The 72,089-nt window shown below is 40.9% G+C and overlaps 1 protein-coding gene and 1 long non-coding RNA gene across 5 annotated transcripts; one reads left to right on the top strand and one right to left on the bottom strand.

Annotated features, from left to right (window-relative positions):
- Positions 1 to 35,238: 35,238 nt before the first annotated feature.
- AARD (alanine and arginine rich domain containing protein) lies at positions 35,239 to 41,508 on the bottom strand. 4 transcript variants are annotated; one of them, XR_015140650.1, is made up of 2 exons: positions 40,905 to 41,508; positions 35,239 to 36,749 (listed from the first exon to the last, which is right to left on the bottom strand). XR_015140650.1 is itself a non-coding variant. In XM_086336340.1 (2 exons), exons 1-2 carry the CDS (start codon positions 41,467 to 41,469, stop codon positions 36,606 to 36,608), a joined length of 462 nt encoding a protein of 153 aa, XP_086192466.1. In that variant the 5' UTR covers positions 41,470 to 41,508; the 3' UTR covers positions 35,239 to 36,605. The 4 variants fall into 4 exon arrangements, 1 of the variants encoding a protein (XP_086192466.1); XR_015140652.1 differs by having other exon boundaries at positions 40,925 to 41,508; XR_015140651.1 differs by having other exon boundaries at positions 41,023 to 41,508.
- A 1,553-nt stretch (positions 41,509 to 43,061) lies between these two features.
- Positions 43,062 to 71,631, top strand: LOC147359262 (uncharacterized). The gene is made up of 3 exons (XR_015140649.1): positions 43,062 to 43,232; positions 69,470 to 69,574; positions 71,551 to 71,631. It is a non-coding gene; the product is annotated as an uncharacterized LOC147359262 (long non-coding RNA).
- The last annotated feature ends 458 nt before the right edge of the window (positions 71,632 to 72,089 follow it).

Raw genomic sequence — 72,089 nt, 5'->3', positions numbered from 1 at the left:
GACTTCCTGGAAGAGTGACTCCAACCAAGTTTTTAAAGCTGAATAGGATGTAGCCATCTGTATGGGGCCAAATCACCACCCCCAAAGAGAGAAGAGCTTGGAGGAAGACCCTAAAGCCAGAGAATCCATGGTGCATACTGAAAAAGACTGGATGCGGTGAGGGGAAGGGCATAGTCCCAAAGGAAGATGGGGCTGGAGGGACTCCCTGGTGGTCAGTGATTAAGAATCTGCCTTCCATTGCTGGGGATGTGGGTTCAATCCCTCGTCAGGGAGCTAAGATCCCACGTGCCACAAGGCAACTAAACCCTCACTCTGCAACTACTGAGCCTGTGCACTCTGGAGCCCATGTGCCACAACTAGAGAGAAGCCCGCACCCTGCAACAGAGATTCCTGCATGCCACAAGGCCTTATGCAGCCAAATTAAAAATTTAATTTAATTTTTATTTAAAAAAATTAAAAATAAAAAAGATAGGGCTGGAGGATGAAGCAGTATATGGAAGGAAGAATGAAGACTTGAGCTTCATAGAATTTAACCTTGTCAGCTGACTGTATAGTATAACATGACAACATTCAAAGTGAAGTTTACACCTGCCTGCCACATGCTCTGCTGGATTACAGGATTGCCTCCACATTCCCCTTTCATGAGTTGCCCGTCAGGATCACCCATTATCACATCTGCATGGATGAGTTTGTCAGAGGAAGACTGGGCAGAACAGGGACCCTGATAGGCAAGACGTGAGTCAGGGAAATCCCAGTGGTGAGGAGTGTCATCCTATCAGATAAGTCTAAAAACATGGACCTCAACCCCAACTAGTGAAATGCCAAGTGGGGATATCTAAGTTGAAGAGTGAAGAGAAAAAGATCACCTACCAAGAAAAAAAATTAAAAATAAGTAAAAGTATTAGAACACTCTTCATCTAGCTCATAGGCAATGGATATTTTCTTTTCGGCCTATGGTGGTAAGATGCCTGGGTCAGATGATAACTGAACAGCTGATGAATTCAAGACTTGAAAGAGGAGTACAGAGACTTCAAGTGAGAGGAATTTAATTTCCCTAAGTCCAGTCTTTTTTTCTTGGGGATGGTCTTGATCACTGCCTTCTGTACAATGTCATGAACCTCCATCCATAGTTCTTCAGGCATTCTGTCTTATCAGATCAAATCCCTTGAATCTATTTGTCTTTTCCACTGTATAGAGGTAAGGGATTTGATTTAGGTCATACCTGAATAATCCAGTGGTTTTTCCTACTTTCTTCAATTTAAGTTTGAATTTTGAACGGTGGTGTTAAAGAAGACACTTGAGAGTCCCTTGGACAGCAAGGAGTACCAACCAGTCTATCCTAAAGGAAATCAGTCCTGAATATTCATTGGAAGGACTGATGCTGAAGCTGAAACTCCAATACTTTGGCCACCTCATGCGAAGAACTGACTCATTGGAGAAGATCCTGACGCTGGGGAAGATTGAAGGCGGGAAGAGAAGCGTACGACATAGGATGAGATGGTTGGATGGCATCACTGACTCAATGGACATGATTTTGAGTAAATTCCAGGAGTTGGTGAAGGACAAGGAGGCCTGGCGTGCTGCAGTCCATGGGGTCACAAAGAGTCAGACACAACTGAGCAACTGAACTGAAGTCCAGTCTAGAAGATATTTATTTTAATCTTCTGTTTTTAATAGAGCTATCCTCTTATTATAAAGAGACTTTCAGAAAAAATACCCTGTAGAAGAAGTTCTATTCCATGACATGAATAGAAATTGGGTTCTCAGACTTAAGCAATACTTATCCTGTTACTCACTCTAAAAATGAATTTTTTTCCTATGTCAATACACTATTGTCAGTGGAGTTTCATACTGTGTAATTTACTTACAAATGTGTCTTAATATATAAAGACTAACAGTGATAATACAGACCAGTAAAAAACTGTGTGATGTAATCATGTTATTTACGTTTTCTCTATAGAAAATGAAAGGTGATAAGAGAAATATCAAGTAATAACTTTGATTCTTCTCAAGTCTAAATTTTTTCTTTATCATAACTGGTTTTTAAAAAAATAGAAAATATTCATTCATAAAGACCGTCCTTGTAAGTTGCAATAAAAATCCACTTTACACCCCCTACTTGTAAACCCCTGTGTGCCTGCCCTGCCTGTCCCCCAGTCTTACACTTGTTTGCTAATAGCTGAGAAGGTGATCATTCTTTATCATGCAGATTTCTTGGCTGGGGAATGACAGATGAGCTGCTAATTTGCTTGTTTTTAAGTCTATCTTCTGACGTGGTGACTGATTCCTACCTCAGATCACCAGTGGAAATAAACTGTTCTGATCCAGCTCTTAATTTGTATTTTAATTAAGTTTTCGATCCAGCAACAAAAATCTCCAATAGGTAGAATTGCCCTTTGTCTCTACTTGTCTGCTCATCATTATGGGATTTAAGTTTACCCTGCTCTGTCCTTGCCTAACTTCCTGTCCAGGAGGGCTCTTAGCACAGAGGAGCCTGGTAGGCTGCAGTCCATGGGGTCGCTGGGAGTCGGACACGACTGAGCGACTTCACTTTCACTTTTCACTTTCATGCATTGGAGAAGGAAATGGCAACCCGCTCCAGTGTTCTTGCCTGGAGAATCCCAGGGACGGGGGAGCCTGGTGGGCTGCCGTCTGTGGGGTCGCACAGAGTCAGACACAATTGAAGCGATTTAGCAGCAGCAGCAGCAGCAGCAGCAGCAGACATCTGTTCAGACCCATTTACTCTGTTTTGTCTTCATCCCCACATCAGACTGTGGGTCTGTGGACACAATCCTTTTGTCTCCAGTGCCCTAGGCCAATGCCAGTTAGGTGGTAAATAAATATGGCACAGTGGTAAAGAAAATGCCTGCCTATGTAGGAGACCCAAGAGATGTGTGTTGGAGCCCTGGGTCAGAAAGATCCCCTGGAAAACAAAATGCAACCCACTCTAGTATCCTTGCCTGAAAAATTCCTGTAGACACAGGAGCCTGGTGGGCTACAGTCCGGGAAGTCATGGAAGAGTTGTACACAACTGAGCATGACAGCAAATACTTAAATGAATGAGCAGAAAGATAAATGGATGACTAAATAATAAAGAAAACTAAAATGATACTATTTATTAGGTATTTCTCTGTTTACAGACAAATCTTCCCTCACTTGAAAACCTGTGGGTGATCGTTAGACTTCTAGAATTATGTGGTGGGTGGGACATTTCCTACTAATGACACCAATGATGAATCCCATCCTCTCTGTTAGCACAGCGAGGTAGAAAGTTGCTGACTCTCCAGAAAGTAAAATTCACCTCTGTTGGCTTTAGAAGCATATCCTTTCTTTTACTGTAAAAAAACCTTAGCACATATTCCAAAGAATTTGAATTTTCTAGGGTGAAACGTAAAATTGTGTTTATTAACAACCTTATACTGATAACAAACACATACATGCACACAAATTCACCATCTCTTAAGTCTATTTAGAATTCAGAAAAACAAGAGAACAATGTCTTACTTGTCAGATAAGCAAAGAATAAAAGCTTAGGTAGTTCCAGAATAGGTGTGAGGATATTGGAAAATTGGCACTTCCATACATTGTTAGCAAGAGTGTATTCTGATGTTTCACTTTTAAAGGACAGCTTGCCAATAATATCAAAATTGTAAAAGCACATACCCTGCAAATTAAGAAATTTACACCCAGCAATGTAGTCTTCATAAACACTTGTAAATAATATGTACAGGAAATGTTATTGCAACTTTATTTTACATAGGAAATAAAACTCCTGTAAGTAAACTAATTGTTTATTATTGGTAGAAAAGTTCTATAAATTACAGTTTGTCCCTGCAGCTGTTAAAAATAATGAGAATGATCTTTACTGTAGAAATACATCAAGTGGGAAACAGTGTTACAAAAGAAAACATACATTATGATCCCCTTTGAGTTTAAAAAAGATAATTTGTGAGTTTGTGTGTGCAGGGTTGTATATGTGTGTGTCTGTGATTGTGTGTGCTTAGAGCAATTCTACAAAGATATACAAGAAATAATTGACAATGTCTACCTCAAGAAATAAAGCAGGCAGAAGTAAAGGCAACTTTTTCTTCGAATTTTACTTTTTGAAATTTTACATTTTGAAATTTCTAATGGATATGTTTACTTTTATGGGCTTCCCTGGTACTTTAGCAATAAAGAATCTGCCTGCCAAGGTGGGAGACCTAGGTTCGATGCCTGGGTTTAGAAGATCCCCTGGAGGAAGAAATGGCAACCCACTCCAGTATTCTTGCCTGGGAAATCGCATGGACAGAGGAGCCTGGTGGGCTGCAGTCCATGGGGTTGCAAAGAAACATGACTTAATGACTAAGCAACAGTTACTTTTATATTTTTAAAAATAAGTTAATAAAAAACACTTGTGTCCAAAATAATACACACAAAATAATTTTTATAATCTGGGGGTAGAGTGGGTCTTCCTGTGGAACACACAAACCCAGAAACCATAAATCAATAGACCAACAGATTTGACTATGTTTATTTTAAAATTTTAACACCAAAGGGAAAAAATAAAAGGCATTGTCCAAGGCTGGGTCAGCAGTTTTTAGAGACGACACCAAGAGTAAGATTCATAAAAGGAAAAAACAAAATGATAAATTGGTTTATATCAAGATTAAAAATTTCCTCTGTAAAAGATGCAATACAGAGGATGAAAAGACTAACTGTAGACTTGAAGAAAATACTTGCAAATTACATATTGGACAGAGATTATATCTAGAACCTATAAACAGCTCTCAAAGCTCAACAGTTCAGTTCAGTTCAGTCGCTCAGTCATGTCTGACTCTGCGACCCCATGAACCGCAGCACACCAGGCCTCCCTGTCCATCAGCAACATCCGGAGTCTACACAAACCAATGTCCATCGAGTCAGTGATGCCATCCAACCATCTTATCCTCTGTTGTCCCCTTCTCCTCCTGCCCTCAATCTTTCCGAGCATCAGGGTCTTTTCAAATGAGTCAGCTCTTCACAAGAGGTGGCCAAAGTATTGAAGTTTCAGCTTCAACATCAGTCCTTCCAATGAACACCCAAGACTGATCTCTTTTAGGATGGACTGCTTGGATCTCCTTGCAATCCAAGGGACTCTCAAGAGTCTTTTCCAACACCACAGTTCAAAAGCATCAATTCTTCGGTGCTCAGCTTTCTTTAGAGTCCAAATCTCACACCCACACATGACCATCCTAAAAACCATAGCCTTGACTAGACGGACCTTTGTTGGCAAAGTAATGTCTCTGCTTTTGAATATTCTGTCTAGGTTGGTCATAACTTTCCTTCCAAGGAGTAAGCGTCTTTTAATTTCATGGCTGCAGTCACCATCTGTAGTGATTTTGGAGCCCAGAAAAATAAAGTCAGCCACTGTTTCCACTGTTTCCCCATCTATTTGCCATGAAGTGATGGGACCAGATGCCAGTTTTTTTTTTTTTTTTTTTAAAGAAAGCAAATAACCCAATTAAATGAGCAGGTTTCTCACAGCCCTCTGCTAGCCCCACTGGTCTTCAAAGCATCTCCTGGGTGTCAGATTCCAGGACTGGGACATCCAGTATGTGGTCCAGTTGCTCACTCCCCAGGAAGGATGTCTGAGCCTCTGTGGACCCCTCCTCCTCTATGTCCCCTCCTAGGGTTGCAGGTCCTGATCGAATGGCCTCTCTTCCCTTCCTACTTGACTCCATATGGGTCTCTCTTTAGAGCCTTGGTTGTATTAGGGTTTTTCTGACAGTCTTCAGTTTGTTTTCAATGAGAGTTGATCCACATGAAGATGTATTTTTGAGATGTTCGTGAGGGGAGGTGAGTGCAGTGTCCTCTTTCTCCACCATCTCAATCTCCTCCTGAGACTCTATTCTTGCTTCAATTCCCCATTTCTTTTGCTCCCTTAATTTCCTGCTCCTGAAAGCACTCTGCTAACAGATCACTTAAACAAGAATCCCCATCTCAGACTTAGCTTCTGCAGAACCACTGTAAGATAAATATGTGTTATTTCTATAACCCAAACATAATAACAACAAACCAGGAGCAATAAAAATTTGTTGAATCAATTTCCATAGAGGCAATAAAACTAAGGCAATAAGCACTTACCGGAAATTTCAGTGGTCAAACCATAAGGTCTAACTAAGTTTATGTGAGGTAAGAATACTGGAGTGGTTTGCCATTCCCTTCTCCAGTGGACCACATTTTGTCAGGCTCCAAAATCACTGCAGACTGTGACTGCAGCCAGGAAATTAAAAGACACTTGCTCCTTAGAAGGAAAGGAGCAAACCTGGACAGCGTATTCAAAAGCAGAGACATCACTTTGCCCGCAAAGGTCTGTATAGTCAAAGCTATGGTTTTTTTCCAGTAGTCATGTACAGATGTGAGAGTTTGACCATAAAGAGGGCTGAGCACCGAAGAATTGATGCTTTCAAATTGTGGTGGTGGAGAAGACTTTTGAGAGTCCCTTGGGCAGCATGGAGATCAAAGCAGTCAATCCTAAAGGAAATCAACCATGAACATTCATTGGAAGGACTGATGCTGAAGCGCCAATACTTTGGCCACCTAATGCCAAAGAGCTGACTCATTGGAAAAGACCCTGATGCTGGAAAAGATTGAGGGCAGAAGGAGAAGTGGGCAACAAAGGTTGAGATGATTGGATGGCATCACTGACTCAACGGACATGAGTTCAAGCAAACTCCGGGTGATAGTGAAGGACGGGGAAGCCTGGCATGCTGCAGTCCATGGAATTGCGAAGAGTTGAACACGACTTAGCAACTCAACTCAACAACAACATTTATGGGCAGTTTCCCATGCCTCAGAAAGAGCAGTGATCAAGAAATCATGTCCACCATAGTTTTCCTTGTTTGCATAATGCAATTTTAAGTATTAGTGTTCAGATTTCTATACAAATTCAACCTCATATTAGGCCTTCTTCTTTTACTTCCTCTAAGTGTTCTGTCCCTTTAGAAATGATTCTACCTTCACCTCATGAAAGTTTTTAATTTTATTTCTCATCTTACCCCTGCTAGCATGGAACTGATTTTTGTTGGCATAGTTCAAGCAACCAAACCCCTGGGGGAGTCATGTCCGGAGTGTATGATAACAGACTGCTTTCACAGGTAGAAGCATCTTGAGAAGCTGATGTCTGCAGTGGTCCTGGAGGGAGGCACTCACTCCTCCTGGGGCAAGGGGGTACATGAAGAACTCACTTGGGTTGCCCTGTGCTTCTGTTGTGTGTTTCAGTAGTCCCCTTCATCGTTTGCCCTGTTTTTTTCCTTAGCTAGCTGCTTGCATACAATATAAGGAAATTCAATCGTAAGGCTTTCAAGATTTTGATAAATATCTCCCAGGAATGGACCTCAGGCCACTGGTTCCCAAAGATGCATTAAAAAATCATCCTAGGGCAACTCATCTCTTGTCTTGTCTGACCTTGGCAGAATGGAAACCAATGACAAGGGATGGGAAAGGCATCCCACTCCATTTCCAAATTCCCTGAGACATTCAGTCTCTCTCCCTTCTCTGTTACACAACTTTATAGGTTCTTTGGGGATGTGTGATGTTAGAATGAATTGTACCTGAGTCACCCTAGGATTGGCCTTCCCTGATGGCTCACTGGAAAGAATCTGCCTGCATTCCAGGGGACAAAGATTCAATCCCTGGGTTAGGAAGATCTCCTAGGGAAGGAAATGGCAACCCACTCCAGGATTATTGCCTGGGAAATCTCATGGACAGAGAAGCCTGGAAGGCTATGATTCATGGGATTGCAAAGAGTTGGACATGACTTACCAACTAAACAGCAACAACAATCATAAGGCCACTGGCTAGGTCTCAAATTTTCCCAGAAAAATTAAAAATTTCTCCAAGGGGAAATACAGATTGTGTCTGAGCATTTGGACACATTTCTCCCAAATACATAGCATGTGACTTTCTTTCATAATATTTTTTGCACGATATTTTATTTAAACTTTTGTACATTTACTAAGAGAGAGGGGAAATGAAGGGAAAAGAGAGTAATAGTTATCACTGATGAGACTTAGCAGCATTTTTATCCTTGGTTTGCAATATGACTGACTGATCATCTCAAATTAAGAGCCTGCTAAGAGGAGGTCATAGTTCTGGTTATATTTTATAAAGCATTAAGCATCATGCATGCTCAAAATGAACCTTGTTACTGCTTCATGGCCAGGGCTTTTCTATTTATTTATTCTGTTTTCCATAAATGATGCAAATGCTGTTCAAAAATTTCCACCTACCTCTAAAAAAATTTTAATGGTGATATATATTTTTCATCTCTGTTCTCCATTCATTCAGTCAATGGGCATATTTATTACTCATAATAATAGCAAACATTGAGTGAGAACATAAAATATGAGAATATACAATAAAGTCTTAGACCAGTGCCAGCTTCTGCTCCTTCTTTATTAGCTGCTAGCTCAGCTCTCCCTATTTCAACAAGAACTAACCTGATGCCTGGCTCAGAAGGCCATAATTACCTCCTGATAGCTGAACTGTCTTATGGAACTTCCTTGAGAAAGGCTATGAATGAATCTACCTCCTGCTATTTCAGGTATAGATAAAATGGACGTTCCAACCTTGCAGAACCCATTTCTAGACCTGAGATTTAGCCTATAGACCAAAAGCAGGGAACTTCCCTGGTGACTCAGATGGTAAAGAATCCACCTGCAATGCAGGAAATCTGGGTTTGATCCCTTGGTCAGGAATATTCCCTGGAGAAGGGAAAGGCTACTCACTCCAGTATTCTTGCATGGAAAATTCCACAGACAGAGGAACGTGACAGACTACACTCCATGGGATTGCAGAGAGTAGGACATGACAAAGCGACTAACACTTTCGTTTCTCACCAAAAGCAGGAAAAAAAACTCCATTAGTATAGTTATACTCACATTCAGAAAACGAAGATCATGGCATCCGGTCCCATAACTTTATGGCAAATAGATGGGGAAACAGTGGAAACAGTGGCAGACTTTATTTTTCTGGGCTCCAAAATCACTGCAGATGGTGACTGCAGCCATGAAATTAAAAGACGCTTACTCCTTGGAAGGAAAGTTATGACCAACCTAGACAGCATATTCAAAAGCAGAGACATTACTTTGCCAACAAAGGTCCGTCTAGTCAAGGTTATGGTTTTTAGGGTGGTCATGTGTGGATGTGGGAGTTGGACTATAAAGAAAGCTGAGCACTGAAGAATTGATGCTTTTGAACTGTGGTGTTGAAGAAGACTCTTGAGAGTCCCTTGGACTGCAAGGAGATCCAACCAGTCCATCCTAAAGCAGATCAGTCCTGGGTGTTCATTGGAAGGACTGATGTTGAAGCTGAAACTCCAGTACTTTGGCCACCTGATGCAAAGAGCTGACTCATTTGAAAAGGCCCTGATGCTGGGAAAGATTGAGGGCAGGAGAAGGGGACAACAGAGGATGAGATGGCTGGATGGCATCACTGACTTAATGGACATGGGTTTGTGTAGACTCCGGGAGTTGGTGATGGACAGGGAGGCCTGGTGTGCTGCGGTTCATGGGATCGCAAAGAGTTGGACATGACTGAGCGACTGAACTGAAGTGAACTCTCTTCCATCTTCATTTACAAAGTGGCCAATAATCATCCAAGCTCATTTCTTTCTTCTGAAATCTTTGTAAAATCAACAAGAAATAGTCAACATATCTGATAGTCTACCTTCTTCTAACCACTTCTCTAAAGTTAAATGCTCTTTCTTTCAAGTCAGTGCATTTAAGTTTTACCAAAAAAATTCTCAAAGTATTTCAGAAAGGTTATAAGCCTTCCAGCCTTGATAAGTTTCTTGGTCATCTTGCTTTTGACACTAAGGCCATATATTTGAGGTTTTCATTGCAGCTAAAATATAGTTTCAGATACTAATTTTTATAGTGGGTAAAGTACAGGTGAAGATTTATAGCAAAGATACCAAGATATACAGTGTTTTAAATTAATACAACTTATTTTTCTTCTGTGTATTATCCCAGAACTAAGTAATCTAATGCTGCTTGATTAGCCCTGATATCCAAATTGTTCCACTAGTTGCCTCTTTCCATAAGGAAAAGAAGGTCTAGATAAAGCACCTTAAAAATAAAAACAAAAACCAGAAAGGGACCCAGAAGGTACATATAGCACTTCCACCCACACCTCATTGGTCTGAATTTAGTCACATGGCCACACTTAACTGCAATGAAAGCTTCGTCATGTAGTCACTAGAGGGCATCCATATGACCAGATGAAAATGAGGGGGCTTATTATTAATAAGGAAAACAAGAGGGTTGGAAACCTGTGAACACTTACTGGTCTCTGAACAGGCATAAACAGAAAACAGGATATTTGATTTTCATAGATCAGCATCTGCATATCAGCTCCAGGAGGCAGCTTTTCCTCTGACAATTTGGATGAAATTTCAGGTCAGTCCTATGGGTTTTCTGGTCACTCTCAAATTCTAAAAAGTCTACAAAGTCACTCAGTCATGTCTGACTCTTTGCAACCCCATGGATTGTAGCCTACCAGGTTCCTCTGTCCATGGGATTCTCCAGGCAATAATACTGGAGTGGGTAGCCATTCTCTTCTCCAGCGGATCTTCCCGATGCAGGGATCGAACCTGGGTCTCTTGCTTTGCAGACAGATTCTTCACCATCTGAGCCACCAAGGAAGGCCACTGGTCACTTTAGTCCCCCAGAATGTTTTGTCAGTTCACTAATTCATATGTGCAGCATAATAATTAAAACTCAGACTCCATGAAAAGTTAAGTCTTCTCTTCCTGTGAGCTCAGGTCTGCTGAAGCTGAGAAACATACATTGAGGAAAGAATGCATGCTACTGCTGCTGCTAAGTCGCTTCAGTCATGTCTGACTCTGTGCAACCCCATAGACAGCAGCCCATCAGGCTCCCCCATCCCTGGGATTCTCCAGGCAAGAACACTGGAGTGGGTTGCCATTTCCTTCTCCAATGCGTGAAAGTGAAAAGTGAAAGTGAAGTCGCTCAGTCGTGTCCAACTCTTTGCGACCCCATGGACTGCAGCCTACCAGGCTCCTCCGTCCATGGGATTTGCCAGGCAAGAGTACTGGAGTACTGGAGTGGGTTGCCATTGCCTTCTCCAAGTAACTCTAGAGGTAGGATAAAAACCCAAAGTCCATGTTCTTACCCACCATCCAGTGCAGCCTCTCTAGTAATAGCAATAGTTACTGTGATCATAATATAATGCATGTGTATTCAGTCATATCTGACTCTTTGTGACCCCATGGACTGTAGCCCTCCAGGCTCCTCTGTCCGTGGGATTGTCCAGGCAAGAATGCTGGAGTGGGTTGCCATTTCCTGCTCCAGGGGATCTTCCCAACTCAGGAACTGAGCCCAGGTCTCCTGAATTACAGGCGGATTCTTTACTGTCTGAGCTACTAGATGCATTATTATTCCAGTTCACTCTCACTTCCTATAAGAGATTAAAATATACTTATTCATTGCCATGAGACTTGCAATGGCTTTGGGGGAGAAGTGTACTTCACTTCTTCATTAATGGCAAGCTTTGTCACATAACTTACTTTGGCTGTTTGTTTGTTCCCACAAGAGCATATAGAAGCATAATGTACTTCCTCTAATTCTCTTTCTCCCTCCCCCTCTGCCATGAATAATACAGGTCTCACATAGATGCTGCTCCATCTGACCTGCAGCTATTGACAAGGGACACAGGCAAGAATAAATTTTTGTTGTCCTAATCCACTAAAACGTGATGGTTATTTGTTACTGCAGCACAGCTGATTAACACAGTTACCTCTCCTGTGTGCCAATAGGAGTTGAAATTAATTCTCAGATCTTGTAAGTATAATATGTCATCCTTCAGAATTCACAAGGGTAGTTAGTATGTATTTGAATAAACCAAGGGGTTTCATAGGTTTTATCGGGAAAGTATCATTACTCTCACCTTATAAAGGAGAAAACAGTTTTCATATTAGGTTTTTTGGCTGACATCACAGAATTAGTATTGGGAAACGATCCCCATCCTCTTTTGGTCTGTGATACGAAGGCACAAGCCTTTCTTATGATAGTATAGTGCATCTTCTTCCAGGAGACCTTTAGAGAGTTTATGACACTGAAGTTTGAAGATTTTGAATCTCCAAACTTCAGCCAGCCTGCCCTAAAATTACTGGGTGTGTCACACAATTTGTTCCTTTACTAATCTAAAAAGTACAACTGTAAGTTATATCTTATCATGTAGAAAGAACTATCACTTCTAACTGTAGCTGGTTATACTTTATAAACATATATGCTACCATGAGGAAACTACAATATATCTTAATCAATATGAATCATCTTCCCGTATGGACTTGGTTTACTCAGGTACACACTAATTACCTCTGTGAACTCTTAAAGACAAACCATTACACTTTGAAGATTAGAAAATCCAACTGAACTTGGTGGTTTCAAAGTTATAGAGGTGAAATGTAGCTTGATCAGTGTAGAAATCAGAACACATCAATCCTTGTTAACTATCAATGTCCTGAGTGGACAGTTTCCATGACAACATGGAAAAATGTATGACTGAACAACATGCTTCAATTAGATATAGACTATTCAAATTAAAGTAATTTCCTATGTGCTTAGTCACTCAGTTGTTTCCAACTCTTTGTGACCCCATGAACTCTAGCCCGCCAGGCTCCTCTATCCAAAGGGATTCTCCAAGCAAGAATTCTCCATGGCAACCCACTCCAAGAGTGGGTTGCCATGCCCTCCTCCAGGGGATCTTTCCAACCCAGGAATTGAACCCAGGTCTCCTGCATTGCAGACGGATTCTTTACCATCTGAGGCAAAATAATTTCATAGACAATTTAAAAGTCATATAGAAAAGATAAGGTGGTTCTTCAATTTTTTATGCTAACTTTCCATTACCAATTCTCTTCTCTTCCATCTGCTTTTTAATATAAGCTAAGTTGGACTCACCAGGATTACGTTTTTTATATTTTTAAATTTATCCTACCACTTCAGACAGAGAAATCCTAAAAATGTTTTCACTCTACACTTCTAAAAGTTGATTCCTCAATCCTGAGGGATATTTGAGTCACAGCACTGTCTTAGTCCTTTATAAAATGCACATCCTTACTTTTCTCTTATAAGAATGACAAAATATAGCTGTTTATTATTTTTAAAGGTTTAAAAGAAGCAGTTTAACAGCCAGAAACATTCAAGGGGTGAGGATAGATTACTGCAAATTGCCCCAAAGCTCCCTTTTGTGAATGAGTCAGAGACTTGTGTTATTCAAGTCTGGTTCTTGTATTTAGACACACGTTTAAAAGACAGGAAGCTAGTAGTAAAGTGTTTTTTGGAACTTAGTGTTATTACCTTCATGGCACTGCTGCTGCTGCTGCTGCTGCTAAGTCGCTTCAGTCGTGTCCAACTCTGTGCGACCCCATAGACGGCAGCCCACCAGGCTCCGCCGTCCCTGGGATTCTCCGGGCAAGAACACTGGAGTGGGTTGCCATTTCCTTCTCCAATGCGTGAAAGTGAAAAGTGAAAGTGAAATTGTGTCCGACTCTTTGCAACCACATGGACTGCAGCCTACCAGGCTTCTCCATCCATGGATTTTCCAGGCAAGAGTGCTGGAGTGGGGTGCCATTGCCTTCTCTGTCATGGCACTAAAGGGCTTTTATTGTCATCATTTTGTACTTGAGTGTTAACACCGTCTCCTCTGGTAATTTTTTTTTTAATTTTTAAAATGTTTATTGGGAGTATAGTTTGTTTAAAATGTTGCATTCGTTTCCAGTGTGAATTAGTTATACATATATTCACCCTTTTAGATTCTTTTCTCATATAGGCCATTAGAGAGTATTGGTAGAGTTCCTTGTGCTATACAATAGGTTTTTTTTTTTTTTTATAAGGTGTTTTTTCTTTTTTTTTTAAATTTTATTTTATACAGTAGGTTTTTATTAGTTATTTATTTTATATATAGCAGTGTGTGTATGTCAATCCCAATCTCCCAATTTATCCCTTCCCTCTCTTTATCCGGTGATAACCATAAGTTTGTTTTATACATCTGTTTATACATTTGTTTCTGTTTTGTAAGTTCATTTGACTCATTTTTTTAGACTCCATGTATAAGCACTATCATATGGTATTTCTCCTTTCTGTCTGCCTTACTTTATTTAGTTTAATCTCTAGGTCCATGCATGTTGCTGCAAATGGTATTGTTTCATTCTTCTTTATGGCTGAGTAATACTCCAGTGTATACAAGTACTACATCTTCTTTATCCATATTTTAGTAACAACACCCTCTTGTCTCTTACTTACCTGGTAATTTTTTTTTTTATAATTGAGCAAGCATCTCTTATGATCACAACAAAGTAAACTATAAGGAAAAACTGCAAAGACACACGTGGGGTCTAAACAATATGCTGGTAAACAATTAGTGGGCTGTAGGAGAAATCAGAGAGGAAATTTAAAAATACATGAAAACAGATGAAAATGGAAACACAATGATCCAAAATCTATAGGATGCAGCAAAAGCAGTTCTAAGGGGGAGATTATAGCAATACAAGACTACCTCAGGAAACAAGAAAAGTCTCTTTAAGAATCTAACTCTTCACCTAAAAGAACTAGAAAAATAAGAACCAAAACACAAAGTGAATAAAAGGAAAGAAACAAAAAAAAGAGTAAACAGAGACAATAAAATAAATAGGGACAAAAAACAATAAAAAAGATCAATGAAAAAAAGAACTGACTCTTTGGAAAGAGAAACAAAATCAATAACATTTTACCCAGGCTTATCATAAACAAACAAAAAAAAATAGCAAGAGCCCAAATCAACAGAAAAATCAGAAATGAAAGAAAAGTTACAGCCATCACCATATAGGAGATAATTGTGAACAATTATATAGCAGTATAAATGGACAATCTAGAAGTATTGGATAAATTCCAGAAATACACAATAGAAGAGTAAATAGAAAATATAAACAGACCAGTTACTACTAATTAAATTGAGTTGATAGTTAAAAAAAAACAAAAACAAAAAAAACTCCTGACAAACAAAAGTCCAGAATCAGATTGCTTCACAGGTAAATTCTACAAAACATGTTAAAAAGAGTTAATATCTATGCTCCTCAAACTATTCCAGAAAATGGCAGAGGGAGGAACACTTCCAAACTCATTCTACAAGGACAGCATCACCCTGCTATCAAAACCAAAGACTCTACAGAAAAAAGTGAAATTACAAGCCAATCTCACTGATGAATATAGATGTAAAAATCCTCAACAAAATATTAACAAACTTGAGTTCAATAATTCTTTGATACTTTCATAAAGTGGAATTTATCCCAAAGATGCAAAGATGGTTCAATAGCCAGAAGTTTATCAATGCGATGATAGCTTTAACATATTGAAGAATAAAGATCATATGATCATCTCAATAGATACAGAAAAAGCTTTTTGACGAAATTCAACATTCATGATTAAAAAAGTAAAAACCTCTCAAAAAATGGTGTAGAGGGAAAATTGTTGTTGTTATTGTATACTCGCTAAGTCTTGTCTGAGTAGTTTGTGACCCCATGGACTGTAGCCCCCCAGGCTCCTCTCTCCGTGGTATTTCTTAGGGAAGAATACTGGAGTGGGTTGTCATTTCCTTCTACAGGGGATCTTCCCAACCCAGAGATCAAACCCAAGTTTCCAGCACTGGCAGGCAGTTTCTTCACTGCTGAGGCACCTGAGAGGCCCATGGAGAGAAAATACCTCAACATAATAAAGACCACATACGATACACTCACAGATAACATCATGCTCCACATAAAAGCTGAAAGCGTTTTCTTAAGAACAAGACAAGGATGTCCACTGTTGCACTTTTCGTATTGAAAGTCCCAGCCACACCAGAGAAGAAAAAGAAATAAAAGGAATCCAAACTGTAGAAGAAGTAAAATCATCACTGTTTGCAGAGAATATGATATTATATGTAGCAAATCCTAAAGATTGTCAAAAAACTGTTAGAACTAATACATAAATTCAGTACAGTTATGGTTACAATATTAATATACATATCTATTGTGTTTTTATACACTAACAACAAACTAAGAAATAGAAATTAAGAAAACAATTCCATTTACAAATTCATGAAAAAGAATGAAATACATGGGAATAAATCTAGCCAAAGAGGTAGAAGACTTGTTCTCTGAAAACTGTAGGTTACTGATGAAAGAAATTGAAGATGACACAAACAGATGGAAAGTATCCCAGGCTCATGGATTGGAAGAATTAGTATTTCACAACTAAAATAAATAATTCTAAAATACATATGGAAACATTAAAGACTCTGAATAGCCAAAGCAATTTCAAAAAAGAAGAACAAAACTGGAAGTATCACACACCCTGATTTCAAACTACTGCAAATCTATAGTAATCGAAACAATATGATACAAGCACCAAAAACAGATATACAGATCAATGTAAGAGAATAGATAGCTCAGAAATAAACCCATGGTTAATGGTCAGTTAATCTAACAAAGGAAGCAAAAAATATACAATGACGAAAAGACCAGTCTCTTCAATTAGTGATGCTGAGACTACTGGATGCCTACATGTAAAAGAATCAAACTGGACTATTTTCTCACACCATACACAAAAATAAACTCAAAATGGATTAAAGACTTGAATGTAAAACCTGAAATTATAAAACTCCTAGAAGAAAGCATAGAGAGTACTCCCTTTGACATAGATCTTAATTATATATTTGGACCTGTCTCCTCAGACAAGGGAAACAAAAGCAAAAATAAATAAATGGGACTACATTAAAGTAAAAAGCTTTTGCACAGTGAAGGAAACCATCAACGAATGAAAGGTCAGCCTACTGAAGGGGAGAAGATATTTGCTAAATACATAATAAGAGGATAATATCCAAAATATTAAAAAAACTCATACAACTCAATATTTAAAAAAAACTGATTAAAAAATGAGCAAAGGACATGAATAGATTATTTCCATAGAAGACATAAAGATAGCAAACAGTCTCATGTAAAAATGCTCAGCATTGCTAATCATCAGTTCAGTTCAGTTCAGTCGCTCAGTCATGTCCGACTCTTTGTGACCCCATGAATTGCAGCATGCCAGCCCTCCCTGTCCATCACCAACTCCCAGAGTCCACCCAAACTCTTGTCCATCGAGTCGGTGATGCCATCAGCCATCTCATCCTCTGTCATCCCCTTCTCCTCCTGTCCCCAACCCCTCCCAGCATCAGTCTTTTCCAATGAATCAACTGTTCACATGAGGTGGCCAAAGTACTGGAGTTTCAGCTTTAGCATCAGTCCTTCCAAAGAACACCCAGGACTGATTTCCTTTAGAATGGACTGGTTGGATCTCCTTGCAGTCCAAGGGACTCTCAAGAGTCTTCTCCAACACCACAGTTCAAAAGCATCAATTCTTTGGCACTCAGCCTTCTTCACAGTCCAACTCTCACATCCATACATGACCACTGGAAAAACCATAGCCTTGACTAGACAGACCTTTGTTGGCAAAATAATGTCTCTGCTTTTGAATATGCTACCTAGGTTGGTCATAACTTTCCTTCCAAGGAGTAAGCGTCTTTTAATTTCATAGCTGCAGTCACCATCTGCAGTGATTTTGGAGCCCAAAAAAATAAAGTGTGCCAGTTTCCACTGTTTCCCCATCTATTTCCCATGAAGTGATGGGACCAGATGCCATGATCTTCATTTTCTGAATGTTGAGCTTTAAGCCTTTTTTCACTCTCCTCTTTCACTTTCATCAAGAGGCTCTTTAGTTCCTCTTCACTTTCTGCCATAAGGGTGGTGTCATCTGCATATCTGAGGTTATTGATATTTCTCCCAGCAATCTTGATTCCAGCTTGTGCTTCTTCCAGCCCAGCGTTTCTCATGATGTACTCTGCATATAAGTTAAATAAGCAGGGTGACAATATATAACCTTGATGTACTCCTTTTCCTATTTGGAACCAGTCTGTTGTTACATGTCCAGTTCTAACTGTTGCTTCCTGACCTGCACATAGGTTTCTTAAGAGGCAGGTCAGGTGGTCTGGTATTCCTATCTCTTTCAGAATTTTCCACAAATTTATTGTGATCCATACAGTCAAAGGCTTTGGCATAGTCAATAAAGCAGAAATCGATGTTTTTCTGGAACTCTCTTGCTTTTTCCATGATCCAGTGGATGTTGGCAATTTGATCTCTGGTTCCTCTGCCTTTTCTAAAACCAGCTTAAACATCTGGAAGTTCACGGTTCATGTATTGCTGGAGCCTGGCTTGGAGAATTTTGAGCATTACTTTACTAGAATGTGAGATGAGTGCAATTGTGCGGTAGTTTGAGCATTCTTTGGCATGGCCTTTCTTTGGGATTGGAATGAAAACTGACCTTTTCCAGTCCTATGGCCACTGCTGAGTTTTCCAAATTTGCTGGTATATTGAGTACAGCACTTTCACAGCACCATCTTCCAGGATTTGAAATAGCTCAACTGGAATTCCATCACCTGCACTAGCTTTGTTCATAGTGATGCTTTCTAAGGCCCACTTGACTTCACATTCCAGGATGTCTGGCTCTAGGTGAGTGATCACACCATCATGATTATCTGGGTCATGAAGATCTTTTTTGTACAGTTCTTCTGTGTATTCTTGCCACCTCTTCTTAATATCTTCTGCTTCTGTTAGGTCCATACCATTTCTGTCCTTTATTGAGCCCATCTTTGCATGAAATGTTCCCTTGGTATCTCTAATTTTCTTGAAGACATCTGTGGTCTTTCCCATTCTCTTGTTTTCCTCTATTTCTTTGCATTGATCAGGGAAATGCAAATCAAAGCATAATAAGATACCACTTCACACCTATCAGAATGGTTATTATTAAAAAGACAACAAATAAAAAATGTTGGTAGGGGATGTGAGGAAAAGGAAACTCTCATTAACTGTTGATAAGATTGTAAATTGGCACAGCCACTTTGGAAAACATTGTAGAAATTCTTCAAAAAAATTTATATAGAGCTTATATATGGTCCAGCAATTCCACTTCTGAGTATTTACCTAAATGAAACAAAAATACTAATTTGAGAAGTTATATGCACCCCTATGTTCATAGCAGCATTGTTTATAATCACCAAGATATGGAAGCAACCTGAGTGTCCATCAACAGATGAAAGGATAAGGGAGACACAGTAGCCCACCAGGCTCCTCTGTCCATGGAGATTCTCCAAGCAAGAATATTGGAGTGAGTTGCCACACCCATTCCAGTTCCGCCTGCAGTGCGGAAGACCTGGGTTCGATCCCTGGGTTGGGAAGATCCCCTGGAGGAGTGCATGGCAACCCACTCCAGTATTCTTGCCTGGAGAATCCCCATGGACAGAGGATCCTGGCTGGCTACAGCTATGAGATTGCAAAGAGTCAGACATATCTGAGCGACTAAGCACACGAAGCACATACATATACTCACATATGTATGTATGTATATACATATATATTCCACACAATGGAATATTACTCAACCATTAAAAAAGAATGAAATATTGCCATATGTGACAACACAGATGGATCTAGAGGGTATTAAGCTAAAGTGAAACAAATCAGAGAAAGATGATACCATATGATCTCACATACATATGGAATCTAGAAAACAAAAACAGAGCTCATAGAAAATAAATGGGTGATGACCAGAGGAGGAGGTTTGGGGGCAAAGAAGGTGAAGGGGATTAAGAGGTACAGACCTTCATTTATAAAATAAATAAGTCACAGCAGTATAATATACAGCATAAGGATTATTGTCAGTAATATTATAATAACTTTGTATGGTGATAGATGTTACCAGACTTACCGTGGTGAGCATTTCATAACGTATGCAAATATCAAATCACCAAGTAGTGCACCTGAAATTAACATAATATTATACACCGATGGTGGCACCAGTGGTAAAGAATCCACCTGCCAGTGCAGGAGATGCAGGAGACATGGGTTCAACCCCTGGGTCGGGAAGATCCCCTGGAAGAGGAAATGACAACCCACTCCAGTATTCTTGCCTAGAGAATTCCATGACTGTATAGTCCATGGGGCCGCAAAGAGTAGGACACGACTGAGCAACTTTCATTTTCACATGTGAATGTACCAGCTTTCCCAACAAAGTGCTTGAGTAGGTTATGGAGAGATTCTATATAGCATCAGGCATTTTTAAATGATAAAGACAAATTGAGGCAGGGCTCTTGATGTCTTGTTTTGGCTTTGGAGCCTGCTGTGTGAGCTTCCGCTGCCACCTTGATCCACTGTAGCTAGTCTTGGGTTGATTCAAGCCGAGGATACAGGTTTTTCTCAAAGTCTGACATCCAGGAATCCAGATGCTGTGGGGAGTGGTCTACATAAATACTTTACGTTGATGATCTTTCCTAAAGCACCACTGTGAGCCAAGTATATGATAGGAGCTCAGACAAATATGTAATTGCCTGCTGTTTTCAATAGAGTTTTCAAAACAGTCTGGAGCCATAAACAGCTCAAATTTGCTTTTTACCTGGTTATCTCTCAGAGACCATTATGAAAGTTGGCTGGAACAGGGCAAATGTCATTGGTTCATCCATGCTTGAGCTTCTACTCTGGATTAAAGCAATCTTGGATTTCAGTTCATGAGAATGTCCTGCATAAAGATAGCTTAATTAATGGATTTAACAACCGCAGTCAGCATGCCCATACTTCAAAAGAATTGCACTTTTTTGTGCCTCCAATAGCTCATTAGGAAAAACAGGTCAGACGGTGGCAAACTAATTCAACTCAATTTGTCTCCTTTCAGCTTCAGGTTTTCTAAGATTATAAAAGCTCACACCTATAGAGATTGAATTTCATATAAATTTATTGAACTATCAAACTTCTTGTACACTATACTGTAATGAATGCCTGAATACATAATACCTCTAATTTAAATATATAAAGGCTGCTTTCAGAATGCCTTTAATAGTTTCACAAAAATTATTAATCCTCCAAGTGAGCTTTTAAAGTCAAGAGAGAAAAAATTAACAAAGCACATGATAGCCTTGAAAGAAATGCTTTCTCATTAAAAATAAACTCAGTAAAATGCTGTAGCTGCTGTGGCAAGTAGTTTGTGGTTCTATCAAAAGCTAAGCATAAAATTACCATGTGGCCCAGCAATTTCATTTCTCATTCCAAATTCATAAGAACTGGAAACAGGTGTTCATAGAAAAACTTACACACAGATGTTCATAGCAGCACTGTTCACAGTGGCTAAAAAGTTGATCCAGATGTCCATCAACTAATGAATGGATCAGTAAAATGTGGTATATCCATAAAATGGAATATCATCAACCACAAAAGAAAGAAATATACTATATGCTGATATATGACACAATATGGATGAACTTTGAAATTATTATGCTAAGTGAAAGAAGTCACACACAAGTCACGTATTTCATGAAATATGAAATATTCATATCATATGAAATATAACTCATCATATCATCAAATATTATGTATCATAAGAAATATCCAGAATTGGCAAATCCATAGAATACAGAAAGCATTTTAAAGGTTACCAGTGTCTAGAGGGAAAGGAAAATGGGGGTGTGACTATTTAATGGGTATTGCATTTCATTTTGAGCTGATGAAAATGTTTTGGAACTAGACAGCTGTGATGGTTGTACAGTATTGCCAATGTGCTAAATATCACTAGTAGTCAGTTTTATGTTATGTGTTTTTTAACCACAGTTTTTTAAAAGAAATTATTTCTGTAAGTTTGATTCTCATGTTTCTGGAAGGGTATAACTACAGTCCTGCCTGAAATCTAAGAGGGAAACTTTAAATACCTCACGGTTCCCTTCAGACCTGGTATTTCAGGGAAATAAATGAAACCCAATTTAAGTAATTTCCTCAATTCCATGAAATGAGCTTTCTCTGTTAGTCTAAAGACCTCCTAAATTTTTAAGGAAAGCCTTCCCTGACCTCCCCAACTCCCAATACAATTTAGATGCCTTATATAACACCTATTATACAATACCTATATTAACACCATCATATTGCATCATTTGCTGCCTTATCTCCCTTCCCCACCAGACTCTGAGTTCCTTGAGTCTTGCAGTTTTTTCTGTGGTCCTTGCACTCTACCTTGGCACATGGGAGGGACTTCAGAAATTACTCTCTCTTGTGTATAAAGTGAAAACTGTACGCTGTTCCCAAATTATGAGCTGTTAATGCACTGAGTAATACTTCATAAAGCAGTGTGTCAGTTTCCATAAACTGAAATCAGATCTTTGCTGGGCAGTGTCATAAATGAAGTGTGCCTTTAGACAGGGATATGGTTATATTTTTTACTACCTGGTGAATAAATGTATTAGAAGCAGCATGAGATTTTTGACACATGTATTGATCTTGCTTCATTTTTTAACTTTTAATTCTGTGAAAATGAATCAACTCTTGGATAAACTGAATAAACTCAAACTATTCCCAGGCTATTGATGCCCATCAAATGACTTTAATGTCATGGCCGAAGTGAGTATCAGTAAGAATAGTTTTGTGATGAACTGAGGAGAGTGAAAATTACAATGGGGTAAAATCTATCTCAAGGTCTTGACATCAGTGTAGAATAAGAAAGGATAAAATGGAGGCAGGAAGAAGGAAGATTACTTAAAATAATTAAGATAACTGTTTTTTAATATGCAGGTAGCCTGGCTTTTATTTTTTTGTTGTTGTTGTTCACTCACTAAGTCATGTCTGACTCTTTGTTACCCCATGGGCTGCAGCACACAAGGCTTCCCTGTCCTTCACTACCTCACCGAATTTGCTCAAATTCATGTCCTTTGAGTAGATAATACTGGACAGAAATGGTATGGACCTAACAGAAGCAGAAGATATTAAGAAGAGATGGCAAGAATACACAGAAGAACTGTACAAAAAAGATCTTCACGACCCAGATAATCACGATGGTGTGATCACTCACCTAGAGCCAGACATCCTGGAATGTGAAGTCAAGTGGGCCTTAGAAAGCATCACTATGAACAAAGCTAGTGGAGGTGATGGAATTCCAGTTGAGCTATTTCAAATCCTGGAAGATGGTGCTGTGAAAGTGCTGTACTCAATATACCAGCAAATTTGGAAAACTCAGCAGTGGCCACTGGACTGGAAAAGGTCAGTTTTCATTCCAATCCCAAAGAAAGGCCATGCCAAAGAATGCTCAAACTACCGCACAATTGCACTCATCTCACATTCTAGTAAAGTAATGCTCAAAATTCTCCAAGCCAGGCTTCAGCAATATGTGAACCGTGAACTTCCTGATGTTCAAGCTGGTTTTAGAAAAGGCAGAGGAACCAGAGATCAACTTGCCAACATCCACTGGATCATGGAAAAAGCAAGAGAGTTCCAGAAAAACATCGATTTCTGCTTTATTGACTATGCCAAAGCCTTTGACTGTGTGGATCACAATAAACTGTGGAAAATTCTGAGAGAGATGGGAATACCAGACCACCTGATCTGCCTCTTGAGAAATTTCTATGCAGGTCAGGAAGCAACAGTTAGAACTGGACATGGAACAACAGACTGGTTCCAAATAGGAAAAGGAGGACGTCAAGGCTGTATATTGTCACCCTGCTTATTTAACTTATATGCAGAGTACATCATGAGAAACGCTGGACTGGAAGAAGCACAAGCTGGAATCAAGATTGCTGGGAGAAATATCAATAACCTCAGATATGCAGATGACACCACCCTTATGGCAGAAAGTGAAGAGGAACTAAAAAGCCTCTTGATGAAAGTGAGAGTGGAGAGTGAAAAAGTTGGCTTAAAGCTCAACATTCAGAAAACGAAGATCATGGCATCTGGTCCCATCACTTCATGGGAAATAGATGGGGAAACAGTGTCAGACTTTATTTTTTGGGGGCCCCCAAATCACTGCAGATGGTGACTGCAGCCATGAAATTAAAAGACGCTTACTCCTTGGAAGGAAATTTATGACCAACCTAGATAGCATATTCAAAAGCAGAGACATTACTTTGCCAACAAAGGTTTGTCTAGTCAAGGCTATGGTTTTTCCTGTGGTCATGTATGGATGTGAGAGTTGGACTGTGAGGAAGGCTGAGTGCTGAAGAATTGATGCTTTTGAACTGTGGTGTTGGAGAAGACTCTTGAGAGTCCCTTGGACTGCAAGGAGTTCCAACCAGTCCATTCTGAAGGAGATCAGCCCTGGAATTTCTTTGGAAGGAATGATGCTAAAGCTGAAACTCCAGTACTTTGGCCACCTCATGCGAAGAGTTGACTCATTGGAAAAGACTCTGATGCTGGGAGGGATTGGGGGCAGGAGGAAAAGGGAACGACAGAGGATGAGATGGCTGGATGGCATCACTGACTCAATGGACGTGAATCTGGGTGAACTCTGGGAGTTGGTGATGGACAGGGAGGCCTTGCATGCTGCGATTCATGGGGTCACAAAGAGTTGGACACAACTGAGTGACTGAACTGAACTGAACTGAACCATCTCAGTCTCCGCTGCCCCCTTCTCCTTATGCCTTCAATCTTGACCAGTGTCAGAGTCTTTTCCAATGAGTTGGCTCTTTGCATCAAGTGGCCAAAATATTGGAGTTTCAGCTTCAGCAACAGGTGGTGGTTTCATCACTAAGTCATGTCTGACTCCTGAGACCCCATGGACTGTAGCCTGCCAGGCTCCTCTGTCCATGGGATTCTCCAGGCAAGAATATTGGAGCGGGTTGCTGTTTCCTTCTCCAGGTCAGCAACAGTAATTCCAATGAATATTCAGGGTTGATTTCCTTTAGGATTGACTGGTTTGATCTCTTGCATTCCAAAGGACTCTCAAGAATCTTCTCCAGCACCACAATTTGATAGCATTGGTTCTTTGACACTCAGTCTTCTTCATGGTCCAATTCTCACATCTGTACATGACTACTAGAAAAACCATAACTTTTACTATATGGATCTTTGTCGGCAAAGTGGTGTCTCTGCTTTTTAATATGCTGTCTAGGTTTGTCATAAGCTTTCCTTCCAAGAAGCAAGCATCTTTTAATTTTGTGGTTGCAGTCTCCCTCCGCAGTGATTTAGGAGCCAAGGAAAATAAAATCTGTCACTGTTTCTACTTTTTCTCCATCTGTTGGCCACTAAGTGATGGGACCAGATGCCATGATCTTTATTATTTGTATCTTGAGTATTAAACTACCTTTTTCACTCTCTTCTTTTATTCTCATCAAGAGGCTCTTCGCTTTCTGCCATTAGAGTGGTATCATCTGCATATCTGAGGTTGTTGATATTTCTCCCGGCAATCTTGATTCAGCTTGTGATTCATCCAGGCCTGCATTTCACATGATGTACTCTGCATAGAAGTTAAATAAGCAGGGTGACAATATACAGCCTGACGTACTCCTTTCCCAGTTTTGAACCAGTCCATTGTTCCATGTAAGGTTCTAACTGTTGCTTCTTGACTCACATACAGGTTTCTCAGGAGATAGGTGAGGTGGTCTGGTATTCCCATTTTTTAAAGAATTTTCCTCAGTTTGTTATGATCCATACAGTCAAAGGCTTTAACTTGTCAATGAAACAAAAATAGATATTTTTCTGGAATTCCCTTGATTTCTCTGTGATCCAGTGAATGTTGGCAATTTAATCTCTGGTTCCTCTGCCTCTTCTATATCTAGTTCTGGAAGTTCTCAATTCACATACTGCTGAAGCCTAGCTTGAAGGATCTTGAGCATAACCTTGCTAACATGTGAAATGAGTGCTCTTATGGTAGTTTGAGGCATTGCCCTCCTTTGGGATTGGAATGAAAACTGACTTTTTCCAGTCCTGTGGAAGTTGGCCTAAACAAATATATGTATACATATAGCTGACTTATTGTTGTACAGCAGAAACTAACACAACATTGCAAAGCAATTATACTCCAATTTCTTAAAATATTGATTCTTGTTTTTAATTATAGCTCTATGAGGTTAATGTTCCATGCTAAAGGCAAAAGTCATCATTCTGGAAAGCCTTCATTGAACCCAATTGTTTTCCAGTTAATGAATTAACACAATGAGCTAACTTATTTTCCTAGGCATATATATATATATATATATATATATATATATATATATATATATATATATAATTTGTCCTTGATAATTCTCTAGAAATAGATTTCAATGTTAGTTGTTGGAAAGCTTAGGCTCAATATTTGACCTATTGCTTAAAAATACTCAAAAATTAATATTTCAAGTACTGATCTTACCCTGGTGTCAATTATCCACCCGGTTTTATTTCTCTTTGTCCCACTTTCTCATTTGTATCTTTATTTCTTCCTTTACATCACATATATCTTTGTAGGTTTCCATAAACAAGATAGATTATTATACATAAATAGAAGAGATTCAACTATATCTTGAATGAATGAGTGAATAAAATAAATGGCTGTATTTAGCTTTTCTTTCTTCTTTCCATCCTTCCTTCCTTTATTTCATGTTTCCTTTATTTTATTTTCCTTCCTAAGGATATTGAGGAAATCTTAAGGGTATTTATTATTTAAGATACCAGAGCCATGAAAAGTGGGAGCATAAATCAAATCACAAAGTATAGAAGCATTAATATCCTCCACATTCTTTAAGACAAAAAATCAAGAGAGACATCTTCCTAACATTGAACTCTCATTAAAGATGTGAAATCTGCATTTCCCTCAGTTCAAGTGTGGTTGTTTCAATTTCTGTAAAATTCTTCTAGATTCTAACTATTTCAGTTTCTTAGCTAAGTAGACAGAAATTATGAGCACACATATATTATCCCAAAATACTTAGTCAATTATCTTAATGAACTTATAAAGTTGTCTTAAGAATAGCTGAGATATGACTAAATCCAAACATTCAGTATTCCTTACTATTGTGCTGTGTGTGGAAACCTGCCTGTAGACTTCTACAAAAAGGTATATTCCCCCTCCCACCCCATTTTAATATTGGGAAGAGTAAAGGGATTAGAAATAAGAGAGCTAGAATTCTTCTCTGTCATAATAAGAAAGCATAATGTCCAAAAACAACAAAAGAAAGAGGCATTATTTTGAAAGTAAAAGAATTGACAGTGATTTCCTCTGGGATGGTATCAGGGCAGGGGTACCATTTCAGGTATAGGGCACTGAAAGTTTTTGAGTAAGGCTTTTAGACTTTACTGTTTTTATATATTATGTGCATGTATTATTATAATGAAAGTTGAATTTTAAAATATTCTTTAATGGCTACCCTTGCTTTTAAGGTTAAAGTCTGAAAACCAAAGGGAAGCTTGCAACGTTTGTCATCATAAACCCACCTCTCCTTACGACTCAAGCCCTACTCCTCACATCTTATTCTTTCCTTCTAAGTTTCAGTTATACTCCAGTTATACTCCTTATAAGCTCCAGGAGCCTCTTCACCTCCTCCTAGTAGATGATGACTTTGCTCACCCCTTGGCTTTCCATGAGCAGTTGCTTTTGCCAAAGACTGTCTGTTCCTCCTCTTCTCTCCCCAGTCACCTCTTCTGGAAGCCTTCCCCTTCCTGTCTCACCCAGGTTAAGTGTGCTTCCCATTTACTCCCTCAGCACTCTAAATTCTCCCCCGTTACAACATTGATCACATTACACTATAGTATCTTAATGAATTATCTGCCCCCTCATCCAAGGTATAGACCCATGAGAGCTAGAACACCTTCTTCATGTTCTTTCTCCTATGCTTAGCACCAGCAAGATGTTCATTTCAGTGTTGATGTTCAACACATGCCTAGAATAGTGCCTGGCACCCGATAGGCATAACAATAAAGTTAAGTGAAAAAAGGAAGGGAAAGTGGAGGGAGGGAGGGAGAAAAAAAAGAATATTTGGACTACTACATTCATGCCTGTCAATTGACCTGAAGGCCAAATTATAAAGTGCAAAGAATTTAAATTTTATATTTTTCTTTTTTTTCTATTCTCTTCTTTAATTGTTCAATACAGATACTCTAAAGGTTAGTGTTTTCATATCACCACCTAAAATAATCCACGCCAAAGAACTGGTGTCAGCATGGTTTCCAAGGGTGATTCCAAAAGCATCAGTTGGAGACAATATGCTTAACCCCAAGAATCTTAAAGATCATTTTGAGTTCAACCTTTGACTTTATAAATGGGGAAATTGAAGCCCAGAGACATCAACAGTTCACCAGATATCACACAGCAGGTTCAACTCAGAGCTGACTCCCATAGCTGGATTTTCTGACTTCCAGAATGGTACTTCCTCCTGGAGGTAATACTGGCCATTTAGAGAGAGTGACATCTTGGGAAGCAGGATGAGGATGATGTTCCCAAAGTCAAACAAGCTTTCTTGCTGCCCCTCAAATTTCAACAGCCTCAAGCAACATACCCCCAGAAGGTTATTGTGGGTTTAATGACTATTTGGCTATGACAACAAGTGGTAAATTATACACCATAAAGAACTCGGTAAGCTGTAGGGTTCAGGGTAAACAATAAACCATCAAGTCATTGGTTGTGCTCTCAGTAACCCGACAATCTCACCTCGAAATCTTGAGGAATTTCTTTGCATGACGATTCCTAAATGAATCCTTTAGAAGTTTAAAGAGACGAGCATCCTTAATACCAATTCAGAAGCAATTTTTGTATAGACTTGATTTTGACTGGTTTTTATTCTTTGGACAGTTTGTTAAACTTCCCTGAAATAAAATTTTAAAGCTGACGAACAGTTTACTGTACTTTGCTGCCAGTTCACTCTTCAAACACGTTAGAAAATTATTTCATTCCAATTATTTCAACTGCTGAAAAATAAAATGGCTTCTCTGACAGAATCAGATAGGTGGTAGGTTCCATAGGCGTTTGGGTATCCCTCATGGAGTGTGTTAAAAGATAAACTGAGACATATTGAAACATTTTAAGAGTTTATTTGAGAAAAAATCAATTTGAAGCAGACAGAATCCAATCTTGCAGATAGGAGCTTGACAAAATGAAAGACTTTTATAGCCAATAGGGAGTAGAAAGAAGGAAGTTCTATTAGGCCAAAAAAAAAAAAAAAAAAAAGTGGGTTGGTTATTGCAGGGTCACTTTCTTTTAGGGGATGGCAGGGTTCTATCAGACAAATTACCTGATTAGCGCTGATCACATGATTACTGGTTGACTGGTTTAAACTTCCATTTCTCAGAGGCCCTAAACTGTAATTGAGTTAAGTCTCAGTTTGATGGCATGGGGCTTAACATAAGTGACTCCATTTTGGACCTGCTGTCTTTCTCTTAACAAGTGTGAGTATGTGGAAATATTTTCATTAGAACCTTTACTGCAGAATTCCAGAGTCTCCACAGCATTAGGGAGAGAGTCTCTCTCAGATGCATTTTACTCTGATATGCTTTGATTGGTCTCCTGTTGCATGAGGTGGGTCCTCATTACAGGCTTTTAAGCAACTAAATGATGCTTCTGGAATCCTTTGCATGTAGCTTCTGATATCTAAGGTTGCAGTCAGATATACATCATCCTGAGCCTTCATCCCAGGAGGTTGTTGGGATTCAGGTGTGTCAGTCAGTGATCCTTCATTGTGTTCATGGAACTAAATACTTAAATAAAAGTGATGAATAATTCAGTTTTATCGATGTTGCTCTTCTATTAGAGATCAAGACTAGCCACAGGTAGGCAGTCTCAGGGCTGGCTCAGGACCTCACTGGTGGCATCAGAACCATTGCTTCTCTTCATCTTGCTGTCTTCCCATCCTCAAAGAGTCCAGGTACCTCCCACCTTGGTCACAGGGTCGCTGCTGCAGGTGCAGGCTTTCCCACCTCATGTGAGAGTGTTCCTCAGCAAGGACATAAGGAGAAAGAGAGCTTACTCCTATTCCTCATTTTGTAGGAAGAGAAAATGGTGCTGTAAAGGTGAAAGTCACTCAGTTGTGTCTGACTCTTTGTGACCCCATGGACTATATAGTCCATGGAATTCTCTAGGCCAGAATGCTGGAGTGGGTAGCCTTTCCCTTCTCCAGGAGATCTTCCCAACCCAGGGATTGAACCCAGGTCTCCCGCATTGCAGGCAGATTCTTACCAGCTGAGCCACAGGGGAAGCCCGGTTCTCAGGAAAACCCCTGCAAATTTCCTTTATGTCTTATTATACAAAACTGGATTTCAAGAGACACTGATGTATAGATCAGTCTTATGGACTCTGTGGGAGAGGGAGAGGGTGGGGAGATTTGGGAGAATAGCAGTGAAACGTGTATAATATCATGTATGAAATGAGTCGCCAGTCCAGGTTCGATGCACGATACTGGATGCTTGGGGCTGGTGCACTGGGACGACCCAGAGGGAGGGTATGCGGAGGGAGGAGGGAGGAGGGTTCAGGATGGGGAACACAGGTATACCTGTGGCAGATTCATTTCTATATTTGGCAAAACTAATACAATATTGTAAAGTTTAAAAATAAAATAAAATTTAAAAAAATTAATATTTATCTTTAAAAAAAAAAAAACAACTGGATTTCATAGCCATCTTAAACTCCCAGAAGATCTGGGGAAAGTGAAACTGTCCTTCTCAGTCTCTCTTGGAATCGGGCGCTTCCAGTAGACAAGAAGGCTGAGCAGGATGTTAGTTAGGTGGGCTGTTAAAATAATAAACACTACTTGAGAGCATTCTAAACACTTCACATACCTTAATCTATGAGATCGCCACAAGTCCATCAGGTGGGTAGGTGTGACTATTATCACTTTATAGAGAAGAAGCAAACTGAACTTCAGCAGTAAAAGCACAATGAGGCATTGAAGAAGCCAAGATTTCCACCTCTGTCACCGGACTCCAGAGACTGCACTCCTAGCTACATATTACACCGCTCTCAGCCTGCCGCGTCCCCCTCAGCAGGCAATCTGCCAGGCTGCTTCCAAAATCTAACACATAAAAGGTCTGAGCAATACTTGTCTCCTTGTGAAGTGCAAATGTGACATTTTCCCCTGGCTGCAGTCACAGTGCGGGTGAGAAGAGCAGAGAGGCATCTGAGAGTGACAAGAATTGCTTCCCGTTGTCATCAAGGCTGCCACAGCCAGGGCGTGATGGGGTCAAGGACCGGGAGAGTACAACTCACAGCCCAGGGCCAGTGATTAACAGCCAGCAGCCCGCCTCCCCTCCCCCACCCCAACCACAGGTGTCAGAGGTAAGTGATGGAGGGTCCAGGTACAAGCAGGCAGCATTGGAATAGAGTCTCCAAGTTAGAAAAGTGCTTTAGAGACCACTCCACTCTTCCTCTCATTTTCCAGTAAGTAAAGTTGAAGTCACTCAGTCTGTGTCCGACTCTTTGCAACTCCATAGACTGTAGGCCACCAGGCTCCTCCTCTGGCCATGGAATTCTCTAGGCCAGAACACTGGAGTGGGTAGCCTTTCCCTTCCTCCAGGGGATCTTCCCAACCCAGGGATCGAACCCAGGTCTCCTGCATTGCAAGCAGATTCTTTACCATCTGAGCCACCGGGAAGCTCTCCAATGAGTAAAATGAGGCCCAAACAGAGTGGAGTAGTGTGTTCAGATCACCCAGCTTGTTTATGTAGAATGTAAGGCACAGAATGAGGGCTTTTTTCCAGGTGAAACAGAAAGAACTTAATAGCATGTCCTCAAGGAAGTCTTCTTTGTCTGACCCTTGCAGAAAATATGCCTAGCACCTCGTACAGGCTTCCATTACAGCTGAGCCACAAGGGAAACCCTCGGGAGGATCTCAAAAACCACGCTACACCCAGCCCTGGACCAGAATCTTGACAGTTCCACTCACCTAGCCTCCTTTATACTCATCTCCTCCTCGATAAAATGGATAAAGCAATAGTTCCAATCTCACAGTGTTGCTGGGATGACCAAGTTTTAAATGCACATGGCACTGTGTGCCAGGCAGATTCAGGGGTTGGTAAGTAGCAGTTACTGGTGACTTCATATCTCCCTTGGAGAAGGCAATGGCACCCCACTCCAGTACTCTTGCCTGGAAAATCCCATGGACGGCGGAGCCTGGTAGGCTGCAGTCCATGGGGTCGCTAAGAGTTGGACACGACTGAGCGACTTCACTTTCACTTTTCACTTTCATGCATTGGAGGAGGAAATGGCAACCCACTCCAGTATTCTTGCCTGGAGAATCCCAGGGACGGGGGAGCCTGGTGGGCTGCCGTCTATGGGGTCACACAGAGTCGGACACGACTGAAGTGACTTAGCAGCAGCAGCAGAAGAGGCAACATCACAACAGAGAGCAGGCGGCAGAACGTTAGAGAGTCACAGTGAAGACATGACGAAGAAAAGAGGCACAGGGAAGGTCTGAGTCCAAAAGTGCAGTACGATCATGTAGAACTGAAGATGTAAAAGAAAGAAACACAGGAAGTTAAAGAGCCTTCACCACTCACTCTGTCTCCCAAACCTGCTTCAAGGTTCTTTAACTTGAGCTCCTCAGGTTTTAAATAAGACAGATACTATTTTGACTTGGGGCTTCAGTGGCTCAGCAGTAAAGAACTTGCCTGCCAATGTAGGAGATGTGGGTTTGATCCCTGGGTCTGGAAGATACCCTGGAGAAGGAAATAGCATCCCACTCCAGTACTCTTAACTGGGAGATCCCATGGACAGAGGAGCCTGGTGGGCTACAGTCCACACAGTTGCAAAGAACAGGCATGACTTGGCCACTAAACGACAACCCATTTTGACTAGCTTCTTTTGACAGATCTAAAGAGATTAAAAGCAGTTTACTTTAGGTTAGAAAGCTGGCAAGTGACAGAGCCAGGGCTAAATATCAAGGCCAGATGACTCCAAAATCATGGTCTACGTGCATACCAATCATCATGGGATTAAATAAGCTAATACATACTGTTCCATTCCTGGAACAACACTGGACACAGAAGAGGGTGGCCCAGTGTCATTGCTGGTTTCATTATCATTACATCCCAAGGGTCCCTCCTGCACTGGTCCCAGCACAGAAGGATGGTAGCCGTGTGTTCTTTAAGGAAGAGGTAGAAATTTGTAAGCCCCAGCATTCATCAGAGCCAAGACCCAGAAGCACTGATGGTGCATGGCCCCCTGAGAAGCAGTACCTGGCTCGGGCTGCTATGAGAGGTCCATGCCCATCTCTGAGTTATAGCACCTGGTCCAGGTGAAACAAGAGGTTGCCAGACGCAGAGGTAAGCAGAGTGGCATAGGTTCAACCTGAAACCTACCCATATTTCTAATCTTCCCATAACCTTCGTTAATGACACAGCCAAAGAGGCAGGAGAGGTAGCGACAATGAACGAGAGGAAGCAGCTGGCACCGGACGGCCCTGTGCCAGGCTCAGGGCTGGGAGGGACTCTGGCAGTGATAACAGTGGTGAATACACCAAACTGACGGTTGCCTGTTGGCCCGGCACCCTGCCAGGGCAGGGACCAGGGGAGACGGCATTCTTGCAGTTACACTGGTACAGGCTCAGCCATCCCAGGTTTACCCACAACACACTCTGCCCAGGCTGGTGTTCCAGAAGCACCTGTTATAATAGCAGAAGCAGTCTGGCAAGCAACCAAATGTGGATTCATCCAGGCCACCCGTAAAGGGATTTAATGCCTAACAACCTGTGCAAAGCTCCTAAGTGTCATAATTAATTTGGCACCTCTTCTCTGGTAGGTCCTAACCAGGAACCATAGAGTGAAAGCCTGTTCCCAACTAACATGGTTTCCCCTGTAATTAAAGCTGTGAGAAATCAGCATTTTGGAAAACCTTAACACCGTATTTTCCTCACTTAACTGTTTTCTCAGTTCTCGTCTTTGGCACTCTCTATCCACTACTGGGGTGAACATCTTACGTACTTTGACTCACCCAGTTACTGCTTCCCTGCTGCATCATTTAGGTTATAATTATTTTCTCATTTTCCCCTCCAGCTGGCAGTAGTTTGGTCCCTTCCACCTCGTATTTCTTGAAGATGTCACACAGTTGCTCTCACTTATTTAAACACTCTGAAAAGTGAGGAAGTGTAGCCATTGGAAGTGCATTCCCACATCCTGTAGAAAAGAGTCCCTGTTGTCTATGAGCAGCGAACAGAACCAGAATTCAGCAAACAATAAACAGCTGAGTGCAGTTGCAAAAATACATCTATATATGAACACAATCTGGCTTCTGCTACTTAAAAAAAAAAAAAAAAAAGATGAAGGCTATGGTATGAGAGCAGAATTCACTTCATGAGGGGAAACAAAGCAAAAACATTTAATAGCAATAGTGTCCCATGTATTGAGTTCTCACTGTATCTCTTTGTGTCAGCTAATATCACAAGCCACCTCCTCTAATGAGGGCTTCAAAAAATAAGAGACTTTTGAAACAAAGAGTTTCTTTCTCTGTTTCTCCATCTGTCATTCCTAAAAGATATGGTGATCCAAAGTTTATCACTGAAAGATAGGACAAAAAACTGGTGACCAAGAACTTTACAATAAATTGTGGACTTTTTATCTGACAATGTCAAAAACAATGCATCCATTTTCAAAAGTTCTCTTTTTTAGTTTCTTTTGATTCCCAACAGAGCACATTTAGTGGAATCAAATCATTCACATGAATGCTAACTAACATCAGTTTCTCTGCATTCTGTAAAGAATTGCACTTATAAAGTGAAGCATCCTGAATATCTGCCAAACACAAAATCTCAATAATTTATAAATGTTAAGTTGTAAAATGTACTTTAGAATGACTGCTCCAATATCTGATTAGTCTCTTTTGAAGAACAGATCATGAGGAATTCCACTGCCTCTTTCTTCAGAATTTCTATAACTTTGATGAAGAAACATATATGAAACCTGTTTTACAAATGCAATTTAAGAAATCAGCCTGTATATTTGGAAGGCAGGAGCACATATGCAGAATATCTCAAGAAATCCAGGGACTAGGTCTCAGGATATTGCTGACACCTCATTGACAATGTCCTGGAAGTTGAAACCTAGTGGTACCTCAGTTTCACAGAGAGAAGAAATTAAGTACCAAAGAATTTAAGAATTCATTAATCAGATCAGATCAGTCGCTCAGTCGTGTCCGACTCTGCGACCCCATGAATCGCAGCACGCCAGGCCTCCCTGTCCATCACCAACTCCTGGAGTTCACTGAGACTCACGTCCATCGAGTCAGTGATGCCATCCAGCCATCTCATCCTCCGTCGTCCCCTTCTCCTCCTCCCCCAATCCCTCCCAGCATCAGAGTCTTTTCCAATGAGTCAACTCTTCGCATGAGATGGCAACCCAAAAAAGTTAAGGACAAACTAAAATTTGTTCAGAAAATCCTCAAATCCTCACACACATAAAACTTTGTATTTAAGAGAAAGACCACATCCATTCTGTTCTCCTTTGTCTTCCAGAACTAATTTTTATTGTTAATTAAATGTGCAAATAACCTGCTTTATAAATTAATTTTTACAGATGATTATTATGAATATGGAAACTATTTTTTAAATTAGCTTTATTTTTTGCATCCAGAAGGCAGCACTTTTAAGGCAGAGGTAGCTATTCTAATTCAACATGAGCCCTTTAACTCCTGAAAGCTTAATAACAAAAGAATTGTGTTAGTTAGGAATCTTTGGAGTACAAGTCGTACAACTCCAACTCAGTTGACTTGGCAAAAGGAGATTGTGATAGGAGGCTAGGAGAGAATTTTCATGTATCCTAATGATAGCCAGGACTGGGGATTTAAACAGCTGGACCCCAAAGCCAAGGAAGAGCAGTTCTCTCTCCCCTTTTGGGCTCTCAGGGGTGCCCTTTCAATCTTCTGCAAAAAGCGCAACCTTCTCCCTTGGTAGCCGCCAGCAGCTTCCAAGCCCCTCTGCTGCTTCCACCATCACCTTCTAAGATTCATCTGCTCCCTTAGTTCTAGTTCAAAAGCTCCGGAGAACAATCTGACCAAACCGCCTTAATTCGCATGACTATATCCAAGGTGGTGAGTCACCCTTAATGGCAGACTCTACCTGAAGGGTATGGTTGGAATCCAGGCAGAAGTAATTCTTCAAAAAAATGGGGGTGGGGTGGGGTGCGGAGGGAAGACTACTAAACAGCTGGCTGGGCAGACAAACGAAGTATAATCAAGTAGAACAAAAATTAATGAGACTCTGAGGAAAGTTCAGAAAATCAAGATAGCACAAGAGAAAATGCTGGAAATTGGCACTAAGACATTCTTCCGTACATTCTTCTTCTACACTTGATTTATTTTGGCTGTGCTGGATCTTCATTATTATGGTGGCTTTCTCTACCGGAGGCGAGAGGCTATTGCACAGCGAGTTGCGGCACTCGGGCTGCTTGTTGCAGTGGCTTCTCTTACTGCGGAGCGCGGGCTCAGAGCGTGCAGGTTTCAGCAGTTGCGGTGCGTGGCTCAGCAGCTGCAGCTCGGTGCTTAGTTGCCCCACAGCATGTGGGATCTTCTAGGACGTGGGATCAAACCAGCATTGGCAGGCAGATTCTTATCCACTGGTCCAACAGGTAAGTCTCAGTCCATTCTTTTACTTCTATGTCCCACACAAAACAATACATAACTTTAAAACTTGTCAACACACCATTCTCTCTCTCCCCTCTCATAGCACTGGCACTTCCCCATGGCCTAGAAGATTTTGGTCTAAAAATTGCCCCTAAAATCCTATGCTAAGCATCCATCATGTTACTGTTAGAACTGTTTCAGCGTTGTCTGCATTATTCTTAGGGTTCAAAGCTTCATCTGTGCATTTACTCATTCCAGATTCTGAGCATTATCTTCAGAGCTCTGCGATTCTAATGCAGTTTCCATTTCGTCCTCCTTTTTCAGTTGTTGCATTTTCATGTTTAAATCCAGCAGAGTTCTGGCCAGCTGACGATTCTGGAAACGCATTTCCAGCTGAAAGTTAGAAAGAGAATAAGGGTTTTTATTAGCCTGAGATATGGATCAAATGAACCTGCTCTCTGCACACGAAAAATATAAGGATTTTGTAGGAAGGAAAATAAGACATCAAGAAAGATGTATTTTTCATCTTATTCTCCAGTTCTGACTATTTGGCCTGACTTTAAAACTGACTTTCTATACGACAAGGTAAAATCCAGATATACAAATAGCTTTCGAAATGGCCTTGCAATGAAAACAAAAATAGCTGATACACAGAGCTATCCATTTGAAAAATTCCTGTCCTTGGAAGGCTGTTTCCAAGCAATGGCATGTGATTTGCGAGGAAATCACTTATCTTTATGAGCTTTCTGAGCTCCAGGATAACTGCCCAGGGCCACCTGAGCTTTCAGGACCTGGGCCCATTTACTTGATTACTTGTCATTTCAAGTTCTTAGGATTTTAAACAGCCTCCCTGTTGAGCAAAACATTTAATGACCCCTTAGAGGCACATGTACAGTTATGTGTACTTATAGAATCTAACAATTTTCACTCTAGACTGAAATCTGTTGTAGAGCAAGGTTGATTTATAACCTCCCTCCAATGGGAGTTTGTGAAGGTCCTCATGTATTAAAAGAAAAAATAGATCTTTCGGGCAGTGTACCTAAGAGGCAGTCCAGCATAATCTTTGCATTATAGTTGAAAACTAGTAACCAACTCTGCATATTTCTTCAGTTAGGGTCTTGTTTAATGCAGTTCAGGAGAACCCTGTTCTCTCTGCTGAAAACCCCACATCAACTCCCCATCAGAAATCACCCAAGGGTGACCCAGGACATTCCATTGGTAAAAAGCAAACATGAGTGGTCCCCTCCTAATTTGCAAAATAAAATCATCGGATATAATTTCGTTCAGTTTTCCTCTGACATATTTTTCATTCTTCAGCACTTGGAACCATTTCTCTAATAGCAAGAGTTTGCAGAATAAAGTAAATGAACATCCAGGAAACAAACAGTGACAACACAACCACCAGCACGAGAAGCCCCTACACCCTGCCTACAGGAAGCTTCAGTTCTCCAGTGTGGCACAGAGGCCCTATAAACCTGCCCTGCTCTTCCAGCTTTATCTGCTGGCCCTCTCCACACACACACACACACACACACACCCACACACACCCACACACACACCCACACACCCACACACATACCCACACCCACCCACCCACCCACGAAGCTTCAGTTCTCCAGTGTGGCACAGAGGCCCTATAAACCTGCCCTGCCCTTCCAGCTTTATCTGCTGGCCCTCTCCACACACACACACACCCACACACACACACACACACCCACACCCACACCCACACACCCACCCACCCCTGGGGCAGCTGGTCAGAAATCTTGCCTGTCCTGGAATAAACACGTCATACTGAGCCACATCTTCTGCCCTTTCTTCCCCTTGCCACCCACTTCCCGTTGAGCCCAGCCAAATGCCAGCTCTTCTTAGAAGCCCTCTCTGTCTCATCTTATCTGTGCCTCCACAGCATTCTGTACGTGTCCCTCTCCTAGCACACAGCCTACACTAAACTGATGATTTTGAGCACAAAGTCTGTTCCTATCCTTAACTGTATCCTTAACCATGGGTGCACTGCCTGTGCATACAACATGTTGGGTTCTCTGTGTATTTGTTTAAAGACTGAGTGAAGGAATGAATAAATGGATGAACTGATGAATACCCATCCTGTACTTTCATGCCAAGAATCAGTTAAATTATTGATAATAGCTTACCATCTAAGTTAAAAAAAAAAAAAGTACGTGTAACTCATAATTCTTTAGGAAATCTGAACACCAATGGTTCCTTAATTTTCTCTCCTCATGGATCCATTGAGAATCTAATGAAAACTATTAACTCACTCTGGGGAAAGATGTGAATTTTATGTGCACACAAAGCTTGGCATACAATTTGAAGTATATAGAACCCCTGAAATTCACACACAAGCTCCCAGAATTCAACCCATCCCATTAAGAAGACCAATTCAAACAAGTAATAGCATAAATGACATCTCAAAAATAGCAACATGAAAATAAATGAAAACAAAAATAGCAACGTCTGTAAACTAACTGAGCCTGTTCATCATTGTTCCTTACACAAATACCACCCTAACAAATAAGGTGTGGATGGGTGTCAAGTCCTACAGAAATCTGGCTAAGAGACCATTATCAGAAATGGCTTGTTCTGGCTAGTGTGATAATGTTAGGGATCCACACTCTCTTGCTGCTTCTTCATGACTGGTCACATACAACAATGAAGTGGTGGCCAAGACAATGACCATGGTCTGTGTCTCGGGAACACAGCATCTGTGTGACAATCTCTGCCTCTTTCCAGCAAAACCCTTGATCTTTCATGCCTATGTATCTGCCATTTGAGGGGGCACAACCAAAAAACAGTAAAAGCCAGTCTGAATAGTGTCTATATTCTAGGCACTTCCTGTAACATTTATCTTGTATAATACTTAGAGCCATTCTATGGGTTTATTATCTCCATTTTACAGATGAAACCTAAACTTGCTAATTAGCATTCCTAAGGTAACAGGAACAATAAGAGCAGAGACTGTAAATATTAATGCTGGGCTGTGAACCGTCACCTGTTTGAAATTTTATTTTCTGCTTTATCCCCACCCTGGTACATTACTTGCTTAAAACTCCTGGTGGAGTGACTAGTTAGAAGCTAAAGTTCAACTGTCTCGGAGCTTCTTGAATATACTTTCTTCGCCTGATTTAAATATGAGTCAACTGAGGTATGATGGGGTGACACCCCAGGTCAGCAGCAGAGGGTTGGCTCAGCCCAGTCTCCGCCATCCAGTTGGCATCCTGACCCACAGCATGCCCATCCAGGCCATCTCTTCTAATAAGGGGTTTCACCCACCCACTGCTCAGGTGTTGGAAGAAAATCATGTTTCTTTGATAGTGAAGTGAAGTCGCTCAGTCATGTCTGCGACCCCATGAACAGCAGCCTACCAGGCTCTGGGTCCATGGGATTTTCCAGGCCAGAATAATGGAGTGGACTGCCATTTCCTTCTCCAGGGGATCTTCCCAACCCAGGGATCGAAACCCGGGTCTCCTGCATTGCAGACAGATGCTTTATGTCTGAGCCACTATATGGCTGGGTCAAAATTAATACATTCTTTGTCAAATTCAAATTGTTAACACAGGTAAAATTAAATGAAAATTTAATGTACTACCTTCTTGCCCTTCTTAAACATAGAAACAAGGTAAAGTTTTAAGTTTCAGACAATTAACTGATGGTTGAATCAGTTCTAAAGTAGGTAGTGCTTACTATTTTATTAGCATGCAATGCAAAAGAGTATAACTTTCCAAATCTCCACTATGCATATTCATGGTGATGGTGGTTTAGTCGCTAAATTGTGCCCAACTCTTGGGACCCCATGGACTATGCAGCCTACCAGGCTCCTCTGTCCATGGAATTTCCCAGGCAAGAATACTGGAGTGGGTTGCCATTCCCATCTCCAAGGGATTTTCCCGACCGAGGGATTGAACTGGGTCTCCTGGGAAGATATCCTGGAGAAGGAAATGGCAACCCACTCCAGTACTCCTGCCTGGAGAATCCCAGGGACGGAGCCTGGTAGGCTACAGTCCACGGGGTCGCAAAGAGTCGGACACGACTGAGCGACTTCACTTCATTTCACTTCTTACATTGCAGCTGTATTCTTTACCGCTGAACCACCAGATTCCCACGCATAATAATAAGTAGCACCATTTTAAAGCTTAAATTGCTCTTATTTCAAATTTTGCCTAACTCGAAAATGGTTTAAATTACAAAACAGTAACTAAACTATTTACCTACTGTTCTCCTGCCTAATGTTAAAAAGCTACAATTTTACAAAATTCCTTATTACCATTTCCATTTCCTGTTTTCTGAATTCTTACCAAGGAGAAAGGAAATAGTAAAACTTGCAGAATAAAAGAAACATTTGCTAATGGACTCGCTCAACCCATCCCCTAAGTTTATTTCATTGAAATTTCCGCCCCAGCCCCTTTCATGCTCAAACACTGTAAGTGCCGTAGAGGGAACTTTCTATCTGGTAGAAAAAAAATAGAGAACAAGCTGAGGAGGAGTGGTTGCGGGGGTCTTGGCTGTGTCACCAGTAGACTCAGCCCTCACCAGAGACAGTCAGCTAGCACCTGGGCTCTGCAGAACTGGTTCCCTCCCGGATGCTGCCTGGGAGGCAGTAGCATCAGTGCCGTCGGGAACCCAGCTCGCCCGCGCTGCACGGCCTCACCGTCTGCCCGGGAAAAGCTGCCCTCGGCCTCCCCAGTCCGCGGTGGGGCACGTGCGCGGCCTACAGCCGAGGGCCCCGGGCGAGGACCAAGGCGAGGTGGCCCCGAGAGCCCGCCGCGGGCACGCTCACCAGCTCGGCGCGCAGCCCGGCCAGGGCGCTCTCCACGCGCGCCCGGCTCTGCGCCTCCCGCGCCGCCGCCTCTTCCCGCAAACGCCTGGAGCTGCCGCGCAGCACCGCCCGCTGGAAGGCGCGCACCAGCCGCCGCTTGAGCTCGTCCAGCCGCGGACCGGCGGCCTGGGCCTCCTCCGGGCCGTCCACGCCCCTGCCGCCTTCGAGGAAGCCTCGTGAGGGACGCAGGGTGGAGGACCGGAGCCCGGCCGCGTGGAGGATGTTGTGGGGCCCCCGGGAGGGGCCCTCTCTGCGGCGGCCGGAGTCCTCTAGGCCCATCTCAGAGGTGCCGGCTCCCAGGCTCCAGAGCTGTATGGCAAAGGGTTTCTTTCCAAGTGTGAGAATTAGGGCGGGTGACGACGGGGGCGGGGAAACGCGTGGGACGGGGCTATCGCTTGCTACTCAGAGGCGCTCCACTCCTACAGCCTCACGTCTGTCCTTCCCTCCTTAGCGGCAGAAGGAAGTGTGTTCCCATGACCCCGAGAAGAGTTTTCAACTGGATCCCTTTTTCTCGCTCCTTGAGTGTCATTCCAAGGAGAGACTGAAGTCCACCCAAGTAGGTGGAAGTGAGGTCCGGATGGAACGTCTGAGACCCAGGTTGCTTTGATTATTTAATATTTCAGAAGCCCTTAAAATGTTTTTCTCTGGCTTTCTACTTTACGGCCAGGCATTGTGACAGGTGTTGAGAATATAAAGTTTAATTAGACCCCTTAGCCATCCCAGGGAGAAGGCAATGGCACCCCACTCCAGTACTCTTGCCTGGAAAATCCCATGGACAGAGGAGCCTGGTAGGCTGCAGTCTATGGGGTCGCACAGAGTCGGACACGACTGAAGCAACTTAGCAGCAGCCACAGCAGTAGCCATCCCAAACATTGCTAAGACAGCCTAGTGGGAGAAGCTTGGCCCTGTTGGCAAGTTAGAATAATCTTTCCACAATTCCAGGCTTGTGGGAACCCACAAGGCTTCCCTGGTGGCTTAGCTGGTAAAGAACCCACCTGCCAGTGTAGAAGATGCAGGTTTGATCCCTGGGTCAGGAAGATCCCCTGGAGTAGGAAATGGCAACCCATTCCAGTATTCTTGCCTGGGAAATTCCAAGGACAGAAGACCCTAGCAGGCTGCAGGCCATGGGGTCACAAAGAGTCAGACACAGCTGAGTACACACACACTTGTTTCCACAAGCCCAGCAATGTAGAAGAGACAGTTTCTGAAACTCCATGTTCTTTTCTATACTTGAGACCATTCTGCCACTTTCACATTATGAAGAGGTTAAAATGAAAAGTAAACCTGGCGTGATGTGGTCCACACGCCACATCACGTGGCGGAAAAGAGTCGGATACAACTGAGCGACTGGACAACAGGCAAAGTCCTTTACTCCAAAGTGTGTTATTTTCTAAATCCCAATTCAGTGTAATCATGTGCCAATATTACTTGTATATCCTTTATCATTGAACATAATCAGCTGCCTCTTTGGGGTCTAATGAAGAATTTCTAAAAAGGAATAAACAAAAGTTTTATGTGATCATAGAATGCAAACACCTCCCCCCACACACACACACACAAAAGGGGCAGAAATATCTATATAGTACTCTCAGAATTAATCATTTAATAAAGATTTACAGGTTACCCACAATTCCCACAAACTGTTCCAAGTTTGTGATTGGCATTGAGGGCAGTAAGAGCTAACTGCTATTAGTGTTTACTGTGTGTCAGGCCCTTTCCATAGATTAACCCATTTTATCTTCACAGTAACCCTGTGAGAAAGGTACTCTTAGTGTCTCTGTTTCACAGGTGAGAAAACTAAGGCAGTTGTTGAGCTATAAGTCTTCCCAGGTGGTACTAGTGATAAAGAACCTGCCTGCCAATGCAGATGTAAGAGACACGTTTTAGATCCCTGGTTCAGGAAGATTCCCTGGAGGAGGGCACTGCAGACCTCTCCTTGCCTGGAGAATCCCATAGTCAGAGGAACCTGGGCTATGGTCTGTAGGGTCGCAAAGAGTCGGACACGACTGAATTGACTTAGTAAGGCAAAGATCACCAAACTGGTAAGTGGTAGGGCTGGGATTTGCACTGAGAAAGTCTAGCTTGTATTCTAAGCCACTGAGACACACCCTGGATACACACTACCTCCAAAAGAGGAAAGACATTGCTCAGTTTACATGTTGCATGACTGAATGTGAAAATTCCCTCTGCTCATAAAATTCAACTCTACAGAAATGAATTAAGGCTATAACTGGATAAAGTGGAATGCAGGTTACTGCTTCTGCAGATAATCTGCCAATTTCAACACGTTTCAGTAGTTTACAACCTGAACATCCATATATCTATCATTGTATATTGTTCTATCAAGATTCTCTAGAAACGTTTGAAGACATGTTCTATTGGTGGAAATTATGAAAATCCATATGGTCTACTATGAACCAACTGAATATAAATTTAGAGATTTAGGGGTTTCTTTATTTTTGTGTAGTTTTTATTGCATGTATGTGATAGGTGATAAGGCTTAAAAACCAGCACCCGTCAACATGCAGTATAAATGTTTAAAATTAGTTTTCTGTCATAATTTTTCACTTCTGCTTCTAGATCATTTTCTTCAACAAGGATTTCAGCTAAGTTTGATTTAATTCAACAAATAGTGAATGGAGCATGTTCAGTTAAGCATTGTTTCATACGGGATAAAAAGGGGACTAAAACACAGTTTTTGTCCTCTAGAAGCTTAAAACCTGAAGGAACAAATTCATTCATTCATTCATCAGCATATTTATTTAATATCTTATTATATACCAAGTATTAGAGTGTTCAAGCTGTGAAAGTAAATCAGTAAGACAAAATGGTGTTTTTGAAGGCTAGTTTTACCACAAATTAATAATTTTCTCCATAGATAGATATTTTTCAGTGTGGTGCATTTTGGCGCATTTTTTTTTAATTTAAATTTATTTATTTTAATTGGAGGCTAATTACTTTACAATATTGTATTGGTTTTGCCATACATCAACATGAATCCGCCACGGGTGTACACATGTTCCCCATCCTGAACCCCCCTCCCACCTCCCTCCCTGTACCATCCCTCTGGGTCACCCCAGTGCACCAGCCTCAAGCATCCTGTATCTTGCATTGAACCTGGACTGGCGATTCGTTTCTTATATGATATTATACATGTTTCAATGCCATTCTCCCAAATCATCCCACCCTCCCTCTCCCACAGAGTCCAAAAGACTGTTCTATACATCTGTCTCTCTTGCTGTCTCGCATACAGGGTTATCGTTACCATCTTTCTAAATTCCATATATATGCGTTAGTATACTATATTGGTGTTTTTCTTTCTGGCTTCACTCTGTATAATCAGCTCCAGTTTCATCCACCTCATTAGAACTGATTGAAATGTATTCTTTTTAATGGCTGAGTAATACTCCATTGTGTATATGTACCACTGCTTCTTATCCATTCATCTGCTGATGGACATCTAGGTTGCTTCCATGTCCTGGCTATTATAAACAGTGCTGTGATGAACATTGGGGTACACGTGTCTCTTTCAATTCTGGTTTCCTCGGTGTGTATGCCCAGCAGTGGGATTGCTGGGTCATAAGGCAGTTCTATTTCCAGTTTTTTAAGGACTCTCCACACTGTTCTCCATAGTGGCTGTACTAGTTTGCATTCCCACCAACAGTGTAAGAGGGTTCCCTTTTCTCCACACCCTCTCCAGCATTTATTGCTTGTAGACTTTTGGACTGCAGCCATTCTGACTGGTGTGAAATGGTACCTCATTGTGGTTTTGATTTGCATTTCTCTGGTAATGAGTGATGTTGAGCATCTTTTCATGTGTTTGTTGACCATCTGTATGTCTTCTTTGGAGAAATTTTTTTGATTGGGTTGTTTATTTTTCTGAAATTGAGCTGCAGGTGTTGCTTGTATATTTTTGAGATTAGTTGGTGCATTTTAATGTTGAATTTTACAGTATTTTTTTCTTTTATACAAATAAAGTGAATTAAAGCATTGATAAATCAGAGTAAATATAGCATGCAGAGACATTTGAGTTAGGAGATGGATTATCCATTGCTGCATAACAAATTATCCCAAAATTTAGTGGCTAACAACAACAATAAACATCGTGTCTTATGGTTTCCGTGGGCAAGAATTTGGGAACAGCTTAGGTAACGATCTGGGACTTTCGTGATATTGCAGTCAAATGTCAGCCAGAACTATAGTCATCTAAAGTTGGGTGTGACTGAAGCTACATGCAAGGTGGATCATTCACATAGCTGGCAGTTGGTGCTGGTGTTTGGTAGGAAGTCTCAGTTCCTCTCTTTAAAAAAAAAATTTATTTATTTTTGGCTGTGCTAGGTGCTCGTTGCTGAGCGGGTTTTTTCTGTAGTTGTGGAGAGTGGAGACCACTCTCTAGGTGCAGTGCACTGGCCCCTCATAGTGGTGACCTGTCTTGTGGAGCATGGACTCCAGAGTGTGCAGGCTTCAGGAGTTGTGGCATACGGATCCAGCAGTTGTGGCTCTGGGGCTTAGTTGCTCTGAGTTATGTGGGATCTTCCTGGACCAGGGATTGAAACTGTGTCTTTTGCTTTGGCAGGTGAATTCTTTACCACTGGGCCCTCAGGGAAGCCCCTCGGTTCCTCTCTATGTGCATCCTTCACCAGGACTGCTTGAGTGTCCTTATGATGTAGTGGCCAGCCTACCTCAGAACAAGGCAGAGAAAGAGACCGTCAGATGGAAGCTCTGTATATGTGTTCTAGTTTATGATATAATCTTTGAAATCACACAGCATCACCACAGTCTGTTTACTAGAACCAGGTATCTAAATCTGGACCCCATTTAAGTGGTGGCGGATTAGGTTCCATGTTTTGAAGTAAGGAGTATCAAAAAATTTGCAGACATGTTTTTACTCTGCCACAGGAAAAAAAATATCCACATATGTAAACAACCATCAAGTGACTGCTGACTTCCTGTCAGGAAAGAAAATGAAGGCCAGAAGATATTAGAACAATATTTTTTTAGATTCGGAAGAAAAAAAATTAACATAGATTTCTGTATCTAGCAAAAATAGCCTTCAAAGGAAAAATAAATGTGTTTTGACATAAAGAACATTAGGAGAATCTTAGTACCAACCTGAAGTGAAGTGAAGTGAAGAGAAAGTCACGTCAGACTCTGTGACCCCGTGGACTATACATTTCATGGAGTTCTCCAGGCCAGAATACTGGAGTGGGAAACCTTTCCCTTCTCCAGGGGATCTTCCCAACCCAGGGATAGAACCCAGGTCTCCTGCTTCGCAGGCAGATTCTTTACCAGCTGAGCCATGAGGGAAGCCCAAGAATACCGGAGTGGGTAGCCTGTCCCTTCTCTGGATCTTCTCGACCCAGAGTCAAAGCCGGGTCTCCTGCATTGCAGGCAGTTTCTGTACCAGCTGGGCTATCAGAGGAGACTTTAGCTATTAGAAATACTGAAGGAAACAGCTCAGGCTGAAATACCCTACCCCCAACTCAGTAAATGGAAATTCTGTTCTGTCAGTTACCCAAACCATAAACCTGGGAAGCACCCACACATTTTTTTTTCTCCCTCTTTCTCCCTGCCTGAAATTCATCAGCATATGTTGTAGGCTCTACCTTGCAATATATCTGGAGTCACAACGAAACTCTTTTAGTTCATCTCAGATCCTCCCTCTCTCTCCTTTGCTTACTCCATCCTGCCACCCTGTCTGCTTTACTGTTCTGACTTCAGGGCCTTTGCTTCGCTATTGTTTCTTCCTAGGAGTCTCTTCTTCCATATACGTGAATGGCTAGTTCCCTTACTGGGTTTGGGTCTCTGCCCAAATGTCACTTCATCAGAGAAACCTTCCTTGATCTAAATTAGCATATGTATACCCCTCGATTCCTGTCATTCTCTGTGTCTTTGCCCTGCTTTGTGTTGCTGAATACCTATACCAACTGTCGTATACTTATTGTTTTCTCATGTATTTTCTACTGTCTGCTAATATAATCTGCATGAGAATAGGTACTTTCTTTTGTTAACCTCAATACCTAAAATGACATCTGGCATTTAGTTGTTCAGTTGCTAAGTCATATCCAACTCTTTGCGATCCCATGGACTGCAGCACACCAGGCTTTCCTGTCCTTCACTATCTTCCAGTTTGCTCAAACTCATGTCCATTGAGTCAGTGATGCCATCCAGCCATCTCATCCTCTGTCGCCCCCTTTTCCTCCTGCCCTCAAACTTTCCCAGCATCAGGATCTTTTCCAGTGAGTCTGTTCTTTGCATCAGGTGGTCAAAGTATTGGAACTTCAGTTTCAACATCAGTCCTTCCAATGAATATTAAGGGATGATTTCCTTTAGGATTGACTGGCTTGATCTTGCAGTCCAAGGGACTCTCAAGAGTCTTCTCCAGTGCCACAGTTTGAAAGCATCCATTCTTTGGTGCTCAGCCTTCTTTATGGTCCAACTGTCACATCTGTGTGTGACTACTGGAAAAACCATAGCTTTGATTACATGAATCTTTATCAGCAAAGGGATGGCTCTGCTTTTTAATACACTGTCTAGGTTTGTCATAGCTTTCCTTCTAAGGAGCAGGCGTCTTTTAATTTCATGGCTCCAGTCACCATCCATAGTGATTTTGGAGCCCAAGGAAATAAAGTCTGTCACTGCTTCCACTTTTCCCCATCTGTTTACCATGAAATGATGGGACCAGATACCATGATCTTAGTTTTTTGAATATTGAATTTTAAGCCAGGTATTTTACTTTTTTCTTTGACCCTCATCAAGAGGCTATTTAGTTCCTCCTTGATTTCTGCCATTGGAGTGGTATCATCTGCATATCTGAGGTTGTTAATATTTCTCCTGGTAGTTTTGATTCCAGCTTGTGCTTCATCCAACCTGGCATTTTGCTTAATGTACTCTGCATATAAGTTAAATAAACAGGGTGACAGTATACAGTCTTGTTGTACTCCTTTCCCAATTTGGAACCAGTTCTATGTTCCATGTGAGGTTCTAACTGTTGCTCTTGTCCCATGTACCAGTTTCTTAGGAGACAAGTAAGGTGGTCTGGTATTCCCATCTCTTTAAGAATTTTCCACAGTTTGTTGTGATCCACATCATCAAAGGCTTTCATGTAGTCTGTGAAGCAGAAGTAGATGTTTTTTCTGGAATTCCCCTGCTTTCTCTGTGAGCCAATGAATGTTGGCGGTTTGGTCTCTGGTTCTTCTGCCTTTTCTGAACCCACATTGTACAACTATAAGTTCTTGGTTCATGTACTTCTGAAGCCTAGCTTGAAGGATTTTGAGCATAACCTTACTAGCATGAGAAATGTAGGCACTGTGTAAAAGTTTGTTAGATGAATGAAAAGAAGGGAGAGAAAGAAACAGAGGGCATCAGAACAAAGAGAAGGATGAAGGGGAGAGAAATAAGGCAGAAGAAGTTGAGTAGACCAAGCAGAGAGCTAAAACAAATGTGAAGTAATCACGTCAGTTTATGATATTCTCCAGAGTGACTCCAAATTGATATATCAGACCTGCTTAAAAAGAGCACAGCATCCTCTAATGAAAAGAAAAATAGTTCCTGTCCTTGTAGCATATTTCTTCAGTACATTTGTGCAATATGGATTTCATGATGCACTGACAGGTCATGACAGCGATCCCAAGTCTATCCAGCCGACAGTGCCTGAATGTAGAAGTCTCAGCTAACTTTTTGAAACCATGTGATGTCTGGAATCATGTGGTCTATATATCTATTTCTCCTTTAGCTTCCTAAGGACTGTGTCTCTGTCTTCATCACCTTTTCATCATCTTCAGAAACTATCACAATGCTAGCATGAAACAAACACTTAAATATTGGTTAAATGCATTAGCAAATTGATTAATACAGCAAGGGAGAAAGCAATTAACATTCATACAGCACCTCTTAAGTAGTATATAGATATAGATGTGGACACAGGTACAGATACAGATATATTTATAGATACACAGATAAATATAGACACAGATATAAATAGTATACAGTTTACTTAATCTTCACAAAAATCCCATGTTAGTTTTGTTTTGGTCTGTTTTTTTGTATGGGAACCTGGAGTTCAAAGAAAGTAAGAGACTTGTTTAAGGTCATATAGTAGACAAAGGAAATGGCTGAGTTAAGATTTGATACCAAATCTTTGTGTCTCCAAGGGTTTTGCTCTTTTCTTTTTTCTGTATCAGGCAATATACAGTTACAGAATCATTTAAAATCTGCTAAAGTAGGTTAGAACTTTGAATTTCTTTTATTCCAGTTACCTAAACCAGTTGTTCCCTAGCCTAAGTGCCATCCTGCTTCCTCCCTGTGTTTAGCAAGGCCACCTTCTCTCAGCCCTTTTGAACAGCAGGAGGTTGAATGCACATATGTATGTGTGTGTGTGTGTGCACGCGTGTGTGTGCCTGTGTGTGCATGCTCAGTCTTGTCCGACTCTTCATGACCCCATGGACTATAGCCCGCCAGGCTTCTCTGTCCATAGGATTCTCCAGGTGAGAATACTGGAGTGGGTTGCCACTTCCTTCTCCAGGGGATCATCCCAACCCAGCGATCGAACCTGTATCTGTTAGGTCCTCCTGCATTGGCAGGCAGATTCTTTACCACTAGTGCCACCTGGGAAACCTTGACTACATATGTCATCCTCCTAATTTATACAGAACAGCAACAAAATAAAAGTCAGAAATTCCTTATGCAAAATTCTAGGCTCCTCTCTCAATCCTTTTACGTAAATTCACCAGTTAATACCCACCTTTGTTGCAACTCATTTCTACTTTGTTTCCCTGCCTAATCGCTGTTCCCTGGGAAGCCTGGATCCCAGTTCTTCTAAGTGTTCTTTATCTGTACCTTGAAAACCTTTAGCTCTAATTTCACTTCTTCATTTCATCTTCAGCCATCCACTCTGAACAATTATTCTTTTAAGCAATGGGTTCTCTGTGTTCCCACTGCAAACAGAATGTCCTCAAGTGTTCTGTGCAAAAAAGGAACAAATATTTCTCTATCAAGTGTTCTGTGCAAAAAAGAAACATATTTTCTAGGCTTCAGAGAAAGGAGACTTTCCTTATAAGCCTTAAAATAAATATTTTGTAATTTATTTCAGTAAACAGGTTAGTGATTTGAATCACTTGAGAGCCTGTGGGGAACATGGTCATTCTGTTTCCTGGCTAACTAATAGTTGCCAAAAATTTCTTTTTGGTTGTGGAATGTCTGGAATGTAGTCACTATCTTTCTTCCTTAATTTGCCAGAACCTTGGGGTCAAAATGTTGGCTTCAGATCCCAGCTTCACCCCTTGCTGGCCATTTGACTTTGTGTAAGCTCTCTGGGTCAATTTGTTCACAAGTAAAAAGAAAATAATCTTTCCCTCTTCACTCAGTTACTAAGGAGAGTAACTACAGCACACAGGAGCCCACTGAACCATTTATGGCCCTTTGTATATGTTATCCATACTTCTCACATGAGGGATGTGATGGGGTTCTTGATGTAGAGGCATGTTTCTGAACATTACATCAGCGAAAATCACAGTGCCATGATTCTGAAAGATACAAGAGAATTGGTATTAGAGTTGCAAGGGAAGCTGAGTCAAGTCTGAACTACAAGAATGAATTCAGCCTGGACACAGTCCATTCTGATGGGTTGGATGGCCATTTTAATCTGTCAGTGATCACCTGACATCAGTATAATCATCTCATTCATTCTTCTAAGTGTGTTTGGTGAGTTTTATTGCTCACAGTATTCTCTGCTTCTTGCAATGGAAAGATTATATTTCTACACTACGGCGACTTCAGGCTTGGCCATAGGACTAGCTTCAGCCAATGAACTGTGAACAGATGGGGCACTTGTGATGTGCGAGTGAAATCTGTCGATGGTGTCACACAACCAACCCTCTTCTGTTTTCTAGCACTATCCCTGGGCAGGCAACTCCTCACCCTGAGTCGTAGAAAAAAAGATAATCATGGCTAGAGGAGAAGCTGGCCTACTGTGGCTATATAGTTTGAGTGAGAACTAAACCAATGTAGAAATCCAAGAAGATGAGTGTATTTTCTTTTTTGAAAGCCTTGATATCTGATTATCCTTTTGCTTTATTTCCTTTTTCTAAAAGTAGAGTGCAGATGTAAGCATCCAGAAGACTGTGAGTTTTGGCTGAATCATTTCTGAGCAGAGATGTGCAGAAGCGTATTTGCCTCAAACAGGAAAAATCTAGTTGTTGGGAGGTACAAAAAATGTCTAGTAACTGTTCAAAAACACTTCCTCTTTTATTAGGTTAAATGAGTTATGAGTTACGTGTGAGATATAGATAACAGTAACTTTTTTATTGACAGAGAGTATATAGAAGCAGATATACAAGGCACTGTAATTTTAGACTGTCACTTTATAGTCTGAGTAGAGCATCACAGCTTCATTTCCACACCAAATATAAAAGGGGTATGTTATTTTAATATAATTTTGACTATTTATCTTGTCTTCAGGCTTTGTTTCTTGAAGACATTTCAATTACAACCTTCTTTTAAGATTCAGCTAAACATGACACCAGAAAAATACAGAAACTAGAAAACTTATGACATTTTTCTTCCTTTTATGTACTATGATATTCAAGAGTTTTGAGCAATAGAATAAATGTCACATTTGTCCAACAGCAACTTTGATACCCATTCCAATAGATATGTTTTTACATAAGATACACGAGTTAACTATTTTCTTTGGTAATTTCAATTTTCAGAATAGTTATAAATACCCAGGAAGAACTCAGGAAGCAAAATCTGCTGGTGAATATTATTACCTTCTTTTAAGATTGAACTTGCCGGTGAAGTTTAAATGTTATTCAATCAACCAACATGTTCGTTGAGCCGTATTTAGTGCAGTGTGCTTCCCAGATGGCTCAGTGGTAAAAGAGTCTGCCTGCCAATGCAGAAGACACAGGAGATACCAGTTCAATCCTGGGTCAGGAAGATCCCCTGGAGGAGCAAATGGCAACCCACTCCAGTATTCTTGCTTGGAGAACCCCATAGACAGGAACTTGATGGGCTACAGTCCATGGGGTCACAAAGAGTCAGACACGACTCAGCAACCGAGCACACACAGAAAACACTGTTCAAAGACACCCAAGCAGAAGAAATAAGCTAGCAAACGCACGCTTTTTGTGACTGATGACACAGATTTAAATTGAAATGCTGGTAATGGTCAGAAACATTTTTAGTAGTTGAGGGTGTGCATGCCTGGTGCTAAGTCGCTTCAGTCGTGTCCGACTTTTTGTGACCCACTGGACTACAGCTGTCCATGGGATTTTCCAGGCAAGAATACTGGAGTGGGTTGCCGTGCCATCCTCCAGGGGATCTTCCTGACCCAGGGATTGAACCCAAGTGTCTTACATCTCCTGCACTGGTAGGCAGGTTCTTTACCACTAGTGCCACACTGGCCCCTTGAAATGGGATGTCACTTCTTAGATTCTGTTCATGCTCAGTTGCTTCAGTCATGTCTGACTTTTTGCAACCCCATGGACAGTAGCCCACCAGGTTCCTCTGTCCATGGGATACTCCTGGCAGGAATACTGGAGTGGGTTGTCATGCCCTCCTCCAGGGGGTCTTCCTGACCCAGGGATCAAACATACGCCTCCTGCATTGCAGGAGGATTCTTTACCACTGACTGGCCTCTTGAAATGGAATGTCAGACTAGGTTATAGAAAGACTGAGTTTGACCTTGCTCAGTCTTTTGTACTTCCTTGCTTGCTTCTTCTGAAGAAAGCGAGTTGCTATGCCATGAGCTGACTTGTGAGAAGCCATGAAGCAAGGGCTGGAGGATAGCAATGAGCCCTCTGTCCATCAGCCCACGAGAGACTGAAACTTGACACAACCATGTGAGTGAGCCTGAATGAAAATCCTCGCTTGGCCAAGCCTTCAGATGACTGCAGCCCCATCTAGCACCTTGACTGCATCCTCATGTGAGACCTTGAGGCAGAAAACCCAGCTGAGTTACACCAGATTCCTGAACACAGAAATCTTGAGATAATAAGTGTTTGTTATTTTAAACTTGTACTGTTTTTTATGTTGAGTTTTCTGTGAATTGTCTCTTCTTATCTTTGAAATGTCTCTTTTTCTATTGGGTAATTTGTCTTTGATTTATTTTTAATTGGAGTATAAGTGCTTTACAATGTTGTGTTAGTTTCTGCTGTACTACAACATGAATCCGCTATACGTATACATATATCCCCTCTCTCTTAGACCTCCTTCCCATCCCACCCCTATCCCACCTCTCTAGGTTATGACTGAGTACCAAGGTGAGTTCCCTGTGCTATATGGCATAAGCTTGTACTGATTTTAAACTGTTTTCTTTTATCTAAAACAAACAAACAAAAATAACATTTTATTGAGGTATGATTCACATACAGAAAGCTGTATACAACTTGATGAGGTTTTTGGTATTGTTGTTCACTTGCTAAGTTGTGTCCAACTCTTTGTAATCCCATGGACTGTAGCAGGCCAGGTTCCTCTGTCCTCTACTGTCTTCCAGAGTTTGCTTAAATTCATGTCCATTGAGTCCGTGATGATATCTAACCATCTAATTCTTTGCTGCCCCCTTCTCCCTTCTCCTTTTACCGAAAGTCTTCCCCAGCATGAGGGATTTTTCCAGTGAGTTGGCTCTTTGCATCAGGTGACCAAAGTATTAGAGCTTTAGCAACGGTCCTTCCAGTGACTATTCAGGGTTGATTTCCTCTAAGATGGACTGGTTTGATTTCCTTGCAGTCCAAGGGACTCTCAAGAATCTTCACCAGCATAACAGTTCAAAAGCATCAATTCTTCAGCTGTCAGCCTTCTTTATGGTCCAACTCTCAAATCCATACAACTACTGGAAACACTGTAGCTTTGACTATTTGGACCTTTGTCAGCAAAGTGATGTCTTCGCTTTTGAATATGCTGTCTACGTTTGTCCTAGCTTTCCTTTCATGGAGCAAGTGTCTTAATTTCATGGCTGCAGCCACCATCTGTGGTGATTTTGGAGCCCAAGAAAAGAAAATCACTGCTTCCACTTTTTCCCCTTCTGTTTGCCATGAAGTGATGGAACGAGATGCCATGATCTTAGACTTTTTAATGTTGAGTGTCAAGCCAGGTTTTTCACTCTACTCTTTCACCTTTATCAAGAGGCTGTTTGGTTCCTCCTCACTTTCTGCCATTTGAGTGGTATCATCTGTCTATCTGAGATGATTGATAATAATATCTTTCCCAGAAGTCTTGATTCCAGCTTGTGATTCATCCAGCCTGGCATTTTGCATGATGTACTCTGCATTTAAGTTAAATAAGCATAGTGACAATATACAGCCTTGACATACTCCTTTCCCAGTTTTGAACCAGTTGGTTGTTCCATGTCTGATTCTGTTGCTTCTTGACCTACATATAGGTTTCTCAGGAGACAGGTAAGGTGGTCTGGTATTCCTATCTCTTTAAGAAAAATAAAATTCTTAAAGAACAGTTAAAAGGCAAGATGGAATGCGAGATTGGCTTCCCGTTGACTCTGTGACCTTGGAGATGTCACACAGCATGCAGGTCTTCTCCTACAAAGGAAGGTGTGTGTTAGTTTCCTACGACGGCCAGATCACCACAGACTGTGATTTATCCTCCCACAGTTCTAGAGGCCAGAAGTCCCAAATCAAAGTGTCAGCCCTGCCGGGATCCCTCCAGAATCGAAGGAAAGATTGCTTCTTCTAGCTGTTTCTTCTTCTAGCTTCCGGAGGTCACTGGCTATCCTTGGTGTCCCATGGCCTGCGCTGCACCTCTCTAATCCCTGTCTTTTAAACCATGACACCAAATGAAGCTAGGTCTTAGCTTTTGCCAGCAATAAGAAAACTAAGCAAAGTACATTAAAAAAAAAAAAAAAAGGAGCCTTGCTTGCTGCTTTCCAGTACCTGGGGGCCCCCTGCTGTCCACAAAAAGACATTGCAGCCTCTCCCCAGGCTAACGGGAGTTAACTTAACATGCCATTTCCTAAAAACTTACTTTTAACCGCTTGACATACCAGATCATGACTATCATATGCTTTTATCAATCTCATTCTGGATCAGCCAAGCCCTCTCTCTGGGTTTCCAATTTTTCTTAATGGTACCACCATGATCCAGATCTTCCTGGCCCCAGCTCTCCTTCCTGCTGCTCCTTTTTCAGCAGTATCATTGTCATGTATTAAACTTCTGCTGTATGTCGGGCACTGTGCCGAAATCTTCACATGTATCATTTAGTCTCTCAATAACCCTTATAAGGCAGACAATTGTAATTGTGTTCCTCTTAGGGAAATGAAAACTGAAGCTTAAGATCACTAAGTAACTTGGGTAATAAATATGACAGGGGTCAAAGCTGGGACTTGAACCAGGAATTCTAGCTGCAAAGCTGTTAATCTTCCAAGCTTATTGCATCCAGCCTGAGTTCTACTGAAACTAACTTCCACCTGTGATAGCATTCACTAGAGGTGTTTTGTAAAGGGTGATATATAAGCATGCAGAATAATCGTTAGATAAACTAACGTTGTAAAAGAAAATATACATGACATTAATAATAGTTTAGGTTTTAAATTGTTAAATTGTTCTACTAGCAAAATGCATTAGTATGTGCATGCCAGTTGACTATATTAATTTAATAGATTGAACAGTTATTCACTTCGCTAATTTTTAACCTAACATCTTTTAGCAGATAATTTCCAATGAATGACTAGCTCACACACTTGAGCATTTTGATTTGATTTTTTAAATCTCTATAGAATATACATTTCAAAACACATGAGTATACTAAGCTAATCCTCCTCTCTCAATCTCCAAATTATCTTCTCATTCCCATCACACACACAAAGATGGCTCCGGAGTTCTGCATCTAGCCAGAAAGAGGGGATGAGGGGTAGGAAAGAAGGGACCACGTGATGGACAAAGATGGTCCAAGGCTCTCAATACTGTAAACCCCTTATAACTTTCCTGGCTGTGATAAAAGTTTTGTTTTAGAGGCAGAAACCAACTTGAGAATACCTAATCAATTCTAAGTTGCTCAGACGTATTATAGTGACATGGGTATTACTGAGTCTAGCTCTTCTGTCTGTGGTTGCCCGTTTTAAAGCACCTTTGGTTAAAATTGTATCAGTTCAGTTCAGTCGCTCAGTCGTGCCCGACTCTTTGCCACCCCATGAATCATAGCACGCCAGGCCTCCCTGTCCATCACCAACTCCCAGAGTTCACTCAGACTCACATCCATCAAGCCGGTGATGCCATCCAGCCATCTCATCCTCTGTCGTCCCTTCTCCTCAGCATCAGTCTTTCCCAATGAGTCAACTCTTCACATGAGGTGGCCAAAGTACTGGAGTTTCAGCTTTAGCATCATTCCTTCCAAAGACATCCCAGGGCTGATCTCCTTCAGAATGGACTGGTTGGATCTCCTTGCAGTCCAAGGGACTCTCAAGAGTCTTCTCCAACACCACAGTTCAAAAGCATCAATTCTTCGGCACTCAGCTTTCTTCACAGTCCAACTCTCACATCCATACATGACCACTGGAAAAACCATAGCCTTGACTAGATGGACCTTTGTTGGCAAAGTAATGTCTCTGCTTTTCAATATGCTATCTTGGTTGGTATACCTAACTTCTAATTTCTTATCGACTGATTCCAAAGAAAGAGGACCTGGATAAAGAGAATGTTAGACGAGGACACAATACACATGTGAAAATTGTGTATTTGATGTTTATTGTTGAGAAATACCTTCCTAGTGAATGTGTTGGAATGGGGACTGGAAAGTGGGACTGAATGTTCCATAAGTTGGAACTTGACTTTGAAGCTTAGAGTCAAATATCATATTGTCATTTTGTATCAAAAAATACATGAAAAACAGCGTGAGCTTTGGGTGATGTTTACTACTCAATAGTGATACCTAGTCATCACTTGGAGAAGGCAATGGCACCCCACTTCAGCACTCTTGCCTGGAAAATCTCATGGACGGAGGAGCCTGGTGGGCCGCAGTCCATGGGGTCGCTAAGAGTCGGACAAGACTCAGCGACTTCACTTTCACTTTTCACTTTCATGCATTGGAGAAGGAAATGGCAACCCACTCCAGTGTTCTTGCCTGGAGAATCCCAGGGATGGGGGAGCCTTGTGGGCTGCCGTCTATGGGGTCACACAGAGTCGGACACGACTGAAGTGACTTAGCAGCAGCAGCAGCAGTCGTCACTAGACCCACATCTCCTTCCAGAAAGAGGCAACTTATGAAGATTTTTTAAGTTTCCACCTATAGCTCTATGAGAAATCTCTGATGGTAGCTCACTGAGTTCTAGGAAAATATAGAGAGGGGGAAACTAATACAGACTGAATGAGGGTCGAGAACTTAGAAGAATTGTGAAGAAAAGTCAAGGCCAGATGAGTAAGTAGAGGCCAGTCATGAAGACTTCTTTCTACCCAGCCAAGAGGGTAACATAAATAACCAACACACAAAAAATGCTTTCATTAGTGATCAGAAACCAACTGTGTTTGCCATTTTTTTTTATTGAAGTATAATTGATTTACAATGTTGTGTTAGTTTCTGGTGGATAGCAGAGTAATTCAGTTATATATTAATTATATATAATTCATATTATTTTCCATTATGGTTTATTACAGGACTGAATATAGTTCCCTGTGCTATACAATAAGACCATGTTGTATATTCAGTCTGTGGATAATAGTTTGCATCTGCTAATCCCAATGCAACACTTCCCTACCCCTGTCCCCTGGCAACCGCAAGTCTTTATCAGTGAGTCTGTTTCTGTTTCATAGATTCATTTGTGTCATATTTTAGATTCCACATGTAAATGCTATCCTACGATATCTTTCTGTTTTACTTCACATCATATGATGGTCTCTAGTTCCATCCATTTAGTTGCAAATGGCATTTCATTTTTTGTGTGACTAAGTACTATTCTCGTGTGTGTGTGTGTGTGTCTCACATCTTCTTTATCCATTCATCTGTCAGTGAGTATGTAGGTTGTTTTCATGTCTGCTACTGCTGCTGCTGCTAAGTCGCTTCAGTCGTGTCCGACTCTGTGCGACCCCATAGACGGCAGCCCACGAGGCTCCCCCGTCCCTGGGATTCTCCAGGCAAGAATACTGGAGTGAGTTGCCATTTCCTTCTCCAATGCATGAAAGTGAAAAGTGAAAGTGATGTCGCTCAATCACGTCCGACTCTTTGCAACCCCATGGACTGCAGCCTACCAGGCTCCTCTGTCCATGGGATTTTCCAGGCAAGAGTACTGGAGTGGGGTGCCATTGCCTTCTCCTGGGCTATTGTTATCGTGCTGCCATGAACATAGTGAATGTCGCTCAGTCGTGTCCAGTTCTTTATGACCCCATGGACTGTAACCTGCCAGGCTCTATCCATAGAATTCTCCAGGCCAGAATACTGGAGTGGGTAGCCAATATTCTTCCCCTTCTCCAGGGGATCTTCCCAACCCAGGGATCTAACCCAGGTCTGTTGCATTGCAGATGGATTCTTTATGATCTGAGCCACCAGGGAAGCCCATGAACATAGGGTGCATGTCTCTTTTTGAACTATACTTTTGCCCTGACGTATGCCAGGAGTGGGATTTCTGGATGGCAACTCTAGTTTTTTGAGGCACCACCATACTGTTCTCCACAGAGGCTGCACCAATGTACATTCCCAACCAACAGTGCAGGAAGGTTCCCTTTTCTCCAGACCCTCTCTAGCGTGTGTTATTTGTAGACTTTTTAACGATGGACACTCTGACCAGTGTGAGGTGCTACCTCATTGTGATTTTGATTTTGTTTGCCACTTTGAGTAATCCTCAAACAAGCAAGTAGCAACATAAAAGTATCTCCCAGGGAATTCCCTGGTGGTCCAGTGGTTAGGACTCTGCACTTTGACTGCCAGGGGCCTGGGTTTGATCCCTGTTGTGGGAACTAAGGGTTAGTGTTAGGCAATGGCAACCCACTCCAGTACTCTTGCCTGGAAAACCCCATGGATGGAGGGGCCTGGTGGGCTGCAGTCCATGGGGTCGCTAGGAGTCGGACACAACTGAGCGACTTCACTTTATTTTTTCACTTTCACGCATTGGAGAAGGAAATGGCAACCCACTCCAGTGTTCTTGCCTGGAGAATCCCAGGGACAGGGGACCCTGGTGGGCTGCCGTCTATGGGGTCACACACAGTCAGACACGACTGAAGCAACTTAGCAGCAGCAGCAGCAGTGGGAACTAAGATTCCACAAGTCGAGTGCAGTGGCAAAAAAAAAAAAAAAAAAAAGGAGTCTCTTTCAGTGGTCAAAAAGTCTTACTTTCCTAAGCATCAGTATTGTGTCCTGATCTTGGGATATCAAAAACCTAAGCTTCCATAGGCTCAAGGACTCACCATCCTCAAAGCATACTAAATCTATTTTTATCTGTTCTGCCTGTTAACATTCTTCACCAAGGAGAGGAATATTGGCTGATATATTTCAAAAGATCTCAACAGGGACTTTTTGAGTTTTCTAGTTAATTTTAAGTTAGAAAAAAAAATGTTTCACGGTATCTGGGTACCTTATTTTTCTAGAAGTTTTATTTCATCAAAGTTTTATTTCAGTGATTCAGGGCTTTAAATTGAAGCACTAAATATTCATCTGAGCTAGAATAATGGGGAAGATTCTTCATTACACGTTTAAGTGATCAAATAATTACAAAGAAAATGTTATTAAAAAATAAGTCAAGGTACAGTACGATGACTATAGTAATAATACTGTATTGCGTATTTGAAAGTTGCTAAGAGTGTAGATCTTTTTTTAATTGAAGTACAGTTGATATATTAGTTTCAGGTGCATATCAGTGATTCAACATTTTAATAGATTGTACTCTACTCAAAGTTATTTTAAAATAATGGTTTTATTTCCGTGTGCTGTACAGTATGTCCTTGCTGCTTGTTTCAGTTCAGTTCAGTCCCTCAGTCGTGTCCGACTCTTTGCCACCCCATGGACTGCAGCACGCCAGGCTTCCCTGTCCATCACCAACTCCGGAGCCTACTCAAACTCGTGTCCATGGCGTCGGTGATGCCATCCAACCATCTCATTCTCTGTTGTCCCCTTCTCCTCCCTCCTTAATCCTTCCCAACTTCAGAGTCTTTCCCAATGAATCGGCTGTTCCCATCAGGCAGCCAAAATACTGGAGTTTCAGCTTCAGCATCAGTCCTTCCCTTGCTGCTTGTTTATTTTATGCATAGTAGTTTGCATCCCTGATCCTCCATCCCTATCTTATCCCTCTCCTTATTGATGACACTAGTTTGTCCTCTGTATCTGTGAATCTGTTTCTGTTTTGTTATATTCATTTGTTTTATTTTTTAAATTCCACATATAAATGGTAACATAGAGTATTTGTCTTTCTCTGTCTGACTTATTTCACTAAGCATAATACCCTCTAGGTTCATCCATGTTGTTGCAAATAGTCCATTGTAGATATATGCAAAAGTTCTCATCACAGGAAAAAAATTGCAACTAGACTTACTGTGGTGATCATTTTCTGATATATACAAATATCAAGTCATTATGTTGTATATCTGAAGCAAATATAATGTCTTATGTCAATTATACATAATTGACATAATTAATTTCAAAAATTATTTCATTTTCTCAATGAAAAAAGAAATTTTTTTAAAAGTCAAGTCAGAGGAAGAAGACTAAGACTATAGGTATTATGTGAAAAGTAAGAAAGCACTCAGTAAATGCATTTTGTTCTCTAAAAGAAAGGTTTGTGATTCTACAATATCTTTACGTTTTCTGATAAAAGGTAGTAAATATTTATTGAGGACAGCTTGGAAAAAATAAAGAGATAAATAAATAGCACCCAAATTTTACTATTCAAACGTGATTGATGTTAATATTTTGATATTATCTTTCAAAGTTTCTTAACCTCTCTGAGCTTCAGTTTCTTTATTTGTCAAATGAGGTTAATAATGGTACCAACCTCATAAGGTTATTCAGAAATTAAATAGATAGCACATGTGAAAACTTAAATCTTTGGTACAGAATAAGCACATGAAAAAAGATTAGCTGTAGTTATATTTTAGCGCATATATCCGTTTTATATTTTATAAATTGGGACCATACTTATTTTGTTTAATCCTGATTTTTTACTAAAAAATATTTTGAACATTTTCCAAGGTCATTAAATTTTTTTACAGGCTATTATTAATAGCTTCATAGTATGGCATTCCAAGTGGGTTGGTGGTCAGCAGGAGATGCAGGTTTGATCCCTCGGTCAGAAAAATCCCCTGGAGTTGGCAATGCAGCCCCACTCCAGTAGTCTTGCCTGAGCAGTCCCTGGACAGAGGAGCCTGGCAGGTTACATTCCGTGGGGTCACAAAGAGTTAGACACAACTGAGCGAGTGGTATTCCATCCTGTAAACCAGTCATTCCCACCAAGCGTGGTTTTGCCCCCCAGTGGACATTTTACAGTGTGCTTTTTGATTGGCACAACGGGGAGAAATGGAGTACTCCTGGCATCTAGTGAGTTAGAAGCTGGGCTGCTGCTAAACATCCTTCAAAGCACAAGACAGTCCCCCAAAACAGAATTCTGCAGCCCAAAATATCAAAATGTTGCCACTGAGAAATCCAAGAATGTGTCAGGATTTCTTTTTGAATCAAGCCATTCTTACTCAACTTTAATTTTTTTTAATTATTGTAATAACACTGGAGTGAAAATACTAGTAGTGTCTTTTTGCTGAGGCTGCTCTATGGCCTGTGTGATAATTGATTTTAAGCTACAGCAATATAAGAATTTTGTGGTGTGTGTGTATGTGTGCACGCATCTGTGTATAGGCTTGTTCTCGGGAGCATAATGCAAATTATCCCTAAGCCACATCCTTTGTTCTTGTTCAGTCACTCAGTTGTGTCCACCTCTCTGAAGTTAAGTAAGCAGGGGGACAATATACAGCCTTGATGTACTCCTTTCCCCCAATTTTGAACCAGTCTGTTCCGTATCCGGTTCTAATTGTTGCTTCTTGACCTGCACACAGGTTTCTCAGAGGCAGGTAAGATGGTCTGGTATTCCCATCTCTTGAAGAATTTTCCACAGTTTGTTGTGATGTACACGGTCAAAGGCTTTAGCATAGTAAATGAAGCAGAAGTAGATGTTTTTCTGGAATTCCCTTGCTCTTTCTATGATTCAACGGATGTTGGCAATTTGATCTCTGGTTCCTTTGCTTTTTCTGAATCCATCTTGAACATCTGGAAATCCTTGGTTCATGTACTGTTGAAGCCTGGCTTGGAGGATTTTGAGCATTACCTTGCTAGCATGTGAGATGAGTGCACTTGTGTTGTAGTTTGAGCATTCTTTGGCAATGCCTTTCTTTGGGATTGGAATGAAAACTGACCTTTTCCAGTCTTGTGGCCACTGCTGAGTTTTCCACATTTGCTGGCATATTGAGTGCAGCACTTTTACAGCATCATCTTTTAGAATTTGAAACAGCTCAGCTGGAATTCCATCACCTCCACTATTTTTGTTCATAGTGATGCTTCCTAAGGCCTATTTGTCTTTGCACTCCAGGATGTCTGGCTCTAGGTGACTTATCACACCATAATGGTTATCCAGGTCATTAAGATCTTTTTTGTACACTTCTGTATATTATTACCACCTCCCAAGGACAATTAAATGGCACTTGAGATGTCCTAAAAAGGATCAACATTTTCAGAGTAGATTATTTGGTAAAGTATTCTTATTGACATCTATACCAGAGGATGTGTTAATTAGCATTTTTGTTGTTCAGTTGCTAAATTGTATCTGACTCTCTGTGACCCATGGACTGCAGCACGCCAGGCTTCTCTGTCCTTCAGTATCTCTCGGAATTTGCTCAAACTCATGTCCATTGAGTCAGTGATGCTATCCTCTGTCGCCCCCTTCTTGTCCTGTCCTCAGTCTTTCCCAATATCAGGGTCTTTTCCAGTGAGTTGGTTCTTATCAGGTCGCTAAAGTATTGGAGCTTCAACTTCAGCATTAATCCTTACAGTGGTGTAATGAGTGACGTTTCATATAAGTGATTGATAAGAATTTAAAAGATACACTGCTCTTGGATGCCAGGAATAGGATAAGCCAGGAATCCAGTACCATTATTAAAGTATTTGAGGTTAATCCCTGCATCCATGAGAGACCCTGAGATCTGTTGGGCTCTGCACTCACAGTCCTGCCTCAGGCCATATGGTGTTAGCCTTTCAACCAGGGTGCTGGTGACCATAACATAAAAGAGAGAGCCGGCCTCTCTGAAGATTGTAGATGGAATGTATTCGGACTGGTTTTGGGGAAATATAACTGACATCAAAACTGTGATTTCCCTGACGTTGCTTAGGACAAAACTACTTTGAAACACACACAAGGACAGACACACCACACCACACACACACACACACAGAGGCTGAACCCTACTTTGAAACACACACAAGGACAGACACACCACACCACACACACACATACACACACACACACATGCTGAACCCAAAAGTCAAGGTCATCAGATTTTGAGTTGATCTGGACTTTACCTCATAGATTGGTGACTTGGGGCAATTTCCTACTTTGAGCCTCAGTTTCCCTCGTAAAAAAAGGATTACATCACCAACCTCACTGATGACATGAGCTACATAGCACATTGTAAGCATGCTACAGATGTTTGTATTATTTGCATGTTTTGGCACCCAACTCTACTTCATTCCTTAGGACAGATTTCTAGAAATGCAGTTTCCGGTCAATATATCACCTCTGAATGGAACATGACTACCAGTATTTTCTCAATAAAGCACTGATTGCCTCAGTGATTTAATGATTTTTTTTCTTTTCTTTTTTTCATTTTGTTCTTTTAGGGGAAGAAAAGGCCAGTCTTTGGATTGTTCTTTTCTGATGGGAGTCAACTCTTCTATTTGGTTTTAAGAATGTCTTTTGGGAGCCTGGTATTCCCAGTTGCCTGCTATCCACCCAGTGTTTAAGTACAACCAGCACCCCGCCACCTGCCTCCTGAGACAGTTCTAGAAAAGCCTTACACCAGGTCTTGCCCATGGCAGGATTAGAGTTTGTGGGACTAAGAGAAGTAGAGCTTATTCTTTGCCTTCAGAAAAGAAAGCTTATTTGCATTTTATAATGAGAAAGACAAGACACATTAGACAGTCCTTCAAAATAAAAAAGCTAGTAATGAAAATGTCGGTGTGTATGTGTGTGTATGATGATGTGTTTATCAGTTGTAACAAATGTCCTACCCCGGTATCTGACAGTGATTGTGAGGCAAACTGTGGAGTTGTGTGTGTGTGTGTACGTGTGCATGCATAGTCGGGGTGGGGACAGGGAACAGGGGAACTCTTTGTACTTTTCGCTCCATTTACTGTGAACCTAAAACTTCTCTAAAGTCTGTTTCTTTAAGAGTATTTATTTTTTTGGCAGCACTGTGTGGCACATGGGATCTGGTCGCAAGTGACCAGGAGATCGAACCCATGCGACCTGCAGTGGAAGCGTGGAATCTTAACCACTGGACCGCCAGGGAAGTCCTAAAGTCTACTATGTAAGTGATTAGTAGTAGGCTTTAGGGGGAAAAAAATGAATTGGGTAAATATGGGCAAAACTCTTAGCACAATGCCAAGCATGTAACCGCTCAAGCAGAGTTTATCGTTGTTATAGCAGAAAATACAAACAATGGCAGGAATTGCTTTAATCTATACATCTATTTCCCCATAATAATAATACAATAATCTGAATACTTATTTTTTAAAAAAGGGGGAAGGAGAGGGCTCTATGTGGAATACTTGGTACTAAAATTCAGATGTCCTGCCTATAAATGCCCCTATCATTTCTTCGTTCAATAGACATTTGTGGCCCACCTGCAATGTGTAAGGCACCCTACCCAGTGCTGAGAATGTAAAGATGAGTGAGACCCAACCAGTCCACCAGGCAAACAAGCATGAGTAATCAAGAGTCACAGGGCGAGAAGTCTATGTCAGACCAACTGCATGTTCAGATATTAGTCATTTTAAAGTGTCAAGGTAGAAAAGATCTTATTCAAGTAACTTAACAAGAAATGGGGAGAAAACTATAATACTTTACTATGGGATATAGTGATATTGTTAGTCACTCAGTCATGTCTTACGCTGCGACCCCGTGAATAGCCCGCCAGGCTCCTCTGTCCATGGAATTCTCAAGGCAAGAATACTGGAGTGGGTTGCCACTCCCTTCTCCAGGGGTTCTTCCCAACCCAGGGATCGAACCTGGGGTCTCCTGCATTGTGAGCAGAGTCTTCACCGTCTTAGCCGCCAGGGAAGTCCATTAAGGGATATAAAATAAGACAAATACATGTCCATCAGCATTCCCTTCAGTTCAGTTCAGTTCAGTCACTCAGTCATGTCCAACTTTTTGCGACCCTATGAACTGCAGCACACCAGACCTCCCTGTCCATCACCAACTCCCAGAGTCCACCCAAACCCATGTCCATTGAGTCGGTGATACCATCCAACCATCTCATCCTCTGTCATTCCCTTCTCCTCCTGCCCTCAATCTTTCGCAGCATCAGGGCCTTTTCAAGTGAGTCAGCTCTTCGCATCAGGTGGCCAAAGTATTGGAGTTTCAGCTTCAACATCAGTCCTTCCAATGAACACCCAGGACTGATCTCCTTTAGGATGAACTGGTTGGATCTCCTTGCAGTCCAAGGGACTCTCAAGAGTCTTCTCCAACACCACAGTTCAAAAGCATCAATTCTTCAGTGCTCAGCTTTCTTTATAGTCCAACTCTCACATCCATACATGACTACTGGAAAAACCATAGCCTTGACTAGACGGACCTTTGTTGACAAAGTAATGTCTCTACTTTATAATATACTATCTAGGTTGGTCATAACTTTCCTTCCAAGGAGTAAGTGTCTTTTAATTTCATGGCTGCAGTCACCATCTGCAGTGATTTTGGAGCCCCAAAAAATAGTCATCCACTGTTTCCACTGTTTCTCCATCTATTTGCCATGAAGTGATGGGACCAGATGCCATGATCTTCGTTTTCTGAATGTTGAGCTTTAAGCCAACTTTTTCACTCTCTTTTTTCACTTTCATCAAGAGGCTCTTTAGTTCCTCTTCACTTTCTGCCATAAGGGTGGTGTCATCTACATATCTGAGGTTATTGATATTTCTCCCGGCAATCTTGATTCCGGCTTGTGCTTCTTCCAGCCCAGCGTTTCTCATGATGTACTCTGTATATAAGTTAAGTAAGCAGGGTGACAATATACAGCCTTGACGTACTCCTTTTCCTATTTGGAACCAGTCTGTTGTTCCATGTCCAGTTCTAACTGTTGCTTCCTGACCTGCATATAGGTTTCTCAAGAGGCAGGTCAGGTGCTCTGGTATTCCCATCCCTTTCAGAATTTTCCATAGTTTATTGTGATCCACACAGCCAAAGGCTTTGGCATAGTCAATGAAGCAGAAATAGATGTTTTTCTGGAACTCTCTTGCTTTTTCCATGATCCATAGGATGTTGGCAATTTGATCTCTGGTTCCTCTGCCTTTTCTAAAACCAGCTTAAACATCTGGAAGGCCACAGTTCACATACTGCTGAAGCTGGCTTGGAGAATTTTGAGCATTATTTTACTAGCATGTGAGATGAGTGCAATTGTGCGGTAGTCTGAGCATTCTTTGGCATTGCCTTTCTTTGGGATTGGAATGAAAACTGACCTTTTCTAGTCCTGTGTCACTGCTGAATTTTCCACATTTGCTGGCATATTGAGTTCAGCCCTTTCACAGCATCATCTTTCAGGATCTGAAATAGCTCAACTGGAATTCCATCACCTCCACTAGCATTGTTCCCTAAATTAATCCATAAAATCAATGTAATCCAATTAAAATATGCCCAACGGATTATTTTTTTGACAAAACCAGTTTTTCAGTTCAAATGGAATCATAAACCTGTGAAATATCTAGAAAAAAATTAAGCATAGAGATAAGCTTTGGATCAGATCAGATCAGATCAGTCACTCAGTCGTGTCTGACTCTTTGCGACCCCATGAATCGCAGCACGCCAGGCCTCCCTGTTCATCACCAACTCCAGGAGTACACTCAGACTCATGTCCATTGAGTCAGTGATGCCATCCAGCCATCTCATCCTCTGTCATCCCCTTCTCCTCTTGCCCCCAATCCCTCCCAGCATCAGAGTCTTTTCCAATGAGTCAACTCTTCGCATGAGGTGGCCAAAGTACTGGAGTTTCAGCTTTAGTATCATTCCTTCCAAAGAAATCCCAGGGCTGATCTCCTTCAGAATGGACTGGTTGGATCTCCTTGCAGTCCAAGGGACTCTCAAGAGTCTTCTCCAACACCACAGTTCAAAAGCATCAATTCTTCGGCGCTCAGCTTTCTTCACAGTCCAACTCTCACATCCATACATGACCACAGGAAAAACCATAGCCTTGACCAGATGGACCTTTGTTGGCAAAGTAATGTCTCTGCTTTTCAATATGCTATCTAGGTTGGTCATAACTTTCCTTCCAAGGAATAAGCGTCTTTTAATTTCATGGCTGTAGTCACCATCTGCAGTGATTTTGGAGCCCAAAAAAATAAAGTCTGACACTGTTTCCACTGTTTCCCCATCTATTTCCCATGAAGTGATGAGACCGGATGCCATGATCTTCGTTTTCTGAATGTTGAGCTTTAAGCCAACTTTTGAGATAAACTTAGCATTTATTAAATACACTAGTATATTCCATTAAAAAAAAAAAAAAAAAGGCTGAAGCCACATGGATGTAGCTGTGTGGATTTATGCCCTGTCTTGATTTAAGTAGGCTTGCTAGTGTGTTTTCTCTTTTTAGCCTAGGGGCATTGCAACATAGTAAGATTTGAGATGGATGAAAAATATGCCTCTTCCTCCGTATCCTCTTCCTCCTTCTAATGTTGAAGAATTATTTTGAACTTTGGCTCCTTCTCCAGAAGATCATGTTGAGAATCTGGAATCTGACCATCAGTATACATACCTCAGTTTGAAGACTATTAACTTATATGAAAGAGAGACTGATGTGCCAAGCAAGGAATTTTCAATTTATCCCCATTTACAAAGGTTTCTGAACCTCCACACTGTGGACATTTTGGAAATTGGGGGAAATTCTTTGCTGTTGGGGGAGGTCATCCTCTCTAGTACAGTGAAGAATGTTCAGCAGTGTCCCTGACCTTTAGGCACCAGATGACAGGAGAAAGCACCCCACCCCTCCAGCTGCAACAACCAAATGCCTCCAGATTTTGCCAGATGTTCCCTGGGGGATGGGACAGCCCCTACTTGATCACCACCACAGTAGACAAAAGGTAAGTCATTGAAGGGCTTGAAGGAATAAGACATAATCAGAATTATAAGATTATTTGTATTGCTTTTAAACGTAATTGCAATATGAATATGGGGGAAGGCCTAATAAACTTTTTATAGACCTGATGAAAAAGGAGGAATCTTTGGAGACATTTGGCTGTTCAATAGCAAAATACACTCTAAAGCTTTGTTATTTAAACTGTGGAGTACTTGGTTAGGAATTGATAAAGAGATCTGAGAAATGGAGCAAACAGTCCAGAAATAGGCTAATATTAGGAAGAAGAATGAAATAAGCAATCTTCTAATATGACAGTGCAAGTTGGTACAATCTTTGGATAGCTATTTGTATGCATTAAGTTAAAAAGTTTTTTATCTCTTGCGATTGTATACACTAGTCAGAATACCATGAATGCGTTAAGAATTATTTTTATCAACAGGATGTTGTAACATGCAAGCATGCTTATATTATACTAAGTGAATAAAAGTACAGAAGACAATATATATATACACAAACATATCAGATACAGAATACAATATACATTTTGAATGTATATTCAGTATAGGCACAGTTAGCTTAAAGACACAATGAAAGTTTGGAGAGGTATAGAATAACAGAGTGCTTTTCTTTAGTAAACATTTCTCAGGCTACTTTTCTGCTTTCAGTTTCTCTCTATTTTTTTTCTAAAATAAGCCTATTAATTTCCTCTTACTAATTAAAGGGAAATTTTACAAAAGTTTTAAAAATAAATTATAATTTAAAATTGAAAGAAAAAATTAAATAAAAATAGCCCTATGTAATTTTTTTGCTTTTCTTGAATGTGTCTTTTGACAATTTATCATCACTTACCATAGCCTTCCTGGGGAGATATTGTTTTTGTTCGAAGACCCCATGCTTACTGACAATTGAAAGCTGAAGAATATATAACAAAGGCTTACTTAAGCCTGATTATGAGTCAGTGTTTTGAGGATGCTGGTGATACACATTAATTTTACACTTAATTTGTTTTCTGTTCCCTCATATAGATGGCATTCTATCCTAGGAGGAGTGTCCTGATGGTTTAATTCGTCTTCCATTGTCATGCTTGACAGGATTCATCAGTAAATGGAGACATATTGCTGCAACTCAGGGTAAGAAAAAAATCTAAATTGAAATTTGTCGGCTTGAAATTAAGTCTAGTAATAGTTATGAGTTTAAATATTTCTTTATCTGGAACTCAACTCTACCCATTCACCTTGCTAGATTTAGAATGCTATTTTTCTTTTTTATTTGACATTCACATTTTTCTTCAACTCATGTAATTTATTTTTGTGATTGGCATCTTGGTTAGATTAATTTTTTTTCTTTTAGTCTCAGATATGTTAACACTCACACATAACTTTATTATTTCCTGTCTTGACATAATACAATTTACACTTAGTTGATGAAATACCCTACCTAGGCTAAATGATATTCATAGAGAATTGTAATAAAAGTATCAGAGAAATGAAATACATTAAGAGTTATTTTAAGAAAGTGAATCAAGATAAATTTTAGTCATGAAAAGCATTATTTTATATATCCACCCCAACCTTAATAATACTGTCTGATTCCTATTACTATTAAACCTGTCTCTACAGTATCTCTTAATTAATATAATAAATTATTTCTACTGGATTTCATAATCTCTAGTAGTTATTAGAAAGACAAAATTTGATTCCATCATCCAAGAATCATAAATATCTACTGAGAGGTGCTTAATAATTAACTCCTGGAAGAACATCTTCGGCTTTTAACTTTTCTATTTAAGTAGAAATGTTTCTACTCCAGTGAAGAATTTTAAAATATAACATAGAGCCTATTTATAATGCTGGCATTAGGCCTCCCTGGTTGCCTCAGTGGTAAAGAACCCGCCTGCCAATGCAAGTGACAGGTTTGATCCCTGAATCGGGAAGATACCCCAGAGAAGGAAATGGCAACCCACTCCAGTATTCTTACCTGGAGAATTCCATGGACAGCAAAGCCTGGCAGACTACAGTCCATGGAGTCACAAAAAAGTTGGACATGACTGAGTGACTGAGCATGCATGCATATTGGATAACTCTTCTTACTAATCATCTTCATCTGTCGTTCAGGATACACTGATGTGGTCTTGTTTTCCTAAGGCAAAATTGATTTCCCCGCAGTTTTAATATCTTGCAGGTTTTCATTTTTTGAACTAGTCCTTACTGGCTTGAAATGTAATGTTGTTAACACTTGGATTCTTTCTATTTTGTTTCAACATGCTCTGTAACACCTGCTTTGTCATAAATCATCACAGTGCTTGAGGGCACAGTCTTCCTGACCTTGATTCCATAGAGAGTGTGAAGCATCTGCAGACACACACACAGTCTCTCTATATATAATATTCTCATAAATACATACCTGTGACCTCTACATGTGGAGAGCTAAATTTGGGTTCATTAGTAAGACTGAACCAAACCACATATTTTTTTAAAAACCAGAGTTGTTTATATATACAAGACCACATTATGTCTGTAAAAAAAAAAAAAAGTCCAAACTTAGTATGGAACAGAACCCCATTTTGTTTTATTATTCCAACACTTCCTCTGGGAAGAAATTAGCACTCCTGATAAAAATGCATCACTGACTCGATGGACGTGAGTCTGGGTGAACTCCGGGAGTTGGTGATGGACAGGGAGGCCTGGCGTGCTGCGATTCATGGGGTCACAAAGAGTCGGACATGACTGAGCGACTGAGCTGAACTGAACTGATAAAAATGCATAAGCAATTTGGGACTAAAAGGGTTTAAGACTTGTTCTGAGAAACCAGTCAGCTGACTCTCACTCAGCGATTGTTATGAAACATTATTTTCTGTAGTTCAGAAAAGGTTAGACAACCATCCTCTTTTCCTATAAATGTTCTTACCAATAGTGGATCATTGAACTGGCCTTCTGTTGGCCTTTTGGCGTGCATCATGCTGATAATGAAATCCTCCAAAAATTTCTTTAAAAACATCTCAAAACCTCCATTAGCAAGTCAGAGTTTACAAAAGATTCTTCTAGTAAAGAAGAGAGCAAAAATAAGTTGATAATTAAAGTGCAGCATAATAAATTCCACTTTACAGGTATGCCCATTGTGCCATGAGGATGGAGGGAAAGTGCTGAAAGCAGACGGGGGCCAGCTTACCACAAGAGAAACTGAAGGTAGGAGAATTTTTGTGAATATTTTATTAAGTGTTTTCATTCGCTGTGTGTGTTTGATTTAATTTTTACTTTTAAGACAGGTATCATTTCCTGTTTTGGCTAAAAGTACATTGTTTCATCCACATTACAGTTCAAACAGGCTTTTGCTGAAATAACCGGGAATTTAACCACCATGGTAATATTATTACTAGGGGAAATATGTTACAAATTCTAACTAAAACAATCTCAAATTGACGTTTGAATCACAACCAATTGGTAAATCGGATTTCTTGTTAATCTGTATGAGTGAATACAAAAAGATGAAATAATTCTTAGGTATATTAAACTTGATTTTGCTTTGCAAGATCATTTGCAAAACATTCTTTTCTGATTATTGAGTTGGAGTCCCAGATATCTTGATGATAATAATAAGAATTTCAACTATGGACATGATGATAACATTAGTCACAGCAGTTAAATC

Source organism: Bos grunniens, chromosome 14 (genome assembly GCF_055505025.1).
Source record: "Bos grunniens cultivar Pamir isolate PY7600 chromosome 14, Bosgru_T2T1.0, whole genome shotgun sequence".
NCBI lineage: Eukaryota > Metazoa > Chordata > Mammalia > Artiodactyla > Bovidae > Bos > Bos grunniens.
The sequence above is the reverse complement of the archived record's forward strand: the minus strand, read 5'-3'. Positions and strand labels throughout refer to the sequence as shown.

Excerpts from the sequence above, each read along its gene's own strand:
- AARD (XM_086336340.1), bottom strand. The coding sequence starts at position 41,469 with ATGGGCCTAGAGGACTCCGGCCGCCGCAGAGAGGGCCCCTCCCGGGGG. Across the intron at positions 36,750-41,151 it reads CCGGGCTGCGCGCCGAGCTG|CTGGAAATGCGTTTCCAGAA; the intron begins GTGAGCGTGCCC and ends TCTAACTTTCAG.